The following is a 72,089-nucleotide window of genomic DNA, read 5'->3' on the forward strand; positions in this document are numbered from 1 at the left end:
AAAAAATCATGTGATGCTTGCAAATTCTTCAAATTATATCTGTTTGGTTTTTATATAAGAATATTATTTATTTAATCCTTACATGCACACACATTCTAAATTAGTCACTGGACTTAGAGCAGATAATAAGACATTCCCCCACTTGCCTTCATGAAACTCATGTTTTAGTGATAGAACAAATTTAGCATTCATTATGCAATTAAGAATTTGATTTCAGTTCTGATAAATTCTATCCACATGGAAATATTGCTATGAAAGTGTATAACTGGAAGCTGTTCTTGAGGAAACAATATTTTAACTGAATATTTAAGGAAGAATATCAACTGAGTCCACAGAGAAAGGAGTGGATGAAAACTTGCAAGTTATAGGACACTGACTCTAAAAAAGTCCTGAGGTGGTTAAGAGCATGGCATGATGGGAAAAATAAATCAAGGACATATGGCTAGTAAGGAGATTAGTAGGTGAGTATGAGGCAGTAAGATTAGCTAATCCAGATCATGCTGAAACATGTAGGTTAATTTAAGGATTTTATCCATTATTTAAATAATAATGGAGAATTAATGAAGACGTTGAAGCAAGAGAGTGACATACTCCTACATTTCTTTGAAAAATGTCACTTTACTGTGGAAAATGTTTTGAATGAAGGTAAGAAGAGACCTGAGAAGACTGGTTAGGAAGGTCTGCATTGGTCCAGGTGAGCTGTGATAGTTTAAACTGGGATAGACGTAGTAGAGAAGCAGGAAAGTGAGTTCGATAGTTATGAAATGGAATGGGCAGGACTCTGTGATAGATAAAACATAGGTGATGAAGGAGAGGGGACAATCAACAATTATTCCTAGTTTTCTACCTTAAAAAACTAATATCATGGTGTAGGATGTTAACTAGACTTGTTTTTATTTCACAATATATACAAATATCAAAAATTACATTTTACACCTGAAACTGATACAGTGTAATTTGTCAATTATACCTCAACAATAATCAAGTCATAATCACCTTTTTATTACGCATTGAAAAAAAAAACTAATAATGTTCACTGAAATATGCAGCCCTGGAAAAGGGGCAGATTTAAAAGGTTGGGGAAGGGACGTCTCTGGCGGTCCAGTGGTTAGAACTTCGCCTTCCAGGACAGGGTGTGCGGGTTCGATCCTGGTCAGGGAGCTAAGATCCCACCTGCCTCGAGGCCTAAATACCAAAACATAAAAAAAACAGAAGCAATATTGTAACAAATTCAATAAAGCCTTTAAAAATGGTCCACATCAAAAAATAAATCTTTAATAAACTAAAAATAAATAAAAGGTTTGGAGAAGATGATGAGTTTAGATTTAGGCATGTTAAATTTGAAGGGCCTCTTCATACTTGCTAGTGTGACCAGAATAAAAAAATCAGATAAGAACAAGTTGTGGTGAGAATGTGCAAATATCTGAACTCTCTCATATGCTACTGGTGGGAATGGAAAATGGTGCAACCAATTTGAGAAATACTCAGGCAGTTCTTCAGATGATTTCACACAGAGTTACCGTATGACCCAGTAATTCTACTCCAAGGTGTTTACCTAAGAGAAATGGAAACATGTTTACACAAAAACATGTACATGAAAATTAATGGCAGTGCTATTCATAATAACCAAAATGTTGTAACAAACTTATTGTCCAAGTGAAAAATGCTAAAAAATAGTGGTATATCCATACAATGGAATATTATTAGTCAGCCATAAAAATGGAGTTATGATACATGTTACAACATGGACAAACCTTAAAAATATTATGCTAAGTAAAAGAAGCCAGTCACAAAAGGTTACATATAATATGATTCCCTTGCATGAAATATCCAGACTCTAGAGAGACAAATAGTAGATTAATGGTTTTGTAGGGCTGGAAGTATAGATGGAGAAATAGGAAGGTTTTAGCTAAAGGGTATATAGGATTTGTTTTTGAGATGAAAACTGTTCTAAAATTAGATTGTAATGATGGTTGTTCATATATGTGAATATACCAAAATCCATTGACCTGTATACCTTAAATGGGTAAATTATATGATATGTGAATTATATATCAATAAAGCTGTTTTAAAAATTTGAGAGGCCTGTGAGAATCTCAGCTTTTGGAAGACCTCAGAGAAGATGTCTTGACAGAAGAAATATATCTGGGGTCATTTGTGAATAGATTGTAACTGAAACTGTGGGTGGTGATGAGGAAATATGGATTAAATATGGCTAAAGACCAAACTTGCAGAAATTCTAATATACATTGTTTGGGTAGATGAGAGTGAATCAGCAGAAGAGACAAAGAAGGAGTGAAGAGACATGAAGTATAAATGTGGTCTCAAGGAAACAATTAGTGTTTTAAGGAAGAGTGTGTGTAAATAGTTTTGAATGAAATTGAGTCAAGTAGGATGTGGTATAAAAATATCCATTAGATTGAGTGACTCAGAAGTCGTTATTACATCAGTTAGAGCGATTTTGTGCAGTGGTGGTGGAAAAGGCTGCTGAAAAAGACATAGGGATTCACTGAACAGTATGTGAAGGGGAGGATGTAATGATAGTGGCAGGAATATCTCTCCTCTGCAGTTAGGTATGATTTTAGAAGGATGAGTCAGGATGAGGAAAATTATTGTCTTTAAGTTGGGAAAATTTCAGTATAATTAAATGTGGATTGGAAGGATCGCATAGAGCTGTGTGTGATGAAGATCCAGGATATATAAGGAATAATCAATATTGGAAGATTCCTGAGAAGGAGTTAAATGATTTAGTTTAGATCACAGGTTAAGTCTTGATCTTAAATTATAGTGCTTACATACGAGAAAGAAAAACCTGAACATAGCTCGAGTGGTCATTGGTGAAACAGGGTTATACTGAGCCTGTAAATACATACGTACACATTATGATTAAAAACAAAAACAGTAACCTTTGTAAGGGTCATCACTAAGGACAAAATGGTAGAATACTTTCAAAAGAGGAAGTATAGGTACTCCTGTAGGGCATTACAGTATATACTCCTACTTGCTATGAAATTAATTGTTTCTTATATGTATGGATTAAAGAAGCCATTAACTAAAGAGAGTTTTCTATTTTCCTAAGAGTTTCCCAAGAGTCAGCAAAAGGCTTTAATAGTGAAGAAAATTGACTGATGGTAGTCTTTACCACTATTACAGTAATTTACATTATAGTAAATGAAATTTCTACTAGGAATTGTCACATACAGGTAAAACTTTCCTTTTTTCCCTGGTCAATTGTATTTGGTTGTTAATCGAAGGACAGCTATAATTATATGTTGATGTTATATATAGTTTGGTATAGATATATATAGGTTAACTATTTAGTATACTACATACAGTTTATTGCATAGACTGGATTTTTTGGAGGTTTGTTTTTATTTTCAAATACGTGTTCTATATGTCTCTTTTGAAATTCCAGAGTAAAAAGAAATCTCTCATATACTACTAAAAAGTATCTACACAGCTTCAAACTGTCTGATAATTGTAATCAGAGTGGTATCTGGAATAAATTTTGTGGAATAATTTCTGATTAAGGACTCTCCATGTGGGCCTACTAGTGGTTTCAAAGACAAAACAAACCTCACAGTTTAAAAGACAAAATGTTATTTGTCAGATTTTTATCTTGAAAGCTTTTGTGGATGGGGAGGCACATCTCTGGAGATAGAAATGGTTTTCCCATCTGAGTAATTTTCAGAGGAGTTAATTAATTTTTGAAGGGGTGGAAGTCTACAAAGATCCTTTCCTTTCCCCAACAATTGGTGAAACAAAAAAATAGACTCAGGACAATTTTTATTAATTGGGTATTATGCTAGTCATGAGAATGGAATTACTTTCCCCAAATTGAGAAATAAGTCTGTAGTTAGTGCTTGAACCAATTAGACAGGAAAGACCATGTATAAAGGCTCATTATATTACATATGTACTACTTACTCAATTCAGCCTCTTGTAATCCTGTTAGTTGAAAATATCCCTCCCATTAGACAATTTATTTGTTATATCTAGTCAACAGTATTATTGAAACACGAGTTAAGTGCAAAGAGAGTGCATTTTCAGCAAGATTTTAATGTAATTCTTTCTATGGAAGAATGAAAAACACATATATTACCTGATACTGAGTACAATTAAAGTATAATTAGAATCTAATGGATTTGCTAAAGCATTTTATGATGAATAACATTTAATTTTGCATACTGTGAAAGGCATCATATTGATATACTTAATTTTAGTAGTGAAATGAATACACTAATATGAGGTAACATTTAAGGATTGTCATGCAAACCACCAAGAGTATGATAATTCAAGATAGATTGCATATGCCCACATGGTCTTTTTACTTATACTTCTATAATTTAGGATGAAAACTATGATTCCTAGAGTAGAACGTAATATGATCTACCTTAGGATACCCGGAGGTTTTATGGCAAAAACATGCTTTCTAATCCTAGGTTAAAATGTTTATTAAACTTATTTAATATCTTCATTACAGGAAGCCTGAAATTATTTGTAATGCTTGTTTTATTATATTTTTGTTAAAAATTATAAAAATCATTTAGTCATGAGTGATAAATGAAAAAATATATAAAATACAGAAAAGTAGGTACTGTAGGTTTGCAATTTTGCAGGGTGAGACATTAAAAATGCAAAACTACTTCACAGTATGTTTCACCTGACAATAAATTGAAAGAGTTGAGTCTTATGTTAATGAACATGAGACAGTGGAATGGAAAAGAGCATAGTATTTGGAGACATGTTTCTCCAGTTTCATTTATTAATATTATTTTATTGGCATTTTGCTATCAGAACCTGAGCCATGCATATGATACATGCTCCATGTACAAGGTGACCTGCATGGATATTGTTGCTGTCCCAAATGCTCAGTCAAAATTAAATGAGCATATGGTCTCTGTATGAAAAACACCTCATGGACTGTCTTATATTCTACTTCCCCACATGTTGCTGGCCTTCTTTGCTTCTGACCTTGGGAGTAATGTTTCTACCTGTGATCTTAGTCTACCTAAGATCCTGTTGCTTATCATCACTCTTTTGTGTTGTGAACTTTGGATTCACTCACGAACATATTTCAGGTTTTACAATGCCATGAGCAAATATCACATTTAACTTAGCTGTAGCCAGGATGTTATGTCTTGATCCAGACCTTGTGAGAGGATTTTAGCCCTGTGACACATACCTGGACAACAAGTGGATCAGTAATTTAACTAAGGTGTATCAATGATGAATGGCCAGGAGTTAGAATCCACTAAGAGATGTGGAAAAAACACTCAGGTAGCCTAGAGATTTATTTTTCCCAGCCCTGATACCAACTTTAGCAAAGTCAAAACTGATGATTTTCAGCAACTTTCAAGAAATATTTGTGGTTTGACATCAAGTTGTAGTTTGGCTTTCTTTATGTGTTCACTTCATAAATACATACTGGGTCTATATTATGAAGAAGGTTCTATGGTGGTTTCCAAATAATATGCCATACTTCTGACCCAAAAAATATGGCTTAGATATGATTTTTCCTGCCCTTCCCTGTAAAATACAATTATAAGGCCTGGAAACAATGTAAGAGGCAATCAAATTAGATTTCTGAATGACATAAAAAGAAGATAGGAAAGATTAGTGACCACAAACTAGAGGAACAACACAGCAGCAGAGTGCCTTCCAGCTCAAAAGAATAAGGTAACCTAAACCCGGCCTTGTCTGTCCTTCAACCTAGCAAGAGAAGGCAACCCAGATAGGCTCACTTCTGCCTCAGATTTCTTGGGAGTACTGTTGACAGCACCAGACAAACCTGGCAACACCAGCAAGGGGAATCATGTGGGAGAAACAAGCAGTTGGGGAAGAAACTCTCACTCTTCACCAGGACTGGCACTCCTTTTCCCTACTGAGATAAACCAAGTGGCTGGGCAATGTCCGCTATTGGAATTCCAGCCCAAGATGCACCTAGACTAGGAAGTCTCTTGTTCCCATGGGCCTTAGAGCACGCTTCCTTCAACCAAAGATACCAGGCAACTGGGTGAAAAGAGTAAGGGGAATCCAGCCAAAAAAAAAAAAAAAGGTCCAGCATGGGAAACCTCTTTGTCTCAATGGGATGATAATTTTCTTCCCCTTCTTAGAGGTTGTATGGCCTGGGGAAGCTCTTTCTGATCTTTTAGACAGCACTAGAAGTAATGGATGTCCCAGAGACACCAAATAAATCAAGCAGACCAAAAGAGCCCCAGAGCCTCTGAAAATTAAGCTGTCATTTGAACAACAGTACACAAAAGTAGACCAGGACAGTCATGCTATATCTAAATAAAATGACTGTCTTCTAATATAAATGATTTAAATAGGAATCAGAAAATGCTGACATAATGGACAAGGTGTCCAAGATACATTGAAAATCACCCATTATACCAAGAACCAGGAAAATCACATGTGAATGAGGAGAGATAATTAAATAGGATGTTGAAATTATCTGACAATAATTTTAAAGCAGCCATCATAAAGGAGTCAAAAGGCAGTGACAAATTATCTTGAAAAAATAATAGAAAAACTTATGAAAATAATAAAAGTTATAAAAAAAGAACAACATGAAAATAATCGAACTAAAAAAATACAATAATAGAAATTAAAAACTTGCTAGATAGGCTTAATAGTAGAGTGGCAATGAAGAGGCACTGACTCTTTACTAAAGTAGAGAGGCAACTAACTGATAGAAGAGGACAGAAAAATGAATTTAATCATTTAATCAGAAGAATAAAGGAAAACTAGATTTAAAGAAAAGAACAGGGTATTAGGGACAATAACAAAAGATCCAACATTTCACTATCAGCGTTCAAGAAGGAAAGGAGAAAATAAGTGAGGTTGAAAAATTATTATAGCAATAGTTATCGAACACTTCCAAAATCTGGTGAGAGACATAAACCTATAGATTCAAGAAACTGAGAACTCCCTAAATAGAACAAGCACAAAACACCAAGAATCATTACATTTAAACTTTGAAGAACTAAACACAAAGCAAAAAAAAAAAAAAAAAAAATTGGAAAAAAGGCAGAAGGAAATAACACAGTGGCTACAGTAGAAAACCAGTTTGAATTAGCACAGATTTCTCATCTGAAATCATGGAAGCCAGAAGAAAGTGGCATATTTTTCAAGTGCTGAAAGAAAAGAATTATTTGTTGTCAATTCTATATCCATGTGGTTTATGGAAAGGAAATCCAGAAAGGAAGGGATATATGTATATGTATAGCTGATTCATTTTGCTGTACAGTAGAAACTAACACAATATTGTAAAGCAACTATACTCCAATAAAAATTACTTAAAAAAATACTATATCCAGAAAAAACTATCCTTCATGAATGGAGAAATAAAGAATAAAGAAAGATGAAATATTTTGTTAAATTTTTAAAAAAATAAAAGCCAATAAAATGATTTCCTATTGATATATCTAAGTATTTTATTATTTATTTTTTTATTGGCTGTGCCTTGCAATTTATGGGATCTTAGTTCCCTGACCGGGGATTGAACCTGGACCCTCGGCACTGAAAGCACTGAGTCCTAACCACTAGGCCAACAGGGAATTCCCAATATGTCTAGGTATTTGAAAGGAACTTTTTCTTTCTTGGATTAAAGACTATAGGACTGGCCATACCCATTTTTTTTTCCTTTTTAAGACATATTTCTAATGACTCTGGTCAAGCTGAAATCTTTGTTTTCTTTAGTTTTGAGAAACTAGACCTAAAAATCTGTCATATAACTTTAGTTTCTACTAGTATGTTTTGGTAGGAGAGAGTTCTATGTCCCTGTATATGATCACTGGTAAACAACAGCAGTAAGAACATTAAAACTAATATTCATAATGATGATAATGACAGCTATATGCTATATACATAACATAAAAGAGAATGTATTACAGAAGTGTTGGGTAGAGTAATATCTCTTCCATCCATGTTAACTGGATGATGGTCTTTGAATGTTGGATGAATTTTGCAAGTTGGAAATTATAAATGAAATAGAAATCCAGATAGAGTGAAATCTGAGGAAAACTGGATTTGAGGTATAGTGATTTATATAGGTTATTTAGTCTGAAGTGAATATTAAAAAAGAAGTGGTCAAAGTTAAGATTGAAGTGGAGAGAGGATATTAAAAAATCAAGACCTGATCGTTTATAATTTAGAGAATGCCTAACTATTGAACAATCATGAGTAGAAGAGTGATATAATCTTTATGGTATTTTAGGAAGATTACCTAGGCATAAATATGAAGCAGGAAAATAAATAAGAATTTCTAGCAGGATGGGTAGAAGCTATTAGAAAAGTTACAGAATAGTCCATGGCTTGCAAAGATTCTCTGAAAGGGAGAATGAAAGATGCACGTGAGGGCTGTTGTGGTGGTTGATTCTGAATTTTCAGGGGTTTTTATTAAGAGAAACAGAGAGGTAATTCTTATGATTGACTCTTGGGTTTTAAATCTTCATAGATGATGAGAGTGCTATCAGAAACAGGTAGTGCAGAGTTTGTTTTGGGAAGAAAACGAGTTTGCTTTTAGCTGTGCATTGGAGATACTTACAGTATATTCAGCTAGCATAGTCTGTGGCAGAGTTTCTCAACTTTGGTATTATTGACATGTAAGCCGGAGTATTCTTTGTTGTTGAGGTCTGTCATGTACATTGTAGGATGTTTAACAGGACCTCTGGCCTCAATCCAATAGATGCCAATAGCACCCCTCCCCTTGTTGTCTAGTTGTGATAACCCAAAATGCCTCCACACATGGCCAAACGTTCCCTGAGGAGCAAAATCCATTGCACTTGAGAAACCCTGGTCTAGGAGGTATGTTGGCAATTTATGCTTCAGTCTTGTCAGTGACTGAATACATCAGAGTAAATTGTTTAGTATTTGCTGATCATATGTAAACCTTTCACTGATACTTACTTTACAACGTCAGCCTTGAAATATTTGAGTTCAATAATTTAAAATTTGGGACATTCAGTTATTTTCCCCATAGTTACATGTTCAAATGAAAATATACTTTTTTAAAAGATAAACTAGGTAAGATTGAATGGCTCATAAACTCTAAAATAAAAAGGTAATTAACTTTAAGAAATCACTCCAGATCAGAGAAGAAAAAATATATTTGACAACCTAATTTCAAAAATTAAAAAGTTCAAGAAAATGCAAATATCTGGGACATTTTCATGTCCTAACTTTAAGGTAGTTTGCATAAAAGTATATTCCTAAAGTAACTTAAATATTCCCTTTTTTGGTAGCCCTTAAGGTAAAGGAAAATTATAATAATGCAATGTAGACAATATTTAAACCACAATTTAAAAAAAATTACTTTGTACATAACTTCTTTCCATAACTTCTATTTTGCTTACCATTATTTATTATGAGAAAAAAACTGTTTCTCCCCAAAAGATAATTAATGTATTCTGAATTCATGTTACTTGAGCTGTCATGGATTTGAAGTATTTATAGCTTTAGATTTATGAAGTGTGGAAATACATTTCAAAAGAAAAAAGCTTGTATAAACATTCAACATTTTTGAGCTTTCATAATTAAAGCACAATACCATTATACATTTTAAATAAATGGACTGAATTGTATAAAATGTGTTACAATGAATACTGGCATATTTAAAATATTGAATTTGGAACATTTTCTAAGGAGACAAAGGATCGAATCTTCTTTCATAGTCCCTTGGGGTTCTGCTGGTCAGTGGAACAATAGCCTCACAGTTCTACCAAAAAAAGAGGAGGGTGGAAACTACTTTAAACTAAAACCTCCTTTCGAAGTTACATGGTGTAAATTAGTATATTAGCAACTCTTTGAAGTTTTACAATAAAGGGGTCTGTTTAACTTTGCTCAATACAGTTTGTTGAATTCTTTACACACAACTCTAAGTTCCGATGCACTAATATTATATGTATATACATACATACATATACATACGTACCTACCTACTTGGCATCTAGTTGTGTGTTATTCCTCTTATATCTCTTTACATAGAAAGTACTGACTCTTACAGTGCTCTGCAATTAGTGAATGCTCTATTACTGATGGTTTTTCATGATAACTGAAAGCAGTTACCAAATGCCCTTACATTTTGTATTTAATATATCTGTTTGTATTTCCTCAATAGACAATGAACTTTTTCAGAGTAGGAGTCACATCTCTTATTCACCTATTTTTACACCACTCTACCTCATAAATGCATATGGTAAAGTATTATTCAGACATAAAAATATCTATAGCTGCCACAGAGAATTCAAAAAGCATCTTTACCTTACCAGTGACAAAAGATTTCCAAGGCCTTTCATGTTTTCAGTAGATTGGAAGACTGGTAGATTGAAGCATATAATCTTTTTTTATGCAAGTGGAAGACTAAAGACACTCAAAATTACTATTTTTTTTTTTTTTTCGGTATGCGGGTCTCTCACTGCTGGGGCCTCTCCCGCCGCGGAGCGCAGGCTCTGGATGCGCAGACTCAGCGGCCATGGCTCACGGGCCCAGCCACTCCGCGGCACGTGGGATCCTCCCGGACCGGGGCACGAACCCGCGTCCCCTGCATCGGCAGGCGGACTCACAACCACTGCACCACCAGGGAAGCCCCCAAATTACTATTTTTAAGAAAATTATTTATTTTTTATTTGTTTTATTTTTGGCTGCGTTGGGTCTTCGTTGCTGTGCACAGGCTTTCTCTAGTTGCGGCGAGCGGGGCCTACTCTTCATTGCGGTGCATGGGCGTCTCATCGTGGTAGCTTCTCTTGTTGCAGAGCACAGGCTCTAGGAGCACGGGCTTCAGTAGTTGTGGCATGTGGGCTCTAGAGCGCAGGCTCAGTAGTTGTGGCACACGGGCTTAGTTGCTCCACAGCATGTGGGATCTTCCTGGACCAGGGCTCAAACCCATGTTCCCTGCATTGGCAGGTGTATTCTGAACCAACTGCACCACCAGGGAAGCCCAAAAGAGTCAAAATTATTACATTAGGGAATGGTGGTGAAGATAGCACAAAAGTGTGTGTGAGTGTGTGTGCTTGTGTGTGTGTGTTTTCTTGGTGCTATCACTCAACAAATTGCTCAATCTTGGCTGACATCAGTATCATTATTAGTATTATTTTTAACATTTTTACTGTTGTTTACCAGTGATCCCATACAGGGACATAGAACTCTCTCCTACTGAAGCATACTAGTAGAAACTAAGGTTATCTAATATGATAGATTTTTAGGTCTAGTTTCTCAAAACTAAAGAAAACAAAAGATTTCAACTTGACCAGAGTCATTTGGAATATCAGCCCTAAAAAAAAAATGAATACGACCCATCCTATAGCCTTTACTCCAAAAGAGAAAATCTCCTTTAAAATACTTAGATGCATAAATAGAAAGTCATTTTATTGACTTACATTTTAAAAAAATTTTAATGAAATATTCAATCAAAAAACAATATAAAATGTTCACCTAGGAAAGAAAAGTAGTAAATTCACTAGTAATGGACTTAAAAATTAATAAACTTATTACAACAATGATATATCTATAGACAGATAGTGTTTGCAATGAGGTTATAAACTATAACATTCAAAGCTGATGCTAACAGAGTAATTAATTGCTTTTATAACACAGAATTTTGTATTTGTCAGTATCATGTTTCTGCATTTGCAGTTTTCATGTTATTTCAGTTGCAGTTTCATATTTATTTCTATAAACACATATTTCAAGTAGTGGATGGAAATTAAGGCAGCCAGATGGCTCAATGAGCTAAATGAAAGAATAGAAACCCAAAGATACAAGTTCCTTGTTTTCTCTGTCTTCCACATACCCTGAGGTATAGGAGGATGACCTTAGTTTTGTTGGTTCCTGTTAGGTAACTCTTCTAAGTACAGGGTTTCTCCATAAAATCAGTGTAGTTATTTAATAAATATTATAGATAAAAATGGTGTCCGCTCTATATATTTTAAAGAGAGTAACCATGAGTCATAGATCTACATGTAGATGACCCAGCACATCACCAACATCATTTAAACACCTCTATGCAATTCCAAATTTTCCATTCAGTTCAGAAAAAAATTATGTAAACCTGCACAGGTGCAGAAGCCGTTGGTAGCACCAGGTTGCAAATTAGCAGGCCAAAAAGGGCAGGACCAAGAAACTATAAACATGGATTTCTCAGAAGCAGCTTCCATCCAGGAGAAATGAGAACAGACACAGAAGGGGGCAGATTCCATGGCAGATGGCATGGAAAGCTATAAAAGATTATCATTACCCTTGAGGTATACAGAATGTCTTTAAAGTTCAAGGCTAAGGCTTTAATCTTATTTCAGTGCACAATTTTAGTCAAGGCTCTTAAACTTGGGGGGCTTGTTTCTTTTTCTGCAAAACAGTTAAAAGGATACATGATTCAGAGGATTGGTGTGAGGTTTTTAATGAGATAACATACTTGATGGAGCTGGGACACCAATTCTTAGAATATCAACTCAGTGGATATATTTATGTGCCAGATACTTTGCTAGATGATGGGACACAATACTGAATATCTCCCTCCCCTTATTCCTTAGCAGAATAATTCCTGGGTTTCAGCTGGGTTTATAGCCTCTAAGAAGACAGAGAGCCTTCTTTGTCTCTTGTTCCTTCTGCTAATAGGAATGTGAACGTGATAGCTGGAGCTCACGTAGCCATATTGGACCTTAAGTGTATTATATGTACTGAGAATGGCAAAGCAGCAAGATAAAAAGAGACTTGGTCCCTGCAACCTTTGCAAAGCCACTATACCAGTCCACACAAATATGAAAGTATTCTAAAACGTGGAAGAAAAATACACTACTGTTTTAAAATCTTCTGTGTTTTCTCTCACTGTTGCTAAAACCCACCTTACTTGAGGCCGTGAAACAGACAGAAACACCCGCTGTCCTCATGGAGCATATCTGATGAAGAAAAAAGGAAATAGAATAATTCATCTGACCTATTTCTAGAGCCCACACTTCTGTATGGTCTGGAGACCTGTATTAGATCCTGTACCGATGGTTAATAAGGCTTTTTCCAGGACCCATTAGCAGTCCCTTTGAATCCAAACGTTTCAGAACGGGACCTCTGAGATTTTGAAATTTTCACAAGAGGCCAGCCTCAGGCCCCATGCAGCATGGCTCTCTGCTGCCTCCCTGGGTCTCTGAGTGAATGGACTTTTGCAGTTCATCCTGCAAAATACCATAGATTGTCTGTTCAATGTGATAATAGTATAGCACATGCAAGGACTGGTGGTACTTAAAGCTGTGAAAAGTAGTTTTGGATCAAACTGTGAAATGCTGTGTATTCTTTTAAGAAGTTTAAGGAGTAGGCAGAAATTAGTTATGTTGGTAAGTGGTATAGTCAGAGTGCTTTATTAATTGAGTACAAATAATATGAAATGGGACAGGAGTGGGGTTGCAGGAAGCACATAAAGAGGCGGTTACAGTGCCTTCTCAGTGCCACCTTAGATGGATCTCTTTCCCTTGATTTTATAAGGGTCAACGACCAAAATGAACTTCTAGAAGAAAACAAATATATGAAAAGTAATAATCAACTTTGCAGATAGTCATTATAGTTAATTCCAGGAAGGAAAACAGTACGTAATAAATCCTAGATAGGTTGTTCCATTGAACCATAAAAATATACCAACAAGTAAACACAAACCAGTAATCTTTCAATATGGAAAGAGTAATGATAAAAGCAATTAGACTACTAGAAACTAAACGAGAAAGCAATCACCAAACATCTAACTCAAATTTATATTGAAAGCTTTAAAAGAGACACAAGCTTTGTAGGACATGGGTGAGGTGGTGATTTGCCTAAATTTTAGGCAATCAACTTCTTTTCTTTTTTTTTTTTGTGGTACACGGGCCTCTCACTGCTGTGGCCTCTCCCATTGCAGAGCACAGGCTCCGGACGCACAGGCTCAGCGGCCATGGCTTATGGGCCCAGCCGCTCCGCGGCATGTGGGATCTTCCCAGACCAGGGCACGAACCTGTGTCCCCTGCATCGGCAGGCGGACTCTCAACCACTGTGCCTGAGCCCAGCCATCAAAGGAATTCATGTCTTCATTCAGAAAAGGACAAATTGCTCAAAAAGTCTTTCTGAACCTTGATTTTATACTCTAAAGCCTAGAAAGAGAAAGGATGTTATCACTAATTCTTTTTAAAAATTTCTAAAATGATGATGGTGGTAGATACCCAAATATTAAAAATAAAACAGCAACAACAAACAACTATTCAATGTAAGATTTCCAATTGCTCCTCAACCTGATTTTGTGCTTCTTTCCCCCCTCTTACTCTTCTCAATCCATTTTTCTTTCAATTTTTCAAATCTGCAAAGCTCTTTCTCAGGTTACAGCTTTGCACAGGCTGTTTACTCTGCTCAGAATGGTTCTTTCTCTGCTTCTTTCCTTCATTGCCTTGTCTCTTCACTGAAGCTTTAACTCACCTCCTTAGCATTAGCTCGTTTCCATCCCTCTGTTTCTCTATGCTATCTCCCATTTTCCTTGATTGCCCCAATTTGATTTGTTTCCTTCCTCATAGAACATTATATTCTGTGTGTTGTCTTCTCTTCCTGTGATTTTCTGTTTCTCTCAGCACTGCATACTCAGGACCTAGCACAGTCTGCTACAGACAGTAGCCTCCTGATGATATTGCGTGAATAAGTGAATAAATAAAACTCACTACCCTTTTCCCTTGCTTAGCTTGCCTTAAAATATATTTTCTAGACTACAAAACCATTTAGTATATAGTCAGGAAGAGGACTTCCTGTGAAAAAATATATTAATTCTATTGGAAAACTGTCATTATGATGATCCTAAGGTGCTATGCAGCAGTCAGTATCGTTTTCTCTTTTTTGAAGAAACTAATAATGCAACCCTTTTTTCTTAAAATAATGAAAAAGTGTAAAATTTATTTCTGAAAAGATAGTACAGTCTGCCCTTGAACACGGATTAGACCACCCTTCCTAACTCTCCACAGTTGTCAAGGGTCAACTGTATTCTCTTTAAGGAATGCCTACAAAGCAGCCTGTTTACAATTTGACACGAATACAGTTTATTTCTAAATACTGAGGTAAATGGTTTATTTTCTTGGTTGATTTCTTGACTTCAAATAAACCTGTAGGCAGGTGAGTGAAATAATATTCTGAAAATAATTTTCCATCAAAATGAATTTCATATGTTCAGTCTATAGATCAAGTGATTTTCATGCAAGTTAAATACATATTTCTAGTAATGTAGCTAATAAAGTCAGGTTCAAGGAAAATGTATGTGGTTGATAAATGTTATTAGAGAAATTAAAGTGACCATATAACATTCATAATTTGTCTTTAATGTTGAAAATTGGTAAAGGTGAAAATTGATTTTATATACTACATACATGACGATAAATGTGATATAAACAAGCCAGTTGGAAAAGTCTTCTAAAATTTCTTTCTTGGGGAGATCCTCTTATAGCTATATCACCTAACATTCCACAGAATTCTTTAATTTGGGATAATGGAATCACCTAGAGAGGTAGATGTTTAAAGAAATCACTACATTTCCAGAAATGTTTGAGTAATGCCCTTTCATGTTTCTTTCTCTTTAAAGATGATGAGTCATGCTAACTGCATGATTGAAAGAGGGAAATTTTGTACCACCAAGTCTTTGGAAAGCAATAAGTCCTCTGGCATACTTAACAAAATACTTTGTTTTGAAGATAATGAGGACATTACAAGCTGTTTGGGTCTTTTGTCTAAAAATTCCCACCAGAGGCTCTTTAAAGCCGCTGTGGTTTTCAGTGCGTGATGCCTGCAGAGCCCAAGTCTGGTTTTGCTGCGGCGTCAGCTGTTACTCATGCTTGTTGGGGCCTGTGTGCCATTCGTGGGAACGTACTCAAAGTGGTGAGAAATCCACTCACTAGGTGCTCTCCCTTGGCAGCATAATTTCGATCCTCTTTTCAAACTGAGATGCTTCCTTGTGAAATTCTGAGCACAGCAACATATGTTAACTTGCCTTGCCCCGACCTGAACAGAAGTGAAACAGAACTAATAACTGGCATATGGTAATTATAGGAAAGCCCGCATTAAATGAATAGTATGAGATATCATTACACTTTGTAAATTTTCAGAAGGAAAATAATGTTCCATCAGGAAAATTATAGGAGTGTTTTGACTGAGGTGACAAAATTTAGTCTTAAATAATGAACCATAAGGGACAACTGGCTTGAACAAGGAATTCCTTTTTCTTCAACATGTCACTGCCCTGCAATTAGAAGAAGATGACATATCAGGGGTGAAACATTTCCCTGACATCGCCTTACCTGTTGTACATTTGTCCAGCTGAGTTTATGACTTGAGCACAGATAAGAGCCAACGGATTTTTTGAAAAACTGCTGGAGAACATAGAAGAAAATTACCTGAATTCTGAGCCTAAAGTCTTGAAAATAGTTAGAAAGACCTATGCCATGGCTACAAAAATAGAAATGACTTGGTCTAGAATATAGGAATGGGATGGTCAATTAAATATTATATAGGATTTCCAAAGAAGACAAGAAACATAGATGAGAAATTATTTTTTCTATGTATGTGTGCATAAAAGCTCAGCTAAAATGAAAGATGCTAAGAATTAACTAAACATCTTCTAGGAGGCTGAGATGACTAAATATATACAGGAGAAGGGATATGGGATCATTTTGGCAATATAGCTTTAACATTTTTATTATTAAAACTCTTAATACATAAGAAAAAGTAGAGCAAATAGTGTAAAAAACTTTCCTGTGCTCATGATCTAGGTTCAAACGTTGTTAATACTTGGCCAATCTTGTTTCATCTATACCACTTCCCACATAGCCCTACCTGTCCCCATATGCTTTTTGACTTTTTAAAATCAGGGTATTATGACTTCAGTGACAACATTTCATTTTAGTGCTTGTCTTCTTAACAAAGGACAAGTTAGATGCATTCAATACCATAAAAAGATTTGGCATTGGGAGAACAGTATTAAAAAATGCCATTTAAATGACTTTAAATACGTAGTAATAAACATAATTATGCTCTTAAGATAACTTAATGGTCTAGCACCTGCTTTGTGAAGTTTGTGAACTTTTCTACTCTAATTTGAAGCTTATATGTTGGATAGCCCTTACTCTTACAAGCCTTCTGAGGAATCTTTAATAGGATTATTCATGTATATTTTAAGTCTAGGGACAAGAAATGACCCACTTTCAAACCCTAACTTTTAATCTCAAATTGCACAGAAGATTTTTGATATTTCTCGCATTTAGTAAGTTGGACAAAAGATAAAGTGAAATTCCAAATGCCAGGAAGAAGGCTAAATACAAAAACATGTTGACTGATTGATTTAAAATAAGTTAATAAATCCATCATGCTATTTCAACCTCATTATTCTTGTGATCTTCACATTCATGGAATATATACTTGCTAAAGACTGTGGATGGGTCAGTGAAAGAAAAAAGAAAAAAAACAAAAACAACACACGTGAAGCCAGTAGCTAGTCACTCTGGCTTAATTTATTAACATGAGAATTGCTTCTGACCAGGAAAAAAAAAAAAATTGAAGCCCATTGTTTATTCAAGATATTACTTGATTCTTTGTGAGAAGCTCTAGAAGTATCCATAGAAATCATTCTTGGTTCCACTTCCATTGAGGTAATTTTATACCAGAAAGGGATTAAAATGGAAGGAGAAGAAAAATATTGGCCTAAACTTTATAGTGATGCTGGACATGTTTTACTTATGTAGCTGAGTAGATAAACATTATCTTGCAAAAACACAAATGTGCAGTGTGATAGATTTTTCAGTGACATTGATGAAAAGCATATTAGTGTGATCCTATTCAATGACAGAGAAATTTTGTAATATGTAAATATTATGCTTAACTTGCCATATAGAGCATTATAGTCATCTTAATGGTTTTATAAGAAACTTTAACAAATAAAGAACAATTGCTTATTTCATAATTAATACTAAAAATTATGATTGTATTACCTAAAATGCCTTAAAGATAAAACATTAAAACTGTTTATAGTGGTTGCAAAACAAAAAATTATTTAGTTCCTGTAGTAATCATAAAAACAGGAAAGGGTTTGGAAGGGAAAACTGGCTCAGATGAAGGTCAGCCAAGGAGAGCCTGCACTTGGATTAGGCTTCAGGCACAGATTGCAAATGGGATTTATGATGAAGAAATTAGAAGCAAAACATGTCTGAAGGTATTGTTTACCCTTTACTGCAGGTGGCATCCTCTGTAGCTTTGGGCTTTTGGAGAAGAAAAAATGTCTTAGTTTAATTTCAATAGTATGATAAAGAGAAATTAGTAGAGCAGAAGACAGAAGAATATTGGGAGGAGATGAGGCTGCAAGAACAGAAAGAGAAAGAAATGGATGAGTATAAAGAAAGCCATAGAGAAAGGAGCTGATGGAGGAAACTTCGGGCTTTGGCACTAACTAGCCATGTGACTTTGGATTCATTATTTATCAACACCAAAATAGTTTAGTCTCCAAAAATGGAATCAAAAAGCTGCCTCCCAACAGTTCTATCATTAAATTAGACCGTTTGTATAAAGTACCTGTATGTAGTAGGTTCCCAACAAATAGTAACCAATTATTATATACTGATTATTAGATATAATTATATATATATTCCAATATAAAACACTTTTGCATTTTTAAATGATAGCTTTAGAGTTAACTAATGTAGCCGTAAGGGAAATCAGTCTCAATCATTTTTAATAACAATTCATGATTATAAATTGTGTGTTTATGACATAGAGTAAAGAAACTTCATGATTTTGAGCTTTTAATTATAGACAGTTTCATGTGATGATTATATGAGTAATGCCCCCAAATTATTTGGCATCGATTATTTAGATATTTACTCTTCAGTTGCATTTGAGAATTTATATATGCTCTTAGGATAGAATTCCTTAAGTAAGAAATTTCCTTTCCACGAACATAACTACATAAGCCATTGTTGTACTACTGGGGAATGACATAAAATATATCCATTTTTGTAAGTTGATTCTGAATCTCCAAGTATCAAAATCCATATAGTTTCCTAATCATTACTACTTTAACCTTACATAATTCTGGAATAAAGATGAGGGAAATGTTCTCTTTCCCATACAGCCTGCATTCAGATAACACAACTGGAGTGCTCAGTTGCTATGGTGAGCATCACGCTAGAAGTACCTTTATAGGAAGTACAATATAAGACCACCTAGCCTCTCAGCAGAATTATGAAAATTTCTCAGAACCAGCAAGTACATTAGTGATCAGGCTATGAGAACAATGCCTATAGTAAACATATATTTAGGATTTTGCCCTGTGAATCTCTGGATTCATTGCAGTTTACAGGTCTCCAAGGAGGAAGGGTTGTTTAAACAATGGTTCTTTGTTTCACCATCTTAGGTGTTTAGTTTTCTTATTTTCTTACTCTGCTTTGGATGTTTACTTGAGCAAACAACACAGTAGCTGGAGAGGAACGGTCTTGATCTTTGAGCTAGCTTAGTTTTAACAGTTTTGCTCTCTCAAGTGCTGAAGCCATTCTGACTGGCTCTTGTGAGCTCTTGGCAATGATTTTGTTTGCTGCTGGAGTCTTCAGCACCATGGCTGCCTGCTGACAGGGGCTGCATGGCTGAGTTTAGTTACTCTGTCCTGGCAGCATTGCCACGTGGAGGCCAGAAAGAATGTTTATGTGGCCTAACGATGCCAGCTCATCCTGCATGTCTCTGGACGTCTATTTTAAATAAAAATGCACTAAAATATAAAAGTGCAAGTGAGGAGAGGAGCAGGGTGTACATATGGGTGTATGGGAAAACAGGGGTGTAGTTGCTAAATTACCTCAGAAAACTGATCCCTTTTTTATCTTAAACTGGAAGATATGCCACGATATGTTTATTAGGAAGTTCATGCTGAGGCACATTTTGCTTTGAAGATCATAAAAGGACTCCCCTGAGAATTGCAAAGCAGATTATATGAGGATTTCAAAAGGTTATACAATAAAATCTGGGAAAGTGTCCTAATCATTCCCTTAATGACTCACAAATTCAGCCTCTCCCTTCCTTTCTCATTGTTGCTAGTGTTCATTTTATGTAAAAACTTCAACTGGAACTAACTAGGACACCTTTAGGGTAATGTTAGTTTCTAGGCAATAGTAATTTTCAATTAAAATTGCACAGTGTACCAGTGGATTGAAAGTCAGATACAAGGACGCCATATTATGGGCTTTTTGGTTTTTCTAATCAGCCCCCCACCCCATTCCTTTCACAAAATTGACAACAAGTTTCTGGTTTGTTTTTGGTTTTATGCCACAGTGCTTATCTGTTCTCCATTCCTCTCTGTAGAGAGGAGACAAAAATCTCCCTAAGACTTAGGCTCAGGTCTCCTCAGGCTATAGTGAGGCCTGCACAGCTCAAGATAAGAGAAGAAAGCACTTCAAACAGCTAGGAATTAATCAGCCAGCCTGGCTTCAAGCTTGGTGTTATAACTGAGCAGTTCCTTCTCAGAAGCTCACTTACATTAACTGAAATTAAATGAGACATTTAATTCTTGTGTATAAAAGGCTCTTGAAGCACAGTTTAAACCAGTTACTTTGCGATGTCATGAAGCAAAGGGGCTAATTGAACTCATTGCGAAGGGAAGGGCCTCTGGGTTTGTATCAAAGAGAGACTGGACTGGCCTTTGAAATAATTTTCTTATGTCTTATTCATACCTTTATAGCATTACATTTTGTACCATCCATTATCATTTAACCAGAATGTTCAACCTCTCCTCTTGTTTCAGTGTTATTTGTAATAGAGGGAGCTCTTTAGGGAATACACATGATAGTTTATTTGTTCTGTGAACTAGTGTAACTTAAGACCTTTCTCATTGTACCTCAGAACTGCATTTCTACAGGATTACTTATCATGTCAACTGATTCTAGAAAACAGGCTTTTGTTTTATTGATGGATTTTGATAAAGGGCTCAAAAACAAAATAAACACAATAAACCAAAGTATTTCTCTGACAGTTTTCAAGTTTTCTAATTAGACATTTTATTTTCACTAGCAACAAAATTATGTGTATGTATATTTCCTTCATATATTTCTATTGGAATTAATTATTTTAAAAACTTTTACATAAATGCAATATTAAATTTCATTTTCAGATTTCAAGGACATATTTACACAAAATAGAGGACTACTAATTCCTCCCAAAGTTTGAGACGATCTTGAATCACTTTATTAAAAAATGTTGTGTATTTCCTAATTAAATGATTAGCCAATCAGAATAGTCAATGTATACTAATGATATGGCTAAAAGTAAAGTCCCAAGTGGGTTTAAATCTATGACTCTAAACTCAGAATCATCTGTTGTAATGATTATATTATTTGCTCTACATATCAGATGCTAGCCCATTAGCTTAGTTAAAGATATAAAAAAAAATTTTTTCCATAGGCTATGAGTAAAGCAAATAAAACATTTCTCTAAGTTACTGACAAGTTCTAAATGGATTTATTCATTGGACACAGTGATCCTTCAACTAAGCTCTAGCCATGCAGAGACAAACATTTAGCAGCCTTTGGATATCTCTGGTGTTGATTAAAATACGGTCCTTCATGAAGGTTAAAGTTTTTCAATACATTCAAAATATATTTTGTGTCTGGCTAACTCAGTAATAACAGTTTAATTGTGACTCATTTACATGAAAATAAAACTGGTCTTAATAAAAAGCAAATTGAAAATCCATCTCTTTGCAAAATGGTGGTCAAGTTTTTCTTAAATAGAGTTTTATATGGAGAAAGGTTGCTAAATAGATGGCCAATACAGAAGGATTTAAACAGGAAAGAGAACTACGATTCAGTAACTTACTAGTGTGCCACATTAATTGAGAGTACGTTGATAGAAGATGCTGACCAATCCACATGGACACATTGTGTCTACACTTTAATGTAAATGACCTGGGTATCACTGTGTGTAATACAAGAATTTGGAAATAGTCCAAATATTTATCAACAGGAGAAGGGATAATTAAAAGGTCATGTATTCGTACAGTGGAATATTATATAGCAAAAATTAAAAAAAAACTATAAAATAATATTACATTGGAAGAATTTCAAAAATTTTTGTTGAAGGATAAAAGCAAGTTACACTTTTGTACACATAGTATGATCCCATATCTATAGACATCAAAACCAGATGAAATTTAGGAATATATTTTATAGAGATCCATACAAACATGTTAAACTAAATAGAAAAGCAAGATAGTAATAGAAAATACATCTCAAGCACTTAGTATATGCCTGATACTTTAGAAAAATACAGTGTGTATTTTTACTATTGTGATTCACATTTAAAGATGGGAAATGCCATACAGAGAGATTAAGTAGCATCCCCCAAATCAAACAGCTATAAAATAGAAGATCCAGGATTTAAATCCAGCAGCCTGGCTCATGGGGCTGTGCTGATTCATTGTGCTCTGCAGCACTAAGAGGGTAACTAACAGCAAATTTACCATAGAGCTTACTTCTTGGAAGGGTGAAGAAAATGAGAGGAGCATGTGTTTGATTGGGGGGAATTCAAGAGAGCTTCACAGTAATGGCACCATTTCTGTTGGATGCTGGCTATACATTTCTCCATTTTATTATTTTTCCTTAAAATATACACATATTCTATATACAGGATTTATAGAATTTTAATATTTTTATTTATACTTACATATTTTTTAATTTAAAAAGTATACCTAAGAATATTGCCAGTTTCAGCAGAATTAATTAAATTACTATGGTAATAGAAATCAGTTTTGTTTAGTTTACTAAATAATAAGTAAAATAGTCTATAAAATTAAAATATTTTGTAAACAAATTATCCCGTTATTTGAGTTTGAATAGTCCATTTTTTAAAATCCTGACAGTTGATGAGAAGGGAAGTACTGATAAACAATTGATTATATAATAACATTGAAGGGAAGAAATGAAATTCCCAGAAACATGAATCTGGACAAAGAAAGACACGTCCTGGGCAAATTTCTTTGCAAACATACTAACCAGGGCATGCAGGGCATCACTCACACAAAGGGGACTATTTTGATTATAAAACATTTCCATTTTATATAGTAATAATTTTATATGGGGATAATGATATAGCTGACACAGATGAACTCCCCCATACAAAGTGGGGAAAATCCAACCTAGATAAAATACACTTAATCTGCCAAAAACATTTTAGTAAATACTACCAAGAGGTCTGGTTAGTATGTTTGCAAAGAAATTTGCCCAGGACGTTTCTTTCTTTGTCCAGATTCTTTCCCCAGGTGTGCCTGGGTGATAGAGTGAATGTGTTATAGAGCAGTTGCTATCCCTTCCTTCTTAGCAGGATCAAAGAAATTGGTTATTAATGCAGAGATGATCTGATGATGGAGTCAAGTGATAGAAAGATAATAGTTTCAGAAACGGAGACCCGATTGAAATAGCGAGGGCTGTTTGTCAGGAATTAGGATTGGGCTTGGCAAGAAGTAAGAGTCCTTGTTAAGCAAGGATTGGTTGTGGTTCAAAATGACTACATAGTTGGGAAGGGGGAGAACTTTGAAACGACAAGGTTGCAGCTAGCAGTTGCTAGCAGATGTGCTTTGAAAATGGCTGGTGGCATCCTTGAGTTTGACACAGTTCAGAGAAAATTCATGTTCTCAGTGGTACAGGGACATATTTGAGAGCAGATCCTCAAAGGACTGCCCCTTGGTTTCATTTTTTGTATGCTTGGACTATGATTACTCCTTTACAATTTCAAATTGTCATCAAGATCAAATCATAAATTATGAAAATAAGACCTTTGAGAATGGGTGAGGTCTTAGCCTTAAATTGGAGAAGGTTTATCTTTCTTCAAAGACTGGCCAAAGGAAGAGAGGGAGTTTAAATATAAAGTGATGCTTTTACATGGAAAAAAATGTGAGAAAGGTATATTTATACTGGATAATCTTAATTTGAGGAGTAATAGTGAAAATTGAGTATCTGCTACAAATGAAAAGGGAAGAATGAATATGAAACTTGAGGAAAGTGGAAAGGTTTGGAAAAACTACTATAAGGTAAGCCAACAAGAAGCTATAAAAATTTAGCAGCTGTGATTATTTTATTGTAGTAATAAAATGATGAATAACAATCACCTAATGTGGTTGAAAACCATTAATGTATGAGATGTGATGGGAAAGGAAATTTACAAACATTGTTGCAGAATAAAACAAGGTAGTATAATTCACAAGTGCTAGGTTCTAAAGTCAGCCAGTAAGGTGAATATTTCAGATACTCAAATATACTGATTGAGAATTTCTAAGTAAGGACTGATCAACTTCTTCTCCTTAAATCTAATACTGTCAGGTTTTCCTTCAGCAGTGAAACACATTGCAATTTCTGTTTGAAACTGAAAGTTTACATTTTGGAAATATGTTGCATGAAAAATATATTGGACTAAGAGATTAGCCAATTTATATCCCTCATGTCCTGCTTACTCCAGGGAAGTGACGGATTTGGTAGAATGGCTGAGGGGGACCACGCAATCCATTTACATTATTCTCTCTTTCTCTAGCAAAACTATTTCATGTTGAGTAAGTTAAAACCCAGGTGATAATGGCTTTGTGATTCACGCAAAGACTCTAAAACTGAAGGTAACCTTCTGATTTTACAGATGAGGAAACTGAGGCTTAGATAACTTCAGTCACTTGAGAAAGGCCAAATAGTTGACAAGTAGCAGAGCTGGGACTTGAGCCCAATTTTCCCTGAATCTAAAGCAAGTTGTATGATGTCAGCACAGAGGTTTTTGTTTTGTTTTTGTTTTTAATATTTCTGGCTAATATTTTGCAGCTTTTAAGTAAAATATGAACAAATATACAGAAATGACATTGATTAGTGATTGATGAAGAGAACATAGAGACTTAAAATGACGTTGGTTTTTAGACTATTCAATATATTGACGAAATGCTTATCTTAGACTCCTGACTGGTTGGGGAAAAAAAGGGAAGGCAAAGGTGAACACATAGTGGGACAATTGAAGAGGTCTAGATATTAAGGTTCAATATAATTTAATATACATAAACTGAACTCCTACTGTGTTTCAATGGAAAGTTGACAATGACTAGGGCATAGTAGCTGAACTATAGAATGTCATGTAAGTAAAGGTCAGTTTTCGTGAGATGGAGTTTAATGAATGAAGTTCAGAGCAGCTCTGTTAGTACTTGAAAACTAGTTTCACCCATGTGGGCATTTAGAGTTGTTAATATTAGATGCTGTGGAAATGAGCCATCATTTGGTGGTAAAGGACAGAAACACTCTAAAACAAGTTAATGTGAACTAGAGTTTTAGTGAGAGGCTTATGAGGAACATCACAGGACCCCTATTACTGAAAAAAACAAAAACTTCTGAAATGCTCATTGATAATCTCACTACATGAACATCTATATATTTTGATGTTTTGTATATATTTTCTTCTGACAAGGTGTACTCTATAGTAGATAATATTTAATACATCAAAATTCATTTCTTTGAGATAGAGATTTTTGATTGGTGGGATTTTACAAGTTGATTCGTTGTCACTCACATAAAGGATTATAAGCTATCTTCAAAGTGTTCTTTACTGACAGTTGTGTGGTAAAGGGGTATAATGCTGAAATACTTAGCAATAGTTACAAATTAAAGAATCAGAGGGGATTATTTCTCTCGCTTCAGAGTATATGGGGTACCAAAATATAATGTGGGTTTAGCACAGTTTTCAGTAAGACTCTAAGCTACTAAACTGAGAAAGAGATAAGAAGGAAACCTAAATGCATATATTTAATATTACTAATCTGTTGGATTGCTTTATTTTAGTCAGGCTGTGTAAAAAATTGGAGAATATAGAGATGAGGAAGAGTGAATGTGTCTTTTTCAGTGCATCTCCTACCTCAAAACCATTCTAAGAGAATAGAAAATAAATTTCTAGTCACAGTTGAGTGTATTTTTAGGAGTGATTTTCAAAACTTGAAAGAGACTTCAAAGAAATGTAAATATCCTGCTCTGTGCTCTCTCATTCCCTCTAAGGTCAGTTTCTTGGCAGTGTTCTTTTCAGTCAAGACAGTTGTCTTTGCCAGTACCAGTCTATTGGGAGACAATGTGTGTTGGGCAGCTGCCCTTTCAATGAGAGATGTGTCTCTTCTACAGATCTTTTTCTTGCATCTTCTCAGGTCTGAGAAACCAGTTATCTAGCTGTCACTCCGTATGCTATGCCATATGCTAATTTGACATGAAGCTGTGTTGCAGGCAAGTTTGTTTCTCCAGGACTTCACTCCAGGAGAGTTGACAGACAGTAGGGCCATGTCAATGAGAGGATAAGTTTCATACCCATGAAGTGGGCCCACTGGCTGTTTATACCGTCCTCATAAGAGGTGAGATGTTTTAGGGCTGGCCAATCAGTCTTGTTTCAGAGATGATCCCTGAAAGCTAGTAATACGCTCTAGTGATAGATGCAGTATTCACTGTCACAAAAATTCTTTGTTAGAATTTCTATTTCAAAAGGAAGCCTCCCGGATAAAAGTGGATAAGCCATTTTACAGCTTTTAGGTGAATGTAATTTGACAGTGACTATCCAAAGTCTACCTGTTAGGCACACTTGAGATGTCATTGTGGAGTTGTTATTTTTTGAAAAGCATGGAAAATAATATTTTTAATGAAAAATAAACCAGAATAAATTTCAGAAATATTTCGAGAAGTTATGCTGTTTCATCTTTACCAAAGTACTTGTGATGGTGCATTTGTGTTAGGGTAATAATGGAAGATATTAAAGGAGATGTAGAGAAAGAAATAGGGGAAAAAGCCAAATGCATACTCCCCACCCCACCCCACCCCCGACCTTTAGTGCCCAAAGAGTCATTAAAACAACTGAAAGCAGAATGGAGTTTTGAGAACAAGGGCTAGTGAAGCACTCATAGCCCCTGGGCTCTAAAAGTGATTGGCTCTAAGGAAAACAAAACAGCCTTTATTGTCTTACTTCCTGGGAAGAGTTGAAACAAATTGACCTATAATGGTAGAAACAAGCAGACTATAACCCATAGCTTTTCCTTTCATTATGGAAATCTGGAAGAGTGGGCTATGTTTGATTTCATGGGATATTACTAGAATGGTGAAGTTTGTGGCCATTTCTTCTGCACTGCACCTTAATTCTCTTTAGAAAATTTCTGTTGTATGTCCTTGAGCAGCTGGCCTCAGACACATTTGTACTTGCTCACCGTGACAATCAGGCATTTTGTTACAGGAGCTTGGCATTAAAAGTCATGTGTATGGGGCTTCCCTGGTGGCGCAGTGGTTGGGGGCCCGCCTGCCGATGCAGGGGACACGGGTTCGTGCCCCGGTCCGGGAGGATCCCACGTGCCGCGGAGCGGCTGGGCCCGTGAGCCGTGGCCGCTGAGCCTGCGCGTCCGGAGCCTGTGCTCCGCAACGGGAGAGGCCACAACAGTGAGAGGCCCGCGTACCGAAAAAAAAAAAAAAAGTCATGTGTATGGTACACATACTCGAGGTAGTGGTGTTTAAATAGAGCAGGATGATGAGGATAATGGAGGTGATGTGTGTGATTTCCTTAAGCTGGAAGAGGCGGGAAGTTGGCGGGAAGGGCACCGCTGGTTTTGTTGTATGTGTTTCTACTTCAGGGACTACTCATTCGTATAGATTCCAAAATTCAATTTTTCTGAGCTCTAGCTTGGCTTATAGGCTCTGTGGATTCAATGCTGACTAAACTCTCAAGGGACTAGTGATAAACGGCAATGTCAATTTATTTACAGTGGAATATCTATCTGACCTTCAGTTGCTTCTCCAGTTTTTCCAGTGGGAATATTAGCAATCCTCACTGGGAAATTGTTTACCAGAATTAAACTAGACTGCTCAATAATTTGGTCACCTAAGAGGAGGAAATACAGTCTCAGAGTACTTTTAACCCATTCAGATAAATCATGGTTAACATCATGAATACCATAGTTGAAACCTTTTAAGTAAAATGCTAGGAAACAGCTATTTGGCTTTGGAGGCTCTCCCATCTTTCCTACTGTCATCAGTTCTTCTCAGCTCCTCTTTCATCCATTTGTTCCTGTACCATTGGGTAATGCCTCATTCTTCAAAAGTACCCTTCCTTACTTCATCCTATGGCCTGTAGCCCCTGACACTGCAACACTTAGTTTTCTCATGTCAGACTCCTGAGGCTCTGTAACTAAGTATCAGGACAGAGAGAGAGAGCTCTGGTCCAGTAACTTCTGAAATACACAGCACAATCTATTTCAGATTATCTTTAAAGAGATGACTGTATTCAGGGACTTCCCTGGTGGTCCAGTGGTAAAGAACGCACCTTCTAATGCAGTGGACGCAGGTTCGATCCCTGGTCTGGGAACTAAGACCCCATATGCTGCAGGACAACGAAGCCTTCATGCCTCAACTACTGAGCTCGAGTGCCCCAGCGAGAGAGCCCACGCGCTGCAAACAACAGAACCAACGCACCCTGGAGCCTGTGTGCCATAACTAGAGAGAGAAAACCCGCATGCCACAACTAGAGAGAAGCCCATGCTGCAAGGAAGAGCCTGCATGCTGCAGCAAAAGATCCCGCATGCCTCAACAATGATCCTGTGTGCTGCAACTAAGACCTGACACAGCCAAAACAAAACTAAAATAAATATAAAAAAGAAAAAATACTTTAAAAAAAATAGATAGCTGCATTCGGAGGATGAAATTTAAGGTCCTTCACCTGCAAACAGCTTCTCATATTTAGGTCATGGGAGATTTTGCTCAGCAACACCACACAGTAATGCTGTAGAAATATGATTTCTGGAAAAAAGAAAATTGATCATTCTCTTCTACTCTGTATGGGAAAAACTATAATTTGTCATTTCCTCATTTCTAGCAGTCCCACTCATTCACTTATTTAATTGTCCAAACATTAAGCATACAACGTATTCCAGACAAAGCATCAGCCTTAGGTGATGCAAAAATAAAACAATTCAGTTTGTGCCAAATACCTTACATGCTATGAAGAGGAAAGAGAAAAATATTAATAATAGCAAGAATAATCATGATAATAGTATCTACTTTTTATTTATTGATCATAACTTTGGGTTATGATCTGTCTCCATTCTTTCTATAACTCATTTAAACTTAATAACACCATATACTATTGTTACTCTTGTATAATATTAAGTATTATTATCCCCATTTTACAAATGAATCAGAGAAGTTAAGTAAATTACCCAAGGTCATGCAGCTTTTGAATGACAAAGCTTGGATGATAATTCCTATCTAACTTGGAAGCTTGTATGTGCTCTTATTCACAATGTTTGAATTTTAGAAAAAAATTATACAGTGTTATGTAATAGATATGAAAAAGATGCTTTACAAGAAAAGAAGGAGGTGGTAAGAGGTTCTGTTCAGGGAATTTTTCAAACAGGAGGCATGACAGGAATTGAAGCTTTGAAGTGTCTTGGGCCACAAGATAAGACAAGGCAAAGAACAGGGGAGAGTTTATTTAACTCTTGAAGAGAACCACAAAGTTCTGTAATTATGAACTTTAAGGGAAAGTAAAACATAAAAATTGGAGAGTTAGGTTAAAAGACAGATTCTAGAAGCCTTGCGTGTTTCCCTAAGAGGCTTAAACTTTGTCCTGATAGCAGTGAGGGGACACTAAAAAATTTTAGAGCACGGTAGATGATACTATGTGTCTAAATATAGGTCAGTATTTAAAATAAGATCATCCTTTACTTTCCCATTTGGAAGACACATAAATGCAAAAATTTTTTTAAATTATGTTTTTCCCATTCTTGGTAAGTGTATTTTTATTAATTTATATACACGTGTATACACTATATAATATTATATTAAATAGCAAATTAACTTAGTGTTGTTGTTTTATTCCACTCTATCACTTCACAACTCTCTATTCAGTATCTGCGGCCTTAATATCATCTGGATCACTTGAGATTCTTTTTGAGTTGGCTAACATACTTTTCCAGAGCTTATAACTTCATTTCTATAAAAGTTGTTTGAGATGCAACACATCGTGAATCCATATTTCAAGCTGTCTTTGGGAATTATATTCTAAGCTGCAAGAACCCCATTTCTTTTTTTCTTTTTTTTTTTTTTTTTTTTTTTTTTTTGGGGTGTGCGGGCCTCTCACTGTTGTGGCCTCTCCCGTTGAGGAGCACAGGGTCCGGACGCGCAGGCTCAGCGGCCATGGCTCACGGGCCCAACCGCTCCGCGGCACGTGGGATCCTCCCGGACCGGGGCACGAACCCGCGTCCCCTGCATCGGCAGGCAGGCTCTCAACCACTGCGCCACCAGGGAAGCCCCGAGAACCCCATTTCTTAAAGAAATTTATCTTATAGGAAAGGATTGGAAATATAAATCAGTCTGTCTCCAGAATTTACACACTTAACTTATTGTATTTTTTTATGAATGATCATAAACTGACTTGTGTACAATGGCATAGAACCCTTGTAACTGTTAGCTCAAAACCTCAAGAAACAGTATTAAATCTACCTTTTATTGAGTGCCTATTGTGTGCTCCACATTTTAAAGATGTGGAAAATCTTTAAAAAAGATGTGAAAATCTCTACACAGATTTTCTCACTATGGAAGCCCAGTCATCTTAGATTTAGGACGATCTACTATGGACTCTAGAATGTACTCAATCCTTTTTGATAGAACAAATGATTATAACAGATGTAGTTACTAGCAAATGCTATTTCCTAAAATATTAATTTATTTTAATTGCATATTTTTATACTCGTCACTATGTAATACTGCAGGCTAGCAGGAAGCAGTGTATGAAACCCTCACTTTTAGCAGCTCTAGCAAAACTTGGTTCTGTTAAGTTTCATCTAAGTTGAAAACTTAGACCATTTAATGAATATGGTCTAAGTTTATGAAGGAATATGGTCTAAGAACATGACATATTATTTCTTTATTGCTTTAATACATTAGTCCCTGCTTTTAGTAATACTGGGAATATTTTTCTGTGTAAAAGTAATTTGGATTTTCTCTTCTGTGAATTTCTTGTTCATATTCTATACTCATTTCATTTTGTTGTTTCTTCCTTTATCATTTATTTGTAGTAATATTTCATATATTTTGGATTTAGAGCCGTTGCCAGTTATGTGTTTGAAATATGTCATCCCAATGCTGGGGCTTCTGTTTTAACTTTGTCTACCAAGTCTTGTGCTGAAGAGGAATTTTCCACTTCAATCCAGAAAATACATCAATATTTTCTTTTGTAGATCCATCAACATTTTAATTAACTAGCCAATTTCCAGAATCTTACCATATGGATGCATATGGATAGACAAAGGAGTGAAAAAGAACCATCAAAAGCATTGTAGACTAAGTGATGAAGAATTCCATATAAAGATGACTAAAAGGAGATAATATACTTTAATGGAGAAATCATGGGAAATTTAAGTGGTTTTAAGGAAGGAAGCTATGTAAGTACAAGTTATGCATTGTTAAGCAGGATAAAAAATGTAGTATATAGTTCAGAACACACACATTAGTCATCCTTTTCATCTTATATACTGAGTATTGAGGTTCTTGGTTGTCTAAATGTCAGATATTTTCTTTGATGTTCTTTGACATTTTCTATAAACCTAGAGTCCATCTTTTTTTTACAAAAAAACAGAACAAGCTTAGATTGTAGAATGTCACTTGTTTTTACTTTCTTGAAATACATGACTGAATATAGAGTGATTCACTGGGGTGGGATAGGTAATGCTGCAATGGATACTTGCAAAACATCTTGCATCAAGAGCTAATTAACTTTCCTGGCACCTAGGAAAGAGTGGTGGCCTTTTAAAAAATTCATTTCTTTTTTTTTTTTTTTTTTTTTTTTTTTTTGCGGTGTGCGGGCCTCTCACTGTTGTGGCCTCTCCCGTTGCGGAGCACAGGCTCCGGACACGCAGGCCTAGCGGCCATGGCTCACGAGCTTAGTTGCTCCGCGGCATGTGGGATCTTCCCAGACCAGGGCACGAACCCGTGTCTCCTGCATCGGCAGGCGGACTCTCAACCACTGCGCCACCAGGGAAGCCCCAAAAATTCATTTCTTATACAGGGAAAATCAAAGAACAAAGAGTCTGTACTGCCAGCAGTAAAAGCAAATCTGACAAAGATAAGAGTGTAATTCCTATTGTTATGTAAAATGAGAATGGTTTTTCTCATCTACCTCTACTCCAATAAGCTGCCTTTTATCTATGTTACAGAATTCATAATGCCTTTACATGAATTATATAATAATAATAATTATCCCCATTTTAGAGCTGGGAAAACTGAGGCTCAAAAGTTAAGTGACTTAGTTGTAGTGAAGGCCCAGTTAGCTTTTAGCTGGACACATCCAGATTTAGTATTCAGGTCTTTGGAGTTCTGGGTCTGGGTTTGATTTTTGTTTTGTGTTGTGTTGTTCTTCTCTTTATTTTGTTTTTTTATCTTTTCTTCTTGGAAAGGCATTTTATTTTAAATATAGCAGTGCACACATGTCCACCTCAAACTTCCTTTACTTTATAGATCCCTCATGCCCTCGAGAGGGCTCAGTCCTCCAGTCAGCCCAGCAGCCTGGTATTGACCGGCAGAGGAGTGCATGGTTTTCAAACAAGCAAGCAAATTCCTCGACGCTATTCCCATCAAAACGTGAAGTCTGATTCCCCTCTACTTTAATATGGGCTAGCCTTCATTAATCACTTTTGATTAATAGACTGTGGCAGAAGCGATGCTGCCTGATTTCCAGGCTAAATCATAAAGGGCACTGCAGCTTCCTCTTGGCTATCTCTCTCAGGACACTTGCTCTTGGAACCCATCCACCATGCTGGGAGGAAGCCAGGCAGCCCCATGAAATGCTGGGGGGGGAGGAGTTCTGGCCACAGCCCCAGCAGAGGTCTAAGTCAATAGCCAGCATCAAATGCCAGGCAGGTGCGCGAGGGACTCTTCAAATAATATCAGCCTTTCAACCTGCAAGTCAGGCTAGCGACGCTGAGTGAAACACAGACAAGCTGGCTCCACCAAGCCCAGCCCAGAACGCGGATTCAGAAACATAATAAAAGTTGTCATTGTTTTAAGCTATTAAGTTTTGGGGTGGTGTGGATACAGTGACTATAACAAACAAAAAGATTTACTCACCTACATGTATTTAACTCTGTATGTGCCGACACTGTGCTTGGTGCCAGGGATGAAAGGATGAAGCTAGAAAAGGGAGGGGGCGAACATTTGCAGACTACATACTATGATCTAGCCGCTGCAGTCTGTGGAGCCATACATATAGTACCCCAAATCACTCTCAAAATAAGCTGTAAAGAAGTTATAATTATTATCTTAATTTGGCCGAGGAGAAACTGAGGGGAAACAAGGTTAAGAGATTTGCTTTGGATCACAGTATTGGTCCCTAACTAAGATACAAAGTTAGTTTTTAGGAACCAGAGTTCATCCTTGGTCTTTCTCTCTGTCAAAGGGTGATTAGTGAATACTAAGGGGAGAGGGTAGAAAATATGAATGGGGGAGATCAGATTACTACTTAGGAGGATGATATTAGACATGAGCCAGTGAAAGAGAATGAGGAATAGGTGTTAGAAAGAGTGAAGAGAAACAAAAGAATATGGTTTTCTGGAATCCAAGAAAAGTCAGGAGCCAAAAGCAGCATAGGATGTAGAGAGTTCAGGTGGCATGCATGCCAAAAAATGCCCATTGCTTTTAGCACTTAGGATATGAATCTGGAAGTTAAGCTGTAGCAGAGTGGAGTTTAAAAAGGCTGAATAGATATATACCCAGGAGCAGAACTGCTGGATTATATGGTAGCTCTGCTTAGTTTTCTGCAAAACCTCCATACTGTTTTCCACAGTGCCTGTACCAATTTACATTCCCACCAGGTATATGTGCCCCAATGTACATAGCAGCATTATTTACAATCGCAAAGATATGAAAGCAACCTAAGTGTCCATTAACATATGTAATAAAGAAGGTGTGGCATATATATATATATATATATATATATATATATATATATATATATATACACACATATATATAATGGAATGTGTCTCAGCCATAAAGAGAAGGAAATTTTGCCATTTGTAGCAACATGAACGGACTTGGAGGGTATTGTGCTAAGTGAAATAACTCAGAGAAAGACGAATACTGTATGATATCATTTCTATGTGGGATATTAAGAAAAAACAAACTAGTGAATATAACAGAAAAGAAGCAGACTCACAGATATAGAGAACGAACTAGCCGTTACCAGCGGGGAGAGGGAAAGGGGGAGGGGCAATATAGGGTTAGGGAATTAAGAGGTGCAAACTATTGTGTACGAAAAAGCTACATGGACATATTGTACGGCAGGGAATATAAGCAATATTTTAAAATAACTATAAGTGGAGTATAAACTTTAAAAATTGTGAATTGTCTATATTTTAGACCTATAAATTACATAATATTGTACATCAACTATAATTCAATAAAAAATAATACAAATTTAAAAATAAATAAATAAAAAGGCTGAACAAAGGTGAACTTGATACTGCAAAGGGTAAATGTAAAGAAAAAATTTCAAGAGCAGGGAATTGCTCTTGTTAAATTCATGCAGCTTACCTCCTAAATATAACCTATTCCCTAACATTTGTAATACTATTGTTTGAGCTTCAGAGAGGTAAGAATATGAAGAGAAACATCAGAGAAAAGGTTTAGGATATAAGGGATTCTCTAACGATTATGTATTTCAAAGAGTTCTGTGGTCTGATTTTAAGAGTTTGAGTAGATGTACAGATCTTTATGAAATGGGAGTCCTGGTGATAAAGAATGATCTAGAAATGTGAGATTTCTCATGTGTTATGAACTGAATGTTTGTGTCCCCCCCCAAGTTGATATGTTGAAGCCTCAGAGCCCCCGTGTAACTTTAGTTGGAGATAGAACCATTATGGTGTAATTAAGGTTAAATGAGGTCATAAGGCTAGAGCCCTAATCCATTAAAATTTGTGTCTTTATAAGAGGAGATACCAGAGCACTCTCTGTCTGTCTCTCTTTCCCCCAAGCGAGGACACTACGAGTCAGAAAGAGAGCCCTCATCATGAACTGAGTTGGCTGGCATCTTGATCTCAGACTTGCCAGCCTCCAGAACTGTGAAGAATAAATTTCTATAGTTGAAGACATCCACACTATGGTATTTTGTTCTGGCAGCCTGAGCGGACTAATGTGTGATGTCTGAAGTAAACAGGGATGAAAAATGGAATGAATGAGTTTTAGACAGACCAACTCCATACAGACTGTTTTGTGATGCTGAGTATCATGGATGAGAAAGATCGAGGCAGGGGTCTTTGAGGAACTGTTAGAGCCCTCCCTTCACGGTTTCACTTATACTGATGCTGATGTGAACATGTCTTGGGAAAAACTCAGTCCTCTCCTGTGCTTCTCCTTTGCTTTCACACTACTACCCTACACACAACACTTCTGACATGGATGGGTGGGTTTTTTTTTTTTTTCTTCTTTTTTTTCCACCAAGCAATTCTCTGCCACGCCAGCTGGGTGTCCTACAATTTCACTGAATCCTGACACTACCCATCGGGAGATAGCATCAGATCCCACAGTTAAGGGCTCAGTACCACTTTCGATGCCAATTGCAAGGCCAGGTCGACACTTGTGCTCCTGACCCATTGGCTATAAATTTGAGGTTCCCACGACCCCCCCACTGGGTTCTGTTAATTTGCTAGAAAGGCACATAGAACTCAAAGAAACACTTACTTATGTTTAACAGTTTTTAAAAAAAGATATCATAAAGGCTACAAATGAACAGACAGATGAAGACATATATAGGGTGAGGCCTGGGAAGACCCGTGAGCCCTGGAGCGACTGTATCTGTGGATTTAGGGTGTGTCGCCCTCCTGGAATGTGAATGTTCTCGCCAACTCGGAGCTCTCTGAACCTCAGTACTTATTGTACATATAGCACATATTGGGGTTTGGGGGAAAGCGTCATCAGGTAGGCATGATAGATTATTAACTCCATTTCCAGCCCTTCTCCCTTCTCTGGAGTAGTGAGGAAGGCGGGACTGAAAATTCCAAGCTTCTAATTATGGTTTGTTTTTCTAGTGATCAGTCCCCATCCAAGAGCCCACCCAGAAATGTCCGTCTCTTTAGAACCAGGCACTTCTGTCACTCAGGAAATGCCAAGGGCTTTAGGAGCTCTGTGTCAGGGACTGGGGTCAAAGGCCAAATATTAGAACAAAAGATGCTCCCAGTGTTCTTATCGCTTAGAAAGTTCCAAGGGTTTCAAGAACTTGGGGCAGAGAGCAGTACTATATATTTTCTATTATCTCACAGCAGGCAGGGGAGAAAAGCAAGTGTTGCCGGTGCTTCACTTATTTCGGTTTTGCGCTCACTGTTCCTGTGCGTGCGAACCCAGTAGATTTTTACTGCAAATGCTTGTGACTCTGTTTGCAGGGTTCTCTGAACACTGGAAAGCACTCGGTCCTGTGGGAGCGTGTCAGTACTGGGGTGTTAATGTTCCTAGAAGTATCTCTCATCCACCAAGTGATAGGAGTTGATGAATAAATCTACAACCTTTTTGTCCCTGAGTGAGGCAACACTGAAGATTTTTCATGCGGTCCCCCTAAAGCTCCCTGTGGAACTGAGCCACAGTTACAGAAAGTAATAACCTGCTCATTACTGCATCCTATGTTGGATTCCTTTCCTGCCCTGTCTTATTTATCCACTCACCTACTGGTGCTTCCAGGGATCACCGCTTAGGTAAACTATTTGCACTCAGGTTTCACTTCTGGAGAAAGACAGTCTAAGACACCATTTTGTATTAATTTCTAAGTTGTAGGAACTGCTTATCAAACGGGTGAAAAGTTGTATAAGTCATTTCCCTTTAATCTAGCCCCACCCAGTTTTATATATTAGAATTACAGGCACAGAATATTTTATAATGTCCTTCTTTGGTTAAGATACTATTAGTCTCCCATTATATGCTATAAAATATATCAGCAAATTTTAAAAGGTGCTTATAAATCCATTAAAATCAAAATCAAAAAAGAAAAAAAAACCCCTATAATTTAGTATGCTACTTGTCTCAGAAATAATTCTTAGTTTTTGTAATAGAAATTTAATATCGATCTAACCAAAAACTGAGATATAAATATAGAGGAAGGGTACAGAAATGATACGGAGTTTCTCATATAAGCTAAATTTCCACAACCATAGTGAAAGTCAGTAGATGGCTGCCTAAATTGATAGACTGAGAATGCCTTTTTTTTTTTTTTTTGATTGTCACTTAAAGTCATGGAGATACACAACAAAAAAACAACCAAAATAATTTAAAATGTCTACTTCTGAGGAGCAAGCCTGGGAAATAGAGTCAATGAGCATGGGAGTACAGTAATTAAGCCTTTTTCTTGTCAATTTATTAGTACTCTGATTTCTGAAAACTATGTGTTTGTATATTCATGAAAAAATTGAAGTACATATTAAACATTCTGTTGTCATATATATTTGTACCTCTTTATACTGCTTTTATATGTATTTGAACCATGTTATCATAGAGCAAACAAAGTTCTTTCATGAAAAATTAAGCCTGAAAAAGGAAATGAGGGAGAAGGTGAAAGAGAGGGAGTAGAGAGGGAAAGGCAGTGGAAGAGGCAAAATAAGAATGCACTGGTCTCCCCGAGTCTTCTCATGTCTGGCATCGTTTCAGTTCTTGTCTTTCACAAAATTTATTAAGTTCTGTAGTTGTTTGATATCTTTACTTCTTAGGTAGCCAACTAGATGCTATGTTCCTTCAGTCAAGGGTAATATTTTTGTAATATTTTTGTTTGTTTGGTAGAGACATCATCAATACATTCTTAGATTATTGACCTTTCTATTACTCTTTCTCCTATCTTCTTTCTTACCTTGCAAAGCAGTTCTAGGACTAGGGAAAATTTTTCTACATTGTGTTGGAACATATGCACCTTTACTTTTTAGGTTATCTTGATGTATCTAGGTTGAACTATGCTTTTTCTTATGTAAGCAATTAAAGCCAGCATTTCTTTCTTTCTTTTTTTATTTTTGAGCCACTTATTATCTCCCAGGTTTTAATGTCTCTTCTTCCTGTAAGACTTCTTCCTAATTATTGTCAATTTATGATATATATGGGTTTCTCAGAAACCAGGTTGCCCCTTCTCTAGCTGGTGCCAAAGGAAGTCAAAGCATGTTACTCGTCTCTTCAAACTCTTTTCAATGGCTCCTCTTTTCCTTAAAACCAAAAGCCATAATTCTTATCATGACCTAAAAAAACCCTCTTTAATTCGGCCCCTGTGTTTCTGTGCTCTCACTTTCTATACCTCCATATTGTCTCCCTCCCTCACTTGGTTCTGGCCACATAAGTCTTCTGGCTGCTTCTTGAGTAAGCCAACACATTCCCACCATGTGGCCTTTGCCTGAATTGATCTTCCTCCCAGAATGCTTTTCCCCCAGCCATTCATGTGGTGAACTCCTCACTTTAAGACTTTGCTCAGATGTCATATTTTCAGGGAGTCTTCACTCAACCACCTCATGGAATTGCAATTCCACTACACTCTTACCCCTCCCCACTGCTTCTTACCCCCCTAGCCCTGCCCGCATTGTACTTTTCATCTTTTAACAGTTATATAATTGACTTTCACTATGTGCCACCACTACTAGGAACGAGGCTCTGTCAGTACAAGAATGCTTTTCTTCTTTTTGATTCGTTTTGTTTTCTGACACATCATCAGCCCTGGTACATGTTGGGTTTTCCATAAATGCTTGTTCATTTATTCTGTTGGTCAAATAACATTATGACCAACAGAATAAATGAGTAGAATATATCAAATAATGGTCTCAAACGAATGAATTAACTGAAAGTATAGGAGTCAAGAACTCTAAGAAAAGTCTATATATTTTATAAAATATCAATAGTATTATGAAAGGTCTAACCTTACATAACAAAAAACTTAACATTTATCTTGCATTATGTCTCTTTTCTCTAATTTGTAATTCTGACTTCTACAAGCTGAAAATATTCTGTCATATGTGTTATTTTTTCTCAAGGACAACACAACCTCTCAGAGGAAACTCAGGCCCCCAGTGTAATACTGTTTTTGCCACAACAGAAAATTGTGGGGAGATGAATAACTCGAGTTTCATCATTATGATAGCTAATGGCTTCAGGGATGACCTGAAAGCAGACAATATGGTCCAAACGTCATCTCCATCTGTGTCTCTCCTGTCAAGGGAAATCGGTTTACATCATTTCTTATTTCTTTCTTGGTCCGAGTGACAAGTAGCCCATGCAGTGTTCAGCCCTGAACTTCAATGACTGCTGGAAGATGGACTGTGAATTGATAAGTGAGCCTAACTCTCCTTCAGAGCCACAAAACACAAAGAGCTACTCTGCCTGCATAAATTGTGCTCTGTGTGTTTGCGAGTATGTGCACAGAAACACGTTTGTAATTTCCTCTGGAAACCTGTCACGATAACTTGAAATGTTGTTTTCATCCTGATTCAGAAATGATTTGGAAAACAGGAAGACAGTACATAGATAGAAATGACGGATTAATGGGTTGTCATAAAGGTATTCTATCATGAAAAGACCTTAAAGATTTTTTATGGAGCAGGTGATTGCCCCAAGAAAATTGTAGACAAAGTCAAACCTTACCCAATGTGTGCTTCTTCCTTTGCATCAGTGTACAATTTCAGAGGATTTTCATGCCCCGGTTCTGCAGTTAGATATGTGGCCTGAAATATCTTTAAATAAAATCATCATTATTAGTAGTATCATCAGTAACAGAAATAGCTTTTTAAATCCTCAGCTGTGCGTGGTGCTGTGAACGCTGCAGAGTGGTGTGGCTCTGCAGTCTTAAAAAGCTACAATAAGACAATGGACAAGATTGTACCTGCACATAATAAACAAAATGTAGTTCAAAGCCGTGCTTTTGGCTGGATCGGAAGGCAGAGTAAACGTTAATATTTAAAATATCTTTACTTTGTGTAGTGATTCATTTGCATGGCATTGGTCATGACTGAAACATAATAAACCCAACATGTCTAATAATGTCTTACATGTCTAATAATATCTATCCATGCATATTGCTCTGCTAATACAGGATATAAATTTGATCTGATTTCATTAGAGAAAAACAATCACCATGATAGAAAGAGAAAAATGGAGATAAGGGATCGTATGCTGAAAAATATTTACAGAATCAACAGTTTTCATTTCCATGTAGGAAAAAAATACACAGAGCAACAAACATATTTATAAAAAATAGATTGAAAGAGTTTGGAGGTTCTGTACCAGGAAATTACAATCACGCACAGTGACCTTTGTTAAATAATTTGACATGATTTCTATTCAAATAAATTGCTAGCTTAGTGGCCAAGAGGAAAAACAGTACAGGTTTTATATAACCCATTGATATGCTTCAGTTCCATATTATATATCATATTAGACGTAAGGGATTGGTTAATTAAACTTTCCTTTTAGAAGGAAAGCAGTGAAGTAATATTCACCAGGAGTTACTATCCTATGGGTCTTGGATGCCCCAGTGACCTTGAGCCGTGGCCATGAGGCTGAGAATCTATATACAACAATATCGTGGACTGAATAGACATGACCCTTTTGATAAGCGGTCCATAACCTGTTTCAACAATTCATCATTTAAGTACAGGAAATATAGGCATAAAATGTTTCAGTGATGTATCCCTGGTCACAACTCTAGTAAGTGAAAGAGTACTACTTGAATATCCACTAAACCACATATCCTCAGATAAATGCACGTATTGGCATGTATTGCTGGATCTCTTAGTGAATGGCAAATGAGCCTTTTTTTTTTTTTTTTTTTTCTTTTTTGAGGTATGTGGGCCTCTCACTGTTGTGGCCTCTCCCGTTGTGGAGCACAGGCTCCGGACGCGCAGGCTCAGCGGCCATGGCTCACGGGCCCAGCCGCTCCGCGGCACGTGGGATCCTCCCGGACCGGGGCACGAACCCGCGTCCCCTGCATCGGCAGGCAGACTCTCAACCACTGTGCCACCAGGGAACCCCCAGAGGAGCTTTTAAATGTAAGATATGTCTTGGTCAACTCAGGCTGCTTGGCTTAAACAACAGAAATTTATTTTTTCAGAGCTCTGGAGGTTGAATGTCGGAGATCAGGGTGCCAGTGTGGTCTGGTTCTGGTGAGAGCTCTCTTCCTGGCTTTCAGAGGGTCTATCTCACTGTTTCCTCATATAGTGGAAAGAGAGATCTCTCTTTCTTCCTCTTCTTAGAAGGCCACAGTCCTACTGGTTTAGGGTCCCATCCTTATGACTTCATTTAACCTGAAATAGCTTCAGATACAGTACCTTGAGGGTTATGGCTTCAACATACTAATTTTGAGGGGGACACAACTCAGTACACAGCACCCCTTAACTTCTTGAACTTCGATTACATTATGTTTTGTACAAATTACTCAAAACTCCATTTTATCAGGTCTAGACAGTGGCTTAGTTTAAACTTGCATTTTCTTTCAGAGCTTAAATTCAGATTTGTTATAAACTATATTGTCATGAAGAGAGTAAAGGTCTCAGGTGTTTTTTTATCCCCCCAGGGGTGGTCGTGACTCTTATATACAGCAATATTTTTTAAATGTGGAAACATAATTCGTCAGTCTATTTGATAGATGGGTAGAGCTTTGTATAGTCTTTGGCGTGGGTCTTTTCAAAGCAGAATATTTTTAGAGACAGAAGGTGTCTACAGATACGGTGGTAGTACATTTCTCTTGGTTAGCTATAAACACAAATCACAAAATATTAATATTGAGACAGGAAATGCAATTACTTTCCCACCCTGAATTAATACTGCTAACATACATGAGTCATATCTGTGAAACTATATTTTATAATGCTCTTTCTGCTGAATAAAAAATTTAGAGTAAATTTGGTACTCTTGATCTATAGAAATGGCAAGAATTCTAATATATGGATTTCATTAACTGTGCATTCAGAATTCCTTTTATGCTGCAAACAATTGCTGGAAAACAATTTACTCTGCTATTTGCCAAAGTAGCTGAAAATATGTGGAAGAATAAGAGCACAGAAGTTTGACCTATTTAATTTACATGATGATATTGAGGCTTAGGGATATAACATGATTGTACTTGGGACATTTTTGATTGTTATAAAGTGAATTGAAATTTAGTAGGATAAGGGCATTTGCATTTTTATTCTTAATAATGGATCAACAATAATTATTGCTGTGCTGATAACTGGATAGTAGGATTAGAGACAGAAAGAGCAAGGTATATAATGCATGTTTAAAGCTCATGTTAACATTCATCCAAATACAAATCAAAATCCAGTAATGAAAGATAGAATAGTAGGTTAGCTATGATATACAAGGAACAATTGTTTTCCATCCAGTTAGGTTTGGCTTGTGATCAAAGGCAGCCTTGAAAGAGAAACGCTGAGTGGAAGGAATTTCCAAACATATTTCAAAGATTATGTTTGTCTATCAAGGAAAAGAATGGTGCTGTCATAGGTTTGTCAAAATAAATGCAGAGATACCATTACTCTCTCCGTCTTCTCGGTGCATTTCGGCTGCCCATCAGTGGAGATAATTTTCCTGTTTCCAGATACTTAGTGTTCCACGTAGGCTTTCTTTACAGGTGTTGTCTGGCATAGAATATGTTGATAAAAATAGAGTTGTCACTGCTTATTATTCACTAGAAATGGAAACATATCTGAAAGATTGCTTTTGTCATTCTTTCTGAGATTCTCTTTGAATTCGCAATTTTAAAACTATTTAAAAAATCTGCAATGTGGATGCCTCTAAAAATGAGATATATATGCTATTAAATTCAACAATAAAGTATATCTTTGGTGAAATTCGTAAAAGATTTAAACAGATCCAAAAAGATCCACTAAAAAGGTAAAAACTACCTTCTAATCAATTTCCAATAAAGCAGTTTACAACTATTTTTAACAATAAATTCTGAAAACATATTTCGAAAAAACGTAAACATTTTTCTGCATGCGTATTGACATCTGAGTTGAATTGTTTGCCGTCATATATGGAATTTCAAAAACTTCTTTATGGGAACATTTAGCAGTATAACACAAACTTTTTCTTCTTAATTAATTTCAGTATCATTTTTAGCTATTCAATAAAAAACAAACAAACAAAAACCCTCAAAACCCCTTATAGTAGTTTTGAAATTTTTTTGACTGCCCAATTAAATGTTCTTTTTTTCTCTGATAAATTTCTTTCTTTTTAAAAAATTTTATTTATTTAATTTTTGGCTGCGTTGGGCCTTCGTTGCTGCGTGAGGGCTTTCTCTAGTTGCGGCAAGCGGGGGCTGCTCTTCATTGCAGTTCACGGGCTTATTGTGGTGGCTTCTCCTGTTGCGGAGTGCAGGCTCTAGGCGTGCAGACTTCAGTAGTTGCAGCACGTGGGCTCAGTAGTTGTGGCGCACAGGCTTAGTTGCGCTGTGGCATGTGGGATCTTCCTGGACCAGGGATCGAACCCGTGTCCTCTGCATTGGCAGGTGGATTCTTAACCATTGGACCACCAGGAAAGTCCTTCTCTGATAAATTTCACTCTTCTCAATTTTTAATCAATTCAGACATGATATAGTTGCTCCATTTGTCACATGAATACATACACATTCTCCAAATACTCTGCAGGGGACTGGTCAGCAGTTTAAAGGAAACAGCTGTTGGTAATGGATATGCCTTTATATTAGCCCAAGAGGTCTTAGTGATTTTGAGAAGTATCTTAAGTTCAGGAAATTCTGCGAGGATCGTTCAGATATAACTTTATGTTCCATTTATATTGATGATTTCAAGAAAACATTTCTCTCAATGAAGTTTTTATCCGTATTGTTTTTATAGTTTGTTTTATTGTAAATTTTGTTTAAAAACACATCCAAGTTCTATTTCTCATCCAGAAGGAATAACAGGGACCAGATATATCCTCCTATCTGAAACATCCAGAATCAAAACTTACGAAACAAAGGTTTGCAATCCAGTTCCATCAGGCAGTGAAGTACAGTGATCCCAGAGAGCCAAGAAATAAACTAGGTTAGTCCTATGATTGTCCCAGTTTACTGTCTTGAGATAGTTGTCAGGTTGCTTAGGGAAAAGGAACCTGGCAGAGCATGGAACACTCCTGACTTAAGGACAGAGCTGAGTGTTTGGGGGAGACCAAGGCTACTAGAGTTCTCCAGATAGAGTACGGGAGAAGAAAGAGTAGAACAAAAAGAGAATACTGGAGCCCTGTAGAGGGTCTCTCTTGCTTTTTCAGCTGAATATTGATTAATACATTGTATATAAGGAAAATACCCTAAGCAAGCAAGAAACAGCTGAAAGGGTGAGAAGCAACAGTCCCTGGCAGGCCCACAGGGCCAGCAATAGTGTCCTTTCTCCCAGCCAGACTGAAAAACTGTACAGTTCATGGAGAATTAGGTAGAGTCCTCAGAATAATTAAATCTAAACTAAATGCTGTTCTTTCACACCTAAAAACCCTAAAAGCAAGACCTAAAAGGATCAAACTCTTCACAATTAAATTGACTGTATCCTGGGACTTCCCTGGTGGTCCAGTGGTTAAGACTCCATGCTCCCCAGTGCAGGGGGCCCAGGTTTGATCCCTGGTCAGGGAACTAGATCCCGCATGCACGCTGCAACTAAAAGATGATCCCACACGCAGCAATGAAGATCCCGCATGCCACAACTAAGACCCTGCACAGCCAAATAAATAAATAAATTAATATTTATAGAAATACAAAATTATACAGCCCCAAAGGTAAAATTTGCAGTGTTCAGCACCCAGTCATAAATAACCTGGGATACAAAAGAGCAGGAAAATACTATCCATAATGAGGAGAATCAGTTAAAACTGACCCAGAACTAACACAGATGTTAGAAGTCGCTGACAAAACATCATAACGATTATTATAAGGGTTTTCTATATTTTTAGAACGTTAGCTAGGGGTAGGGAAGTAACAAATAGACCTAAATCAAACTTCTAGAAATGAGAACTGTGTCTTGCCTGACAAATATATGGGTTAGGATTAAAAAGTAGACTACATATTGCAGAAGAAATGACCAGTGAACTTGAAGACATACCAGTAGAATCTGTTGAAATTCAAATACAGAGAGAAAGGAGAATTTAAAAACAGAACAGAACGTCAGTGAGTTTTGGGTGACTTCTAGTGACCTAAAATATGTAGATGGAGTCCCTGATTGGGGGTAGAGGAGCAGACAAAGTATTTGAAGAAATATTGGATGAACATTTTCCAAATTTGATGAAAACTATAAACCCACAGATTCAACACTTAAAAATCTACAGTAATAACAGTGTGGTATTGGCATATAGATAGAGAAATAGATAAAAGTAACAAAATAGAGAGGGGAGGATTCCAAAATTTATGAGGACATGTTTAAAAGTAATAGTACATGCATTATCTTTATTTGTTTCATGGATACATAAGAGCATTTCATGGGTACATAAATTTGTCAAACTGTATCACAATTTACACTTTTAGTATAGCCAGATTATGTCAATTAGATCTCAATAAAGCTGTTAAAAAATAAGACATTTCCTTAAGTGTAAAACACTCAGAATGGTTTCAGAAATAAAGAAAAACATTCCCAACTGCTTTATAATTTAGTTCTTAAGAAGCTAAATTTACTTAAAAATATTTTCATATCTAAATTATGCCAGGTTTTAGGCATGGGACATGACTCATTCGTGTTTTTCAGGCTCTGTGCGACTAGTGAAGAAGTATTTATTCAGCACCCATATGATACCATTGCAATGTGCAAAGGCAATTGGAGTTCAAAGAATGACGAGATGCGCTCGCTGATCTCAGTATCTAACAATTTAGTTGGGAACCCTTCATTATTATTATTTTATACTGCTTTGTCTACATACATGTGTTTTTTATACAATTGAATACATATTCGTTTGTATAACATATTTCAACTTATTTCGGTCTCTTAGAATGGGATCAGTACCTGGTTACTGAGACATTCTTTTTTGGATAAAAACATTCTTCCCCAAAAAAGTCCAAATTTGTTAATAAATGACTAACATCAAAAGACTAATATTGTATACTTTCAAAGTTGATGAAGTCTGTAATTTCAAAAGTCATTCTTATTTTATTCGTGTAATCTCCATGATCCCAAATGTTACCTCATGTCTATGGTAATTCATTAATATGCTGATTTTCCATCATTTACACATTTTTGTTTTCTGATTTTAAAGAGAAATTGAAACATACTACGCATATTTATAGTAAATTGAACAAACATGGTTTATGTCTAAGTTAAACCTAAATATAAAAAAATAATCAGGTTCAGAATGACAAAGACACTAAATAGAGAGGCCTCGCTTTTCTCCAAGCTTGCTGGGCTCACTCTTCTATAATAAATGATTCCACAACTTATAAGTATTCTATCTCCTGTAAGGATGTATTATGAATGCTATTTTTTTGTTATGTTAGACAAGTATTTAATGCAAAACATGCCATATTATTCACTTATTTCACTGAAATTTAGTTCATTTTGTGGTTAAGTCTTTATAACTTAAGAACAAGGGTTGTCTTTTTCAAGGGATATTTATCAGCTCCGAAAAAGGTATAATTTAATAAGAAAGGGATTATAAGAGAAAATATAATTCTTTGAATGTGAATGACAGAAACTCTGTTTAGTGGAAAATTACTTAAGATAAAAAGGAAAATCATATATAACAATAGCTCTTATTTGTAGAGTGCTTTAGTAGTTACCGAGTACTTTCACATATTATCTCATTTAATCTTCAGAACACAGCTATCTGTTAAATCTGATTTGTGTAAGAGCAATTTGATATGCAGAAGATGAAGTAAATTTCTTTCTTTTATTATTGGCACCATGTTTATTTCACAATGGATTTAGAGTGACAAGTAAAATGATTTGCTGAAACCTTACTAGTAAGTGGCAAAGCTGGGATTTCAAGACATGTTTTCTGACTCCAGTTCATTGTTTGAGGTTAACAAAGTACATTGAAATGTTTGCTTTGAATAATGCATCGCTTCCCAATGATGAATCCTGGCAGCTCAGGCTTTGGGTTCATTTAATTGTGAGAAAGCTGGTGTCCAGGGGTACTAGAAAGTGCCTAGAAAGCAAGTACAATCTGCTATGGCTGATGGGAGAAAAGGAAGCTAGTATAACAGAGAAGAGGGTACAATCTTGGTGGGGTGATCAGCTCCATTTCACTTACGTGGGCATTGTCAAAACCTTTGACGGTTCAGTCGATTTCCAGGAGTATTAGTTTTTACATGATAGTGAAACTTATAACTGTACCAATTGTTACTTTCTTTCCTCTTCAAAATATGATTAGTAATACTACCTATTCCCACCTTAATATACGTAATCACTTCAAATATTTGCCATTGCCTCTCCTGGAGAGCAGACGGTGATCAAATCACCAAGGAAAGAGAACAAAGTCACTTCAAATTGGAGTCAGTGGTCTATTACATAAGGAAAACACTGGGATAGAGGTAGACCCTTGCTTCTAGACACTGTGTGCCTCTTCCCAATTGAATTATCCCAACTCTCCCCAAGAAATAACCAACATCCTGAATTTGAGTTGATCAGTGACTTGCTTACTTATAATTTTTACCCCTTTATTTTCTCAGTAACACTTCTTTGTGAATGAATACTTGTTTTAAAAGACAAATTTCCTAGAGAGAAATATGAAATGCAATGCATCGACTGTTTTATGAAATCATACATTATAAAAATTCATTGCAATATATCAAAGAAAATTTTGAAGCGAGAGCAGAACTGGGGTTACCTTGACAAAGAAGTCACAGTGCAAGTTCGTTATTTTAATTTTTAATGTTAAAAATGAAGCTATTCAGAAGGAAATGGTTAGTATTTCCCTTTGGGGATACCATTTTAGAATTCACAACTTTACGAAAATATAGATAGCTGAATATTGGACTTGCAGCAGATTTCACCAAATGTGCTATTCTGTGCAAAGTCCTGATAAAGTTCAAATCTTGACCTCTGCTGAGGAAAGCTGGTTACTCTGGACAAGTTAATTTAATGATAAGTGTATATAAAACCATAAAATACACTTCAGTTGGCCACTTAGGAAAAAATATTGCAGAACAATTATTGCCTATTCAAACTATAACTGTTTAATTACAATATTCTTGGCTTTTGAAGTGGCTTAGTCCTTAAGCAAATCCATAGGGTGTTTTTAAAATGAAATGACAATGGTATATTCCATTTTCTTCAGTTGTTAGCCCGTGAATACCAGTCATAAAAATGTTTCTATGTAGTCTGCACACTTTATACCTATATGCTAAGCATTGATACTAATTGGAATTTAATCAAAATTAGTTTATTTCTCACCTATTGATAATAACAGTAATTATACTGGGGAAAAACAAGGTAAAGATGCCCCCTGGATAGGCTAAATAAAACACAGATGCAGAGACTCATCCTTGAACTAATTGAAAATTAAGTATGTGAGAATGTCTTTTTCTAGCCAGGGATATGCAGAGCACCAAAAAAACCCACAAAGCAAGTGTTTGTTCTTTTTGCATTTGACAGTGTAATGATAAAAAGGATATGCTAAATAGTTGTCTTATATTTGCTTCTTATGTATTGCAGTTACACAAAATTACACTGAGGAGTTCCTGAGGAAGATGAAGCTAAGGGCTAATCAGTGTTTCAATATCCTTGCTAAATTGCTGGCCATCCTATACTTTTATACAGAGTTCTTTCTGTGAAAGATAGGACAGAGGTTGTATAATAAGAGCATAGTGCTACAATGCCGTAATGTGAAACTAGTAATTCTTTTTTTGGTTTGAACAAAATTTACAATTCTCAGGGAGAGAGAATGACCTTGAACTACCAGTTTCAGGTAATTTATTACAAATTTGAAGGCTTAAAAAGAACATATCTATGGTTGAAATCAAAATATTTTATTTCTTCTTTCTTTGGTTTCAGCCAATCAGAAAATCAGTTGATCCTTTCCCACATCTTGATGTAGATCATCTCTAAGGAGCTTAAGACAATCAAGGAGCAAAACCTCCACGAGAGGAGCAAAGTGTAAAGGAAGATGCTTGCAAGAAGCACAGGATAAAGGACTTCTGAGCAGTGGCAGGAGCATTTGGCAGGTAATGAACCACCTGGAAGACTGACCTCTAATCAGTCTTCTAGCCCCATCATTTGTTCAGGAACATGCTTGCACAATGGATGGAAGCCAGGGTTTCCATAATCTTTACGGGGTTGGAGGGCAGGGGCAGCACAGTCCTTGCTAAGTAAGGGTACCTCCTCCCGCTTAATACATGATTTTCCCTTGGTCCCGGGACACCAGCATCTCCTGGCTTTGTTTTCCCTCACTGGACATTCCCAGCCAGCTACTGCTGGTTCTTCCTCTTCTTTTCGTCTTCTCAATTCTAGTGTCAAAAGCCTCAGTCTTGGCTCTCCCCTTTTCTCCATCTACATTCACTTCATCTTCCATGAGCTCATCTAATTCTTTATCTTTAAATAGTATATAGATAGATAGATAGGTAGATGATAGCTCTCAATTTGTCTTTTCGTTTTATTTTTTGCCTCTCAACTCTCTCACCTCAAATACAGATGCATGTATCCACCCATTTTCCTGCTTCTATCACTCCTACTCTGATTCAAAGCATATCATTGTTCTTGTGGATACGTAGTAGCTTCTAACAGGTATCTTTGATTTGGCTCTTATAAGCTACCCCCATGGCCCCACTCTTTATGCTCAACCTAAGAAACCAGAGTAACTTCTTAAAATGCATAAATCAGATGATGTCTCTTCTCCATTCAAAGCCCTACAGTGGCTCCCACATTTACTAAGTGTAGAAGCTAAATTCCTCATGATGGCTTATGAGGTCTAGGTCACCTTACCTTTCTGACCATAGCTTTACCTCCCTCTCCTCTCTCACTCCATTACAGCACGTTAGCCTCTGTACAGTTCTAGGAATATTCCAGACAACCTCCTGTCTTCAGATGTTTCCTCCCGCCCTCAGACTGGAATTTTCTCTGTCAGATTTCTTTTTGAATTTGAGCTAAATCTTTCATCTCCTTCAAGTTTTCCCCACAGTTAACTTTCTCAACAAAATATACTTTTATCCCTTGTTCAACATTACAACTACCCCATCAACCCATTTTTCCTGATCTCTGATTACTTTTTCCATAGCACTTATCTCCTTTTACACAATAGAATTGACCCCCTAATGATGTTTATGGTTTAACATCTGCCTCTCACCACTAGAATATAAGCCAAACAAAAACAAATATCTTTTTTTGGTGATGTCCAGGGACTAGAACAATATCTTTTGTCAATATTTGTTAAAGGAACAAAATTGGAGAGAGAGGTAAGGAGAGACAGAATATCAGTATGTTTATAAAAGCTTTCCCATGTCAGCAAAGAAAATAAAGGAAACTGACAGAAGATTCTCATATAGGAGAAGCATTTGTGCAATTGCAATTCTAGAAACAAAAATAGTGATACTAATTTTAACAAAGTTGATAAAGATGGTGTAATTAGGAGAAAAGGTTAAATTTTCAAATAATAAATTTCAAGCAATTACAGAGACTGAGAATTTGCCTCTCAGCATAGGACCCAAGTGGGGCACAGGTAGAAGTGTGTGGTGCACAGAATGAGATAAAAACAGAGAGTAGATAGAATATAACACTTGGAATGAAATAGAAGAGCATATGCCCTAGAATTGTAACCGAGATGGCTACCGCTAATCTCTGACAAGGGATATAGCAATGATTTATTTGAGAGGCAGCACATCAAGAGCCCAAGAGCATAATTTATGGAACCAGGCTGCCTGGTCCAGCTACTTATGAGCTTTGTGATAGTGGCCAGTAACTTCACCTCTCTGTGTTTCAGTTTTCTAATCACTGAAGTGAATAGAATAAGAGCACACCAAATTCATAGAGATGTTACTAAGATTAGAAGTGTCTATATGTGTCAAACACTTAGAATAGTATCTGGCACATAGTGAAAGCTGTGTAAGTTTGAATTATCAGCAGTAGTAGCAGTAATAATTACACACTGTAGTGATGCGACATCTTAAAACGGTAGTTCCTGAAGGGGGCTCCACACAGAATTCCAGGTCCACATATTCAGTGGCGATCAAATGTGATCTCCAGTGTCTCGGGGAGAGACACTGTTAAAGGAAGGGCTGTGGACAAATAAACTTGAGAAACACAGCATACTATATGCACCTCTTTTGGAGATTCATTTCTACAAAGATCTGCCTTGTCTTGTACTAAAGAAATCCAACTAACTCTGTTTAATTAAACGGTTTCCCCAAAACGTTTGATTATGGAAACCTCAGTTATAAAACATCCACTAACATTCTATATTTATGCTTAAGAGGGAACTGACACGTTTATATTTGAAATATTCGTACCCTGACCAGTGACTTGCTTATATTGAATTCATACTGTTTTGCGTTATTACCTCGCTAACTGACAACCTTCTGATTCTGTCAGTGGTGTTATTTATAGAGACGCGCTTGAGCCATCATATTAATCTCTTCAGTGTGCTTTCACTATAAAAACTACGTATAAATTGAAATATATTTGTGAATAAAAGTAAACATTAATTATAAACAAAAATTAAAGTCGCAATGATAAAAAATTTTCCAAATAATACTGAGGCATTGAGGCAACACATTAAGTACGCCCAAATGGCCGATTTTTAGCCTCAGCTGTTAATTCCAATTACTGTAGTCTAGTCTGACTGACTATGACAAAAATAAAAATGCAATATTAACAAAACCCAGGACGTATATCATTAAAAAGTATATTGAAAATCTGAGATTTAAAGAAAGGGTTTTTTAAGTGTCCCAGGGAAGATGACACTTTCACATGACAGCTTTTCATCCTACTGAAAATAAAAATTAAAGCCCCCATATTGAAGCCTCCCTTATGTATTTGACCACACCTCCTACCAATCTCCCCTTCTCTTTCTTTGCTGCAGTCGCACCAGGCTCCTTGCTGCCCCTTGCACACGCTGGACCCCCTCCCGCCATCAAGCCTTAGTACACGCTGAGTCTTGCGCCCACAGTGCGCCTCTTTTCCCCAGTGTCCCACAGATCTCCCCTACCTACTCGTGGCCCTGCTCAGCTGACCCCTTCTCAGTGTGGCCTGCTCTGGCCTCCATCTTAAAAGAGCCCCTGAACTTTCATTTGTCCTTCCCTATTTTCCAAACCACCCTCATAAAATCTTTCCCATTACGTATCTTAGCTGTTTTTGTTTCCTAACTTTCCCCACTGGAATATTAGCTAGTAAAGGGCAAATATTCTTGTCCATTTGAACATTGACTTATCCTTTTAGACTAGAACAGTTCCTGGCATATAGAAGACACTGAATACTTGGTGAATAAATGAATGATATATTAAAGAAAATAAATTTTAAAATATTATTCAGATAAAGATATTTTTCATAGTTTCAGCTGCTAAGCAGACATTTCCCCTACCTGTCCAATAGGGAATTTGTCCTGGAACCCTTCTCTCTGTGAGTAGCGCCACCCAAGTGCCCCCGCCACACTCAGGAAGGCACACCGAATCCCTCTCCCTCTGTTCCACTGCCTCTAATCATCCGTGGGGAATGCAGTGTATCATCCTAAATATTTTTCATACTGACCCGTTTTTACTGCTGCTGCCACTGCTGGTCATATTTTATGCAGAATTTTATAATAATTTACTTAATGTCCTCTCTACCCCATTCTGTCTATACCACTCTCATCCCCTTAATGTATGTAACAAATATACTAGACTTACAGACCAGATCATGGCTCTTCCTTCATCAAAATTCTTCCATGGCCCTATATTGTCTATCAAAAGAAGGGAAGGGGCTTCCCTGGTGGCGCAGTGGTTGAGAATCTGCTTACCGATGCAGGGGACACGGGTTCGTGCCCCGGTCCGGGAAGATCCCACATGCCGCAGAGCGGCTGGACCCGTGAGCCGTGGCCGCTGAGCCTGCGCGTCCGGAGCCTGTGCTCCGCAACGGGAGGGGCCGCAGCAGTGAGAGGCCCGCGTACCGCAAAAAAAAATAATAATAATAATAAAATAAAAAGAAGGGAAAAAAATAAACTATTTTCATACCATGCAAGGTCTCATACTCACTTCCTCTATATTTCTGCCCTCTAGTCATAGTGATTTATGTGTGGTTCCTTGACCTTTTCCACTCTGTGTATTTGCATATACTGTTCCCTCTGCTTAGAAGACCCTTTCCCTCCCAGGTGTCCTAATGCTACTTCCTGACTCATACCAAGTAGCTATTCTATGAGGCCTGCTTAGAACTCACCAATGACACGCTTTCTTCTCCTATGTCAGCTTTGAAGCAATGTTCATTCTATTGGAATTCCTGTTTTAAACTCCTCCATTATGCTGTGAGGCCCTCAAAGACAAGGGACCTATTATATACTTCTTAAAAAATTATTTTTAATGTTTAGCATATCCTTCAATGCCTGGCTCATAATATGGTCATAAGCATTGAATATATGGAGAACATTTTAATGCAAATGAGACTAATTTCACTCATGTTATATTTGTAAACCCTCTGGTTTATGTTTTTAAATGCTATATAAACTTTAGTTCCTCTAGTGTTCCTTGGACAATATTCATATATCTATGAAAAGTCTTGCTTTCCCTAAAGCTAAACTTTTGAAAATAATAAAAACTTTGAAATACATTTTATAACAAACAAACCTCTTTTTTTTTTCCAAATCATAAAAGAGAACATGAGAAATGGAATTTTTCCCCCCAAATATAGCTACAATTACTCGTAGGGCCCCTGAGTCGGTCTCCTTAACGCCACAGCTACGATTTCAGGGAAATGCAGTGCTTTGTTTTCCTTGCTCTGTTATGAGACCACAGGGAGCTATAGCTGCACAAAGAAGAGGATCAATTAAGAGACAGAGGATTCTTTCTTGACATTGTGGGAACATGGTCTCTACATGATTTTTAATTCTGTTTTTCAATCAGTCTTCAGAGAACATTTCATTTAGATTTATGTATTGTGGCAGCATGAAAATGTGCCACTCAGATCTCCTGCTGTGAAGAGTATAATGGACTGTTGGCCCCAGCTGCTGCCCCTCTGGATCCCACATTGTATTTGTTGCCAAGGCCTGCTTCCCATGGCCTGCTCCCAACCAATGACTAAACCTGCTGCCACGCGAAAGCGGGCTTACTGAGTGAGATGCAGGACTCCTCTCATGCATGACTTTGGCTTGAGGACTCTGTATGGGCCTGACCAAATCTTTCCTGCAACTATGCTGGAGACATTCTACTCAACCCTCCTTCCTTCCCCCTCTCATTTCACAGGTATCAGACCTGCATTATGGCATGAGCTCTCCCTCTGCCTTCTTCTGTTCAGTTCCCAGTACAGATTGTGTACACTTAATACCCTGTTGGCATTAATTTCTTGGCAGACACAGACTAATGCATATCTCAAGTAGAGTTAACTCTTTATACTGTCACAGGAAGATGGCTATGTAATACAATCTGTATAATATTTTGTCAAGATGATTCAGTACTTTCAGAGTATTAATTTATTCATTCATCCACTTTTCTTTTTTTTATTGGAGTATAGTTGCTTTACAATGGTATGTTATACCATTTCTGCTGTATAACAAAGTGAATCAGTTATACATATACATGTATCCCCATATCTCCTCCCTCCTGCGTCTCCCTGCCTCCCACCCTCCCTATCCCACCCCTCTAGGTGGTCACAAAGCACCGAGCTGATCTCCCTGTGCTATGCCATCCACTTTTCTTGAATGACTACAATATATAGGAAATCTTCAAGAGATTTGGGATCAAATTTAAAAATCCTACACTTTTCTTTACTGTCCTTTCCTTTCTACTCTCAATATTATTCTTCCCTTATTTATGTGTTATGATTCATCAATATTGAACTACTATCCCTCTCAACCAGTTACTGTAACCTAAGCCCACACCTATGTCCAGGTTGGTCCCCTGCTTGGATTATCTCTCTTTCCTTCTTTCCTTTCTTTCTTCCTTCCTTCCTTTCGGCTGAGTTGGGTCTTTGTTGCTGTGTGCGGGCTTTCTCCTGCTGTGGCGAGCGGGGGCTACTCTTTGTTGCGGTGCGCGAGCTTCTCATCGTGGTGGCTTCTCTTGCTGCGGAGCACAGGCTCTAGGCGCGCGGGCTTCAGTAGTTGTGGCGCACGGGCTTAGTTGCTCTGCGGCATGTGGGATCTTCCCGGACCGGGGCTTGAACCCGTGTCCCCTGCATCGGCAGGCGGATTCTTATGCACTGCACCACCAGGGAGGCCCGGACTCCCTCTTTCTGCTCGTCGCTGCTCACCTAAATGTGTTGTGTTTCCCAGCCTCTGCGTACTTGACAAATAATTTCCTACACAGCCTCTAGTTCTCAGCTCAGATTCTAACTGCTCTGTGAAGACTTCCATAATGCTTTAGAGTGATTCAAATGTTCCTAGGACTGCTAAGTATCTAGTTTTTAAAGCAGCAGTTTAGTAAAAAGTAATCATTAAAAGTTAAGAAAACATGTAGGAATATGGTCATTATCAATATTTCATATCACGCATTTATTTTTTTGTTGTTCCACAATTCTTTATATAGAAGTTATTTAAACACATTCTTACAGCTGCAGATGCTCTGTCTCCTACACTCCCAATGCACTTTGTATCTACTATCATCATAAACGTTTTCTAAGCATAGTGTGTTGTTTGAGTGCACAATTGTCTTGCTGTGAGAATCTGAAGTTCTCTGATCATGGAACAGATGCCTTTCATCTTTGAATCCCTAGTGTCAAAACAGCCAGTAAATAAATATCTGTTTAATGAATGAAGAAGTTCCCAGTTAGTGGGGGAGATGTATACATGCACAGTTATTCATCTAGACAAATTCTTTCAAAAAATATAAATTATTTGTTGTTCAAATAAAGTAACTATATGTTAGAAAATACATCTCAGGGTCAGAGATCAGTGGAGTTCAATGTAAGTGTGTTTTTTCTCCCCCAACATCTCATTATTTTAATTATCTTTGATTTATTTTAATAATCCTTGATCTATTTTATATAAAGCTATAATAAATTGGATGAATTCAATTAGAAGTATTTGTGAAAAGAAAGGGCATTTTTGTTGGAAATTTGTACATTTATTTTCTAATCATTTCTAATCATGTTGGGGCATTTGCTTTGCAGATGGGTAAGGTATCCTACACTTTTGTGTGTGTGTGTGGTACGCGGGCCTCTCACTGCCGTGGCCTCTCCCGTCGCGGAGCACAGGCTCCGGACACGCAGGCTCAGCGGCCATGGCTCACGGGTCCAGCCGCTCCACGGCATGTGGGATCTTCCCGGACCGGGGCACGAACCCGCGTCCCCTGCATCGGCAGGCGGACTCTCAACCACTGTGCCACCAGGGTAGCCCTCTACACTTTTTAATACAACCATTATTTATATTTTGGGATGGAAAAGTCACAACTCTTATATCTAAACAATTTTGTAAGCCAAAAACCACTCCCTCCCATAAAATGTAAACTCTGAAGGATTCAAAAAATATTTATTATATCTATGATGCTGTTTTTCCAAGTTCAAGGTATATTTTATAAAATTTCTGCAGAAGAGAAACATCAGTATTATCAATTTAAATGATCTTTTTTTTCTTTTTGAATAGTTTTTTTTTACTTATTTGATACCAACTTCTTTGCTAGACATCAAAGCTAAATATAATTAGTTTATATATACATATATATCTATTAGCTATATATAAATACTGTTAAATATATAATTAGTAAGGCCCTCTTACTGTGTGTGTGACATAGTAATTTTTATAATAATACCCTTTTGGGCTTCCCTGGTGGTGCAGTGGTTGAGAGTCCGCTTGCGGATGCGGGGAACATGGGTTCGTGCCCCAGTCCGGGAAGATCCCACGTGCCGCGGAGCGGCTGGGCCCGTGAGCCATGGCCGCTGAGCCTGCGCGTCGGGAGCCTGTGCTCCTCAACGGGAGAGGCCACGACGGTGAGAGGCCCGCGTACCACACACACAAAAAAAAAACTAAAAAAAAAACTCAAAAAAACCCCGTTTATTGGAAAGAATTGGTTAATCACTAAACTAGCATTTTCTTGACCTATTTCAAAAACTAATGGCTGCTTATTACTGTAGTATGTGTTGGGTGGAATTTTAACTCTAGAAAAGCCCCCCATACACAAAGAAAAGCTGCAGCGTATGTTGTTTTCTCTATATCCAGTCCTTAGTTTGCCTTTTAAAATAAACAAAACAGCTGTGATGATCTGGAAGCCACATCTAGTTAAGATCCTTAGGATTAACGTGGAAGGTAGGAGCCACCAAGATGGCTCCTGGGTTGCTGTGAATGAGGATTCTGGAAAAGCGCAGTCAGAACTTCCCAACCTATTGCTTTGGGACACCAATTCAGATCCCAGCTGACATGCCTAATGGTTTTTAGGCCTGTGACAAATCTGATTTATTTGGATGGTCTTCTTCAGCTTCCATAAAGGAACCGCTGATGTGGTGATATATTAGTCAGCCCGCCTCTAGAGCAGTTTCTTCTGCTGGTAGTGGAACCTCTGTTCAGCAGGGCTATAAATTTCTTTCAGAACCAATGTCATGTTTCTGTTCTGTGTGAAGACTCTGTTAAGTCCTCTATTAAGCAAATCCCCTGCCATCCATTTTCTCAAAGTCAAGATGTCTGGCTAGACAACAATTTAGTTAATGAAGGAGAACGCTTCGCAAAACGCTGATGGAGTGAGGGAGGAGGGGTGTGAGGAAATACTAGGGCTTGCAATTTTATAATTTAAGTAAAATTAGAACTGAAATGTATCATTAAGTATTATTGCCCCTGATAACATCTAAAGCAGTGTTCTGTTCTTTTCTCCCTCAAAATCTAATTATTGCACAACCCAAACTGCCTTCTCTGTCCCATGTTTTTGTAAGAAACAGTTTTATTTTTAGGGGTTCTTTCTTTCACAGTCAGAGTCCACAGTTCCCTTTAGACCACCGGGAGTTAAACAGTTGATCACGAGAATCTTCCTTTCCTTCTTTTTTCTTCCTGAGTCTCATCATTCTTTTCCTCCTACCTTCAACTGGAGTGGATCTCCCATCACATTTCACTGTGCATGCTGGTGGCAGCTCAGTAAAAATCCTTGCCTTTCCTTTTTATTTTTTTCTTACCACTCTAGGCTAATGCAAATTTTATTCTTAATGTTTATTCTTACTTGACAGTATTTTAAGCTAAAATATGAAAGGAAAATAGTGTTAACACCAAAATAAACACTTTGTTCTTTTTAACTGGTAGACTCTAATACACATAATTATGGTTATTATTAAGTAACATGTTCTAGAATAGTGTGTTATACTTGCCCTTTTCTGTATATTCAACTACTATTTATTTTTATTTTAACTGTGTTTTTACATGAACATATATTTAAAATCGAGCAAGTTGTCTTAACGTTGTGAAAAGTTTACAATATTCTCTTCTTAGGCACGCTGTAATGACCGTGTTTTATCTTGACAAATATCCAAGAAATTTACCCTGTGCACCTTTCATATTTAATTGAATCACAGGAGTTTCCTTTTGGCTAATAACCACCAATATTATTTAATTCATATTGTTAGATAAAGCTATTTTAAAATATCTTAATTTTATCAGAAGTTTAAAAGAGAAAAGAAAATGATGTTTTTCTATTTTAGGGTATTTCACCCTAATGTTAGTAATTTGTTCTTATGCATGAATAAGCTAGCAAAGCATGTATTATAGTGCTTGACATATAATAAAACCTAAAAGTATTATGGAAGTTATTAAAAATCATTTTATAGTACAGATACCTCATGTCTTTATTAACAATCATCAATACCTTGATTCTTCCAATCAGTAGTGTATATCTTCCAGTCCCACATGGGTATAACTCTGACTTACCCAAATAGGAATGGATAGGTTTGTCTCAGATACCATGCTATATGGTACACTTTGGCTGGTTGGCTTGCTCTGATTCAAGGTTAATGATTATAATTATACATTTAGTAAAGCTGATTCCTATGCTTAATCTTAATCTATTCATATACCTGACTAAATTATTCGTTAGAAATTTTATAATAAAAAAAGGGGTTATTTGAAAATGACCAGACCCATGATATGAAATGAATAACGTACAGTTTAAAAATCTGTGGAATCAGAATTCCTGTTCCTCAGCATTCTTACCAGGATTTGGTATTATCTGATTTTATATATATATATATATATATATTTTTTTTTTTTCTGAACATTCTAATAGGTGTGTAGTGGCATCCCATTGTGGTTTTACTGTACATTTTCTAATAAAAAATGATGTTGAGTGTCTTTTTATATGCTTGTTTGCGATTCTTATAGCTTCTTTAATGGTGTCTGTTCAGATCTTTTGCCCATATTTGTTGGTTGGTTTTCTTACTGTTGAATTTCAAATATTCTTTATCTATTCTGAATATGTGATTTGAAAAACTTTTCTCCATCTGTGGGTTGTAGTTTCGTTCTCTTAAGAGTTTCATTTCCATAGCAAAATATTTAAATTTGATAAAGTCCAACTTATTATATTTTTCATTTTATGGCTCATACTTTTAGTGTTGTATGTAAAAATTCATCATCAAACCTAAAGTCACATAGATTTTCTCCAATATTTTCTTTTAGATGTTTTACGGTTTCATGTTTTACAGTTATGTCTATGATCCATTTTGAGTGAATTTTGTATAAGATGTGAGGTATATGAGTCAGCTTATTTTTCTGAATTTTTGATATGGAAGTCCAAATGCCCCTAGCACCATTTGTTTAAAAGGCTATCTTTTCTTCAATGAAGAAAATTCTGAAACTTTGACAAAAGTCAGTTGATTATAATTGTATGGGTCAATTTCTGGACCCTCTATTATGTTCCATTGAAATGTTTGTCCGTATAATAAGTCTTGAAGTCATGGAATAAGAATTTTTTAACTTTGATTTTCTTTTTTAGAATTATTTTGGCTCTTGTAGTTACTTTGATGTCCCATATAAGTTTTAGATTATGAATGTCTATGTCTACAAAATGCTTGCTTGGATTTTGAATGAGATTGCATTGAATTTTTACGCCAAATCAGGAGAAAATTGTCATCTTAACAATATTAAGTCTTCCAATCTATGAATATTATATCTTTCCATTATTTAGATCTTCCTTGATTTCTTTTGTCAGTGTTTTGTACTTTTCAACCTACATATGCTACATGTGTTTTATTCATTGCTAATGCAAATGAAAAATGGTACAGAACTTTGGAGAAGAGTTTGGCAGTTTCTTATAAAGTTAAACATACATTTACCATACAAACCAGCAATCCTGTTCCAATTTTTTTTAATGTTTCTTTTTAAAAAAAAATCAATTAATTAATTAATTATGTCTGCGTTGGGTCTTTGTTGTTTAGCGTGGGCTTTCTCTAGTTGTGGTGAGCGGGGGCTACTCTTTGTTGCAGTGCGTGGGTTTCTTATTGCGGTGGCTTCTCTTGTGGAGCAGGGGCTCTAGGCACACAGACTTCAGCATTTGTGGTGCACGGGCTCAGTAGCTGTGGCTCACAGGTTCTAGAGCGCAGGCTCAGTAGTTGCGGCACACGGGCTTAGTTGCTCCATGGCATGTGGGATCTTCCTGGACAAGGGCTCGAACCCATCGGCAGGCAGGTTCCTAACCACTGCGCCACTTCCTGGCGCCACTGCGCCAGGAAGTCCAATCCTGTTCCTATTTACTCAGTAACTTAAAAACATGTTCATATCAAAATCTGTATGGGAATGTTTATAGCATCTTTGTTCATAATTGCCAAAATCTGGAAGTGGCTGAGGGCTTTGAGACCTATGGGTGGATAAACAAATTGTATATCTGTACAATGGAATACTACTTTGTAATAAAAGGAGTAAAGAAGTGATATTAACATAACAGGGAGGAGTAGCTAAGTGAATGATAGCAGACTCCAAAGACTACATATTGTATGTATTTCCATTTATTTCATCCTCTGAAAAGATAAAACTATAGAGATGGAAAATAGTTCATTAGTTGTCAAGGGCTGGCTACATGTGGTCAACACAAGTGAATTTTTAGAGTGATGGAACTGTGCTGTAAGAAACTTTGGTGGAGGACACAGGACTAAATGCATTTCTCAAAACCAATACACGGGTATATCACAAAATGAGAACTTTAATGTATTAAAATTTTAAGAAACTAAATGAGGATATTGCGAGATCCCAGGGTGTAATGCAGTCTCTGAGAGTAAATCTAACTGCAAATGTGTGGCATAATCTCACTGCAAAAGATGGGGATCCAGTTCAGAGTACCATTTGGATTGAGTTCTCTCTCTTTTATTTTTTTTCACATCTTTATTGGAGTATAATTGCTTTACAGTGTTGTGTTAGTTTCTGCTGTACAACAAAGTCCATGTTAATTCCAAATAAAGTCTGTACTAATGATTGAAAAAAAATGGGGAAAAGGAACTAAAATAAGTAACTTTGGAAAACAGTGTTTTGACTGGATACTGTAAGGCCACAGGAAAAAAAAATTGTATGTATTAAACACTATACTCTAGTTGATAAAATATTCTCACAGATTCATAAGTTAGCAATTCTGAAACAATTTTACATGTTCACTAGGTTTGACGCAAATTGTAAATAATGGGGTCCAGGTTTTTCACTGTTAGAGGTAGAGTTACAGAGGAATAAAGGGGGAAACTAGGATAAACTGTGATGCTGAATTAGAGTTGGAGATTTAAGTGTGAATACATGCTTATTTTAATATAAATGCTGACAGATAAAATACCTAAATAAATATAGATATGGATGTATCCTTGGAAACTATACATACATAACTCTCTATTGAAAGCGTCTAGCATCAGTGAAACCTCAGTAACAAAGAGCTATTGACTAGGACTCTGATCTTAATTTCTGACTATCAGTCTCTAATAAAAGAAAACGGGGGTCACTGGAGAAATGGCTCATCCTATGAACCTAAATTTAGGCAGGGAATGTACAATATGAGCCTAAAGCATCTTGCAGGGCCAGTATGTGAGAAAGTTAAAAAAAAAATTTTTAAAGATGAGCCATATCTAAACAACACAGAAGTCAATCTGAAAGAGCTTCCAGTAACTAAATCTGGAACAATTTGAGCAAGAAGATAAATAATAATTGTAATGAATTGTAATCCAAGTAAAACATAAATATCCACAAGCCCCAATTGATATAAGTTAAAGATAGAATAAATAAATGGGGGAGGAGGGATAAATATTCTTTTCAGAAGAAGTCAAACTAATATATGTAAGAAATGAGAGAAACAGAAAAATCACAGATGAATGCTAAAATCGGAGGATAAAAAAGTAGACTGAGTATTTAAATATCCACAAAGTACCTCCCGCAAAATAATTACTGTGGTTGTTTGAACATATGTCCACAAATTCTTTGATACTCCTCCTTCCAGGAAGCAGAGCTTAATTCCCCTTCTTTTGAGTGTGGGCTAAACTTAGTGACTCACTTCTAACAAATAAAGAAAGGGAAAAATAGTACGTTTGCAGGGAACAAGCCTGGCTGACACCAGCATCACCAAGTGACCAAGGTTAAATCATCAGTAATGAATGATTTCCGTATCATGTACCCCCCGATATGGTGCAGTGAGGAGGGAACGTCACCTCTGCTGTATTCTTCCCCCAAATCTATACCCTCAATCAAACCATGAAAAACATCAGACAAATACACATGAGGGATAGTCTAAAAATACCTGATAACCTGATAAGTATTCTTCAAAAGTGTCAAGATCATGAAAATAATGACTGAGAAACTGTCACAAAATGAAGGAGACCATGGTGACCTGAAGACTGAATACAGTTGATATCCTGGATTGGATTCTGGAACAGGAAGGTAACATAAGCAGAAAACAAAGTGTATAGTTTCGTTAGTATTTTTGTATCAATGTTAGTTTCTTCGTTTTGATAAATATGCCATGGTTATAAGATGTTTTCATCAGGGGAACCTGGATGAAGGGTACCAAGCAACCGTCTGTACTGTCTTTTAACTCTTGTGCAAATCTAAAGTTACTTCAAAATGAAAAGTTTAAAACTTTTCTGGGGGATTATCTTCTTCATGTTCAGAATTGCTAGTCTGCCTTTAGAGAATGGCTAGGGACATATTTCTCCCAGATTTGGTTTTATGGCCTTTGATTTTATTGTCCCATCAGTTTTGCACAATCTACTCAGCTGCTTCTGCACCCCATCCCCCAAATTTTGTAACTCCTCTCAGAATTATCACTTCTTTATGTTAGAAATAATTTTTAATTGCAAATAATTCCTTCATTTTCACTGTGTTTTTTTTTTTTTTGGTAGAGTAGATATTGTAAATAATACTTGGAATTCAGAGATAAAAGTCATTCTAAATTATGTGATTCCTGGATTTAGTTCTGATATGTGTATGTGTGTGTAGTTAGGGACTGTGTTTGTCTGAGAGGACATGATGCATTTTCCAGACTTCAGGTAGTCTGATGAGAGAGTAGTGCAGGTGTGTATTTGAGTGGGTGGAAGTTGTGGTTGGGAACATGAGCTGGGGCCAGATCTCGAAGAAGCTAGAAATCAAACTCCGCAAATAATTTTTTTTTTTACAGTATAGGAAATAAGAAAACATTCAAGGATTTTAAGTAATGGGATAACAGTCAGAAGCATATGTTAGATAAATTCTTCCGGCAGAGTGAAGAATAATTTGCAAAAGTGTAATTCTGGAGGGCTAACATGTACTGCTTGTACTAAATAATTAGATGAAAAGTTGAAATGTTAAGTAATCTAACTAAAGGTCCTTTGCCATAGCAAAGGTGCATCTAATGATGATTGCTAAAAAATAATCAGTTTTCCATATATAAATATGAAATTTCATTATGTCAGTAGTGCATAAACAAAACTGAAAGATAAGCATTACCTGGAAGTAGACTTGCCAGACATGTGGTCCAGGCTTATAGTTCTACTTTTGTTAATACATATGAAAATATATGAGAATACCAAAAGAAAAATTAGTGAAGATCATGAACTGAATGTTATGGGGTGAATTGTTTACCCCAAAATTCTTGTATCGAGGTCCTTATGCCCAGTACCTCAGAATGTGACCTTATTTGAAAATAGAGCCTTTGCAGATGATCATGTTAAGATAAAATCGTTAGGGTTGGCTCCAATCCAACATAGCTCGCGTCCTTATTAAAAGGGAAAATTTGGACCCAGAGACCCACGTACAGAGGGAAGACAACGTGAAGACACAAAATGAACACACGTGCCGATTGGAGCTATGCTGCCACAGACCAAACAACTACCAGAAGCTAGGGGAGAGCGTTGAGATCAATCCTTCCTTAGCATTTTTAATGGGAATATGACCCTGCTGACACATTGATCTTGGACTTTTAGCCTCCAGAAGTGTGAGACAATAACTTTCTGTTGTTTAAACCACCCCGTTTGTAGTATTTTGCTATGTCAGCCCTAGTAAACTAATACACTGAGTTTACCAAAAAAAGCAATACAAATGACCAGTAAAATGTGACAAGTTCTATCATATTTACCATTAAAGAAATTCAAATCTAGGACATAAAATATAATTCGAATGATCAAAATTTTTCTAAAAATATTGATAAGACTATATTAAAATTAGCACTCTTTTATACTGCTAGCAGAAGTGCAAATAGACTTAATACATGTTAAGATACACTTAATGTATTATAGCACTTAGCACAGTGATTGGTATATTGTAAGAACACAAGTGATAGTTATAATTAATGGTGTAATTATATATCCATATTAAAATTATACATGCTACGTACGTAATGATTGCAATAACAATAAAATATCTCTGGATAGGAACTTGGCAAAGTGTATCAGAGGTCTTAATAGTATACTCTTTGATCTATGAATTCTACTTCTAGAAATGTATTCCTTTTCTGTATTTAATATTACCTTCTTCCTGCTAAGGAAAAAAAAAGGAATGAGATGATACAAAAGAAATAAAAGTGCAAGGGTATAGGGAAGGACTGGGGAATGTTTGGGATGAAAAGCATGGGGGGTCAAATTAATTGTGTTGTCAGGAAAGTCCTCTTTTCTTTCTTTTTTTTCTTTTTTTTTTTTTTTTTTTGCGGTACGCGGGCCTCTCACTGTTGTGGCCTCTCCCGTTGCGGAGCACAGGCTCCGGACGCGCAGGCGCAGCGGCCACGGCTCACGGGCCCAGCCGCTCCGCGGCACGTGGGATCCTCCCGGACCGGGGCACGAACCCGCGTCCCCCGCATCGGCAGGCGGACTCTCAACCACTGCGCCACCAGGGAAGCCCAGGAAAGTTCTCTTTTTGAGATGACATGTAAGCAGAAACGTGAATGAGAAGCAGAAGTCAACCACACCAAGATGTCTGAAGAGAGGGAGATCTGTGCTCTGTGGGACCCACCAGAGCTAGGAGCTCTGATCCTCGGGCACACTCTTCCTATCATCAGAAGTGATGTGGGAAGCCTGGAGTATTACACAGATGTGTCCCGATGCCCCAAGGCACCCAGGCAAGCCCTCACCGATGGGAGGGGCTAAACTAGAGATTGAACAATTGCCTTTACCCAGAGAAGTTCACGCAGGCATCACAGAGGATGTGATTTTTGAGTGGGAGTTACCCAAGTGAGGATGAAAGAAGCTACTCCAAACAGAGTAAACCACACACGGAAATGTGAACCATTTTGCAACTTTAAGGATTGGTGGGTCTTAGGAACAGTGAGAAAAGAAAACTGGCTGAAATCAGACTGTGCAGAGTAATAAACAGAAATTGGGGGTGCTAAGTATCTGTGAGACCAACTTGTGAAGGATTTTATATGTACAGATAATAAACTATTATAAAGGGGGCAGGGAAATTATATGGACATTACTTTCCAGTCACAATATTTTTAAATATCATTTTTTAATTGAATTCAAACCATGGATTCTAAACATAATTGTGCCATGTATTGATCCAAGAAAGTCTCTGATAAAGTTTCTTCTTCCATCCAAAGGGAGTAATATCATATCAGTATAATGGAAATCCAACTTGACCTTCATAATAGGAAAGTTCAGTCTCATGAAGTGAATGAATGAGTGTTCATAAACACTAGCTTATAACTTGCAGTACTGGAGGATTCATAATTTGCTAGCATTAGAATACAGTATCTAGAGTCAAAGGCATCCGAAGTCATTCATTCACTCAGCCATTTTATTGAGCAGCTGCTCTGTGGCTCAGTGTACCAGCTTGACAATCCATGCTCAAGAGCTCATATTCTAAAGGGGAAGGTAATTAAGTAGGAAACAGCAAATGTTGATGTACATCATGGTAAGATGAATGAACTGGTTCTAAGAAAATTAGCAATGGCGCTTATCCTGATGTGAGTGAGAAAAATGTGCATTGGGCTGTTCCAAGAGATGAATTGTTGTATACTTTATTACTCTTTGAAAATCTGATTTAAGAAAGTATCTCTGTTGTTTATGTCACTGTATTCAAATACTACTTCTCTTCCTACACATGTGTAGGATGGGGAGAAAGAGGGATGGAAATAATTTTAGTTTTTCAACAAGAATCAAAGTCTTAAGCTGGAAAATAAAGCAGAATTTCTAGTATTGGTGTAAGAACTATGTTGCTTAGCAGAGGTAAGAAATCTTTTCTACAATTACTTCATGAAGCTATCTGTTTTTAAAGATATGAGGCAGACTGGCTGCAAACAAGTTCTGCAAGTTCCATGTTATTTAGATCACCTGTGTACACACTGAAGGATCCCAAATGTAGTCAAGAGCATCAAAATCTTCCCTCTTTTTCTTACTGAAGTTTTTCATGTTGAATTCGTTTTATTCATTCCAAAATTTCTGTCAAGGCAATATGCTGAGGGAATAAGACATTGTTCCTGACTTTGGAGAGCTCACCAGCTAGTGAATTTTCCTCCTTTTTTTGCAAAACTTCTTGGTCCCCCATATATTGTCCTAATTCTATGCTTTTTCCTCTAAAGCATAGAATTGCTTGTTGTATTCTTACATCTTCTTCCTTCTCTGGTTTTATTCACAAAAAAACATCAAACATTTTATCCCTTAGGTACGGTCAGTAAACAGTGTGCTTAGAGGTTCCACAAACAGCACTGATAGAAACATCAGTGTTCAGTACAAAAACCTGGAGTGGGAGGTAGGACTTTGTAAGAAGCACTAAATATGCCTCTTTTACCATAGGTTAAGTAAATGTGAACAAAGCCCTGAAAGCTTAAGTGCTTTTTGATGGTGCTTTCTTCAGAAGATGGAGAGAGGAAGGAGAACCAACGATGTAGCATCTTATGCAAGATGCACTTAAGATCAGGTCTCTTTGTTATTACTCAGCAAGTCTTCCCAATCTTGAAGACATTATCTCGAAGATTTATGGTCCACAGAAATTGTAATTAGTCAATCTCCAACAAAATGCCTAAGGAGAGGAGAAATATGTAACAAGAAGAAATAACGTAAGAATCAATACCGAGGTACTTTTATAGATATAGATAGAAATATCTATCGTAACAGTTGAAGAAAAATAACTTTATATCAGGGATATAAGTGAAACATTATTATAACCTATTCAGATTATCTTATGGCAAAGTATTTTGTCAGATTTTACACAAAACAAAAAATGGTATTGAGTCTAAATTGAGAAGAGATAAGATGGAGATTTGCAGATATATACCCAAGGGAGGAAAAACAAATCAAGTGATTTAAGAACTAGTAAGGGACAATGTTTTTCTTTTCAAAATTTCTGGATAGATTTGTATCTTGATAAAAGTTTTTACTTTCTTTGAAGCCACATTTCACCATAATGGAATTGTATATATAAAAGGTATCGATGAACTCTGCCCTGCCAGACAGCCAGAACAAAGTTTAGTAGTCATTTCTGCTCTCCCTTTTGCCCCCCAAAGTGGCTACTCTGATTGGAGTTCCTCTTCTCCTAATTCTGTTCCCAAAGCAATGCTCAGCCCAGCCTTCTGGCACTAAATCTATATTATAAAACATATTTCCTCCTTTTGCATTAAATCTAGATGTCAGCCTGAGACTCACATTAATTTTTATTACCGTTAAGCATGTGTGGGTCTCTTACCAACTGCCCACTGTGTCTTTTGATTCGTTTTGTGACTTGTTTTACTCTCACTGTAAATCTTGTGTGTTGGCCAAATCGAAATAGAAGCTTTCGCATCATGAAACTGTGAAGCATGTATTTATGCTGTTGGGTTGTCTGTTATCATGGTCCTTGCTTGGTAGTTTATTGTGGCTGCAACACACTGCGTTAATCTAATCATTGTTAACATGTGTTGGTTTTAAAAGGTTTAGTATAAGGTGACTGAGCGATACTTCTATTCCATGACATACTGAAAACTACAGAAACATAGGCTCTTTTTTTTCCAAAGTAGACATTCTTAATTATGGTTCTAGTTCATTTACATATTTAATTACAGCATTTGATACTGGTTGGTAGCAACGAAAAATAAATCCCAAGTTCCTTGCTGGTTGCACAATTTGCCAGTGGTGAACCAAAAATATCAAGAAATATGTGGGAGAATCCATGACAGTGTCTGTCATAGCTGTAGCTTTATGGGGAAAGCATTTTAAGAATACTAAGCACAGATTTTAGCCTCATTTCAACTTCAAAATCATAAGCTGTACTGACAGCTGAGTCATTAATCTCTTCCAGTCAAAGTAAAGAAAAAAATCAGGAAATATGCTTATTTTATAACAGGGAATGTTCTATTTAAATCTTGAATATAGGACATGTATTTTATCCCACTGCACTAGAACATAAGAAAACATTTTACCCCCATCTCAAAACTCCCGTTTTGTCATTACAAGCTATCACTTATTTTTTTTGTTATATTTGTTTGGGCATCTGTTTTCTACAACTCAGTGAAGTCTAATCCTGCCTTGTTCTGTGCCATGGGCAGCTCCTGGGCAAGCAGTTGCACTTCAGAAATGTCAGGTGTGATGAAAAAGGGGAAAACCACCAATGGCAACTGCTCCTACGTTGCTCTCTGAAAGGCAAGCGCTCAGGCAATTGTGCAGTTGGGGCACCTTTGGTGTTGCTGTTGGAGAGCATAGCATACAATGATTTCAATAAAGAAGTACCTCTTCTACGTATAGAGTACTTTTGAAATGTGTTGTTTGCTTTGAAATCCATCTGTTAGGTAGAAAGGGCAAGATTTTTTTATCTCCATTTTTTTAGATAAGGAAGCAAACACAAAAATTGTTCAGTGGATAACTAATTTACTTCTGATTTACCAGTCTGTAAGAGGACGTCTCATACATCGATTGTAATGCTCACCAACTACTTACTATCAGCTCTTCAGAAGACTGGGAATGAGAGGAGCTAATTTTACATTAGTTGCACACATCTACTATCAGTGGACTCCAATTTCAGAAATGTTAAAAGGGACAAAGGAGAATCAAGAAACTTCTGTGTGGTAGCTAGTGCCAGCACTATAACCAGGTCTCAAGAAGTCCATGTCCAGCTTCCGTTACTTCTTGGAAAGGACCAGGAATAAAGCCAATATTACAAATGAATAGCAAAATAATTTAAATGGATATTCTTTTTGTTCTAAAAATATAATGAAGAATGGTAAAACTTTTAAAAAATATTTCAAGGTAAGGTTTTAACTACCTTGTATTTTTTCTTTACTACATATTGGATGGCTAATACAATATAGAATGCCTAAATATAAAAGAATAGTGATAGTAAGTTTTCATAAATATTCATAGTAAAATAGAAACAGACTCACAGACATAGAGAACAAACTAGTGGATACCAGTGGGGGGAGAGAAGAAGGGAGGGGCATATTAGGTGTATGGGATTAAGAGATAAAAATTACTATGTACAAATAGATAAGCAAAAAAGATATACTGTATAGCACCAGGAATTATAGCCATTGTAATAACTTGTAATAACTTAATAGAGTATAATCTGTAAAATTACTGAATCACTATGCTGCATGCATGAAACCAATATGTAAATGAACTATACTTCAGTTACAAAAGAGTTTTCATAAACTCATACATAGTTCTCTAAGACCATAAATGAGAAGTAGTGTCTGAATTGGATACATTCAATTTTCTTTTAAGTTAAGACATTGTGCTTGATAACAATGAACAGTATTCAATACACAAGATTGTTCTTAGCTAAAGGGCTTTTATGTAAAGCACATTTTTTCATGGAGTCTTAAGTTTCTTTAATGCAAGTAATTCAATTTATTAAGCACCTACTGTGAGCTAGGCTTTGCTTCTCAGAGTCTTTCATTTAATCCTCACAATTTCTTGAATTTGAACTTAAAATGTGAAGTATTTGTCCAAGGATAAAAAGTAGAGAGTTAGTAACTGGCAAAACCAGGATTTGATTTCAGAAATGTGCCTTCAGAAGCTAAATTCTTTTCTTCATCTTATTCAGTAAAGTTCTTTTAAAATTATATATTTTACAGAATGACATTTTAAGGAGATGGAGATATTGCAGAATAAAAATCTTAGAATAAGATTTAACAACTCATTTAAAATGTGATTTCTGAATTTAAGATATTCCATAGAAAAATTAGAAAAAAATGCTGAAAGCTGAATTAATGGTTTGGAAATCAAATGACAAAATTCTCCACAACCCAAAAGAACCCTATGAAGAACCAGAAATCGGGAGTAAGAGCAACAAGAGAAATGGAGAACAAATCCAGGGATTCAATTTGAACTACTGGCATTCTGGAAAGGCATTAGAGGAAACACATAAACCATGAATAGAGCACTCACATTGGCTGAAAAAAGAGTTGAGCTTTTAAGTCACACCTACCAAGTGTGCCAAATGTGATTAAGGAAAAGAAGATACACACTCATACCTACCCTGGTGAAATTTCCTCAACTCCAAGGATAAACTGAAAAATTATATAAATTTTATGAGAGTAAAGGAGAGTCAATTTTGTGTCCCTCATCTCATCTGCACCAATGAAGTCTGGAAGACTCCATGAGCCTCTGAACCAAGAACTCCTATCTTGTCAAGAAAAAGAAAAAAAAGGAAAAAAAAATTAAAAACAAAGAAAGAAAAGAAGAAAAAAAAGCAAGCAAGCTACATACATACACACACCACACAGGGAGTATATACACTTCCTGAGACAATTTTAAGAGATATACATATTCTGAAAAAAGTACTCAGGAAAATCCTACATTTGAATGAAAATTATATCAGAATATCTAAAAATAGAATGCAAGTTAATTAGGGAATTACAGTTAAAAATTAATCCAGTAGGATTCATATTTAATCCAAATTGATTATAATAATATGACTGTGAACAATACTATTGATATAAGAAGCATTCTGTAAGAGAAAAATAAATTGGACTTAAAATTCAAACGTTTAATAAAACTTAAGAGCTTGTATGGGTTGGAAAAAATGAGGAAATAAATGTGTCATAAAGATTTTGTGTAAGTGGAATTAAGGGCTCATAAATTGTTTGCTTTTGGTATAAATAAATAAACCTATACTTAAATGTAACCATTGAAATGATGAAGACACACACTGAGGAACATATTTATGTATATACATAGAAATTTGAAATTACTGACTGGAAGAAAAAAATTATTCAATCACGTTAAAAAAAGGAAAATAAAGGCAATAAAAAGGATATTAAAAAATAAAAGTCAAATAGAATAGGAGAAATAAGCTCATATGTATTTATTATTAAACTGTAAATAAGTTACAATTCTCTATAAAAAAGCAGTACCTTCAAGAATAATGTTTGCTGTGGGTTTGTCATATATGGCCTTTATTATGTTGAGGTAGGTTCCCTCTATGCCCGCTTTCTGGAGAGCTTTTATCATAAATGAGTGATGAATTTTGTCAAAAGCTTTTTCTGCATCTATTGAGATTATCATGTTTTTTATCCTTCAGTTTGTTAATATGGTGTATAACATTGATTGATTTGTGTATATTGAAGAATCTTTGCATTCCCGGGATAAATCTCACTTGACCATGATGTATGATCCTTTTAATGTGCTGCTGGATTCTGTTTGCTAGTATTTTGTTGAGGATTTTTACATCTATGTTCATCAGTGATATTGGCCTGTAATTTTCTTTTCT

This window comes from Kogia breviceps, chromosome 6, assembly GCF_026419965.1.
Source record: "Kogia breviceps isolate mKogBre1 chromosome 6, mKogBre1 haplotype 1, whole genome shotgun sequence".
Classification (NCBI taxonomy): Eukaryota; Metazoa; Chordata; class Mammalia; order Artiodactyla; family Physeteridae; genus Kogia; species Kogia breviceps.